This window comes from Thalassophryne amazonica, chromosome 9 (assembly GCF_902500255.1).
Source record: "Thalassophryne amazonica chromosome 9, fThaAma1.1, whole genome shotgun sequence".
Lineage (NCBI taxonomy): Eukaryota > Metazoa > Chordata > Actinopteri > Batrachoidiformes > Batrachoididae > Thalassophryne > Thalassophryne amazonica.
This window is the reverse complement of record NC_047111.1, coordinates 16,060,396-16,132,484: the sequence shown is the minus strand read 5'-3', so window position 1 is coordinate 16,132,484 and position 72,089 is coordinate 16,060,396. Positions and strand designations below refer to the sequence as shown.

The following is a 72,089-nucleotide window of genomic DNA, read 5'->3' as shown; positions in this document are numbered from 1 at the left end:
ACACACGCTGTAACCCGTTTATATGTGTAAAAAAACACTGTAAGACGTTTATATATGTAAAAAAAAAAAACACAAAAACGCTGTAAGACGTTTATATGTGTAAAAAACACTCTGTAAGATGTTTATATTTGTAAAAAAAAAAAACACAAAAATGCTGTAAGACGTTTATATGTGTAAAAAAAACATGCTGTAAGACGTTTATATATGTAAAAAAAACACAAAAACACAAAAATGCTGTAAGACGTTTATATGTGTAAAGAACATTCTGTAAGACGTTTATATATGTAAAAAAAAAATGCTGTAACCTGTTTATATGTGTAAAAAAACACTCTGTAAGACGTTTATATATGTAAAAAAAAAACACGCTGTAAGACGTTTATATATGTAAAAAAACACGCTGTAACCTGTTTATGTGTAAAAAAAACACTCTGTAAGATGTTTATATGTGTAAAAAAACACACACGCTGTAACCCGTTTATATGTGTAAAAAAAACACACACACGCTGTAACCCGTTTATATGTGTAAAAAAAAACACGCTGTAAGACGTTTATTTGTGTAAAAAAAAAAACACACGCTGTAACCCGTTTATATGTGTAAAAAAAACACACACGCTGTAACCCGTTTATATGTGTAAAAAAACACACGCGCTGTAACCCGTTTATATGTGTAAAAAAACACACACACATGCTGTAACCCATTTATATGTGTTAAAAACACGCTGTAACCCGTTTATATGTGTAAAAAAAAAACACACACACACACGCTGTAACCCGTTTATATGTGTAAAAAACATGCTGTAACCCGTTTATATGTGTAAAAAAAACACTAAGATGTTTATATATGTAAAAAAAAACACAAAAATGCTGTAAGACGTTTATATGTGTAAAAAACACGCTGTAACCCGTTTATATATGTAAAAAAAACACACACACGCTGTAACCCGTTTATATGTGTAAAAACACACACGCTGTAACCCATTTATATGTGTAAAAAACATGCTGTAAGACGTTTATATGTGTAAAAAAACACGCTGTAAGATGTTTATATGTGTAAAAAAAACACAAACACGCTGTAACCCATTTATATGTGTAAAAAAAACCACGCTGTAACCCGTTTATATGTGTAAAAAAAACACGCTGTAACCCGTTTATATGTGTAAAAAAAACACGCTGTAAGACGTTTATATGTGTAAAAAAACACGCTGTAAGACGTTTATATGTGTAAAAAAAAAACACACACGCTGTAACCCGTTTATATGTGTAAAAAAAACACACACACGCTGTAACCCGTTTATATGTGTAAAAAAACACACGCCGTAACCCGTTTATATGTGTAAAAAAACACACACACGCTGTAACCCGTTTATATGTGTTAAAAACACGCTGTAACCCGTTTATATGTGTAAAAAAAACACACACACTGTAACCCGTTTATATGTGTAAAAAACCGGTTCCGGGTTGATGTTTGTGGTGTGAGCAGTTCGGTGAGTGGGGGCCGCACCGTGCAGACAGTGATGGGTGTGCAGAAGGATCTTGTATTCTATATGGAGGTGAACAGGGAGCCAGTGGAGGGTGTGGAGGATGGGGGTGATGTGCTCATGTTTCCGCACCCTCATCAGGATCCTGGCAGCGCTGTTTTGAACATATTGGAGCTTTTGAAGGCTCCTGCCAGGGATCCCAATGAGGAGTGCATTACAGTAGTCCAACCTGGAGGAGACAAAGACATGGACAAGCTTCTCTGCAGCAGGGAGGGAAAGGGAGGGGCGCAGTCTGGAAATATTTTGTAGGTGAAAAAATGAAGTTTTGCATATGGAAGTAACGTGAGAATCAAAGGAGAGCTGGGGGTCAAACTTAATCCCCACGTTGGTAACAGAGGGAGAGAGGGTAATGGTGTGGCCAAAGAATGAAACAGAGGTGATGGGGGAGGAGCGTAATTGATTTGAGGTTGTGGTTTGGATGGCTTCTGTTTTTGAGCCATTTAGCTGCAGGAAGTTTTGACTCATCCATGCCTTGATCTCCTCCAGGCAGGAGCTGAGACGGGTGAGGTTGGCGGAGAGGGGGTTTGAGGGGGAGATCTTGAAATATAGTTGTGTGTCATCAGCATAGCAATAGAAATTGATTCCATGCTTGCTGACGACACGACCAAGGGGAAGCATGTAGATGGTGAAGAGGGTAGGACCAAGAACGGAGCCCTATATGTAAAAAACACGCTGTAAGACGTTTATATATGTAAAAAAAAAAACAACATGCTGTAAGACATTTATATATGTAAAAAACAGGCTGTAAGACGTTTATATATGTAAAAAAAAACATGCTGTAAGACATTTATATATGTAAAAAAACAGGCTGTAAGACGTTTATATATGTAAAAAAAAAACATGCTGTAAGACATTTATATATGTAAAAAAACAGGCTGTAAGACGTTTATATATGTAAAAAAAAAAAACATGCTGTAAGACGTTTATATATGTAAAAAAAAAAACATGCTGTAAGACGTTTATATATGTAAACTAGAAGCACTCAGAGAGTGCAAACCTCTGCCAAGGCCATGGGGTCACTGACGCCATAACATCTACACCCCGTGGAATCATTGAACCTAAAAAAGTCTAACAATGATGTTTGCTCAGTAGTAAAAAAAGTTTCATCTGCTGTGACTGGATGTATCCTTAGCGCTTGGCATCACAGTTTATTGCAACTTGCACCTTTCCCAGAAGCTACTGTCATCTGAGCACTGATATTGATATTGCATGTGCTTATAGACGAAAACAAATAAGAGACAAAATTCAATTTATTATTCAACTAAACTGCAAATATATGAATTTTTTTTTTTACCATTTATGAAACACTTCTCTAAACAAGGTCATAGGGTCACTGACCCTAAAGAGATTCCCTCCTTGGCACAGTGATCTATTTCTTTTTGTCTCTTTCTCTAAAATTGTATATAATAATCACTAGATTATTAATATATAAGAAATATTACAATTTGAAAACAAATGCACTTGAACGTGATGACAGCTACAACTGCTTAATGCTAACTTTTAAAATTGAAAATGCCATAGACATGCTAACGCGTTAGCATCGGAATCCGGATCGTGATCCGGATCACCACTAAAATTTAATCACTTGTTCCGCTTGTCATTTCCAACCACTCCACAAAATTTCATCAAAATCCGTTCAAAACATTTTGAGTTATCCTGCTGACAAACAGACAGACAAACAAACAAACAAACGCGACCGAAAACATAACCTCCTTGGCGGAGGTAAAAACACACTGTAAGACGTTTATATATGTAAAAAAAAACAAAAAAAACACGCTGTAAGACGTTTGACTGCACCACCGTCAAGATAATCCAATGATTTTTACTCTTTCTTCAGTTCGTTCATTCGAGATTAAAATATGAACAGTTATAACTGAACACTCTTGTACTTGTCTGTGACTTTTTCTGTTTTAAATAAAAGATAAGCAGACAAACATGATGTGGGTGATGGTTGTTTTGATTTACAAGAAATAAAATTCAGCTTTTACACAGTAAAAAAAAAAAAATCCAGTTGTTTTTACAGGAAAAATTCTGTCAGCTGTGGTTGTCAGTTGAATTCTGTCAAAATTACAATGAACATGTAAATGGTTTGCACATACATATTTATGTAAATTTTGCAATTTAAACCTGTAATTAAAAAATATTAATGTGTAATTTTGATGGTCTTTTTCATGTTGAATTGGCATGGCCATGCTGATATTACACCTTTTTTTTGTGTAAAATTTACAAATATATTAAGTCCCTTTGGCTGCTCCCTTGATTTCACTCAGGGTCACCACAGGGGTCACTGTTCATATTTTAATCTCAAATGAACGAACTGAAGAAAGAGTGAAAATCATTGGATTATCTTGACGGTGGTGCAGTCAAACGTCTTACAGCGTGTGTTTTTTTTTTTTATAAACGTCTTCAGCATTTTTTTAATGTTGGACACCGTTTGTGTGTCTGTGCGTGTAATCGACGTGAAGACACGCATGCATTAAACGTCGTCAAAAAAAGATTATGAAACTTATTTTTTATGTCATGTATTGAACAACCAACATGCTGTTATTTTTGTCTGGGAGCAGGAGGAGATCGTTTAAAGAGCTGCAGAACATCTGGAAGCGCTGCACTGACTGAATGCGCGCTCCTGCGCCAGGGGATACAAATTCTGACGGGGATAAGAACTTTGGCGCGACACCGGCAGCGCCGCATGTTTGAGGTGATTTTCAAAGAAGCGTTTTGGTTCTGATGACGGATTCAGACTCACATGTGACCAGACACAAGCTGCCAGAGTTTTTGATTGATTGATTGATTGATTGATTGATTGATTGATTGATTGATTGACATCCTGTGACCACAGGAAGGTTCTCGGATAATTTCAAAAGGAAGATACATTTAGTGGCAAAGATTTTAAAATGTAACAAATATTTCACAACACCAAGCTGAAGGAAAAAAAAAATCAGATATTCACATTAACATTATTACACATTTATAACTATGTAAAGACAATTCAATCCAAAATTCAGATCACAATACAAAAATTTCATGAGTTCCACCAAAATCAATGCACACACACACACACACACACATGGGAGGTGTACTGTGATGGTCCTCTTAGACCTGTCCTCTGCCTTTGACACGGTCGACCACACCATCATGGTCAATATGTTGTGTGGGCCGCTGAAGAGGAGGTACTGCTGGCCCACCACCACCAGTCGGCGCCCTGCTTGGAGTGCGGGCTTCAAGCATGAGAGGGCGCCGGAGCCATTGGAAGTGACAGCTGTCACTTGTCAACCACACCAGCTGTCTCTCATCAACCACCTCATAAGAAGCGGATTACAACTCCACCTCCTCGCCGAGAAATCATCTACCACTAGAGGTAATCTTCTCTGCTGTATTTTCTGAGTGTTTTTTCAAATTGTGATCTGTGTGCAGCCGTACACCTGTGAAGTCTGTTGGAGATTGGATTGGCGGATAGTGAGAGGACGACGGTCTTCGTCTCTCACTCCATCCAGAAGAGGGACAAACAGGAGCTGCACGAGTGATAACGTATCTGGAGGTGGAGGTTTTCCCTCCCGGAGGAATTGTGTGTAAAGGTTGCTGGGCGTGAGGACTCACACTCACCGTCATCTGTTTCTTGTCTGCCAGCAGTACCAGGGCCGACAACGGAGGACAGAGACCACCTGGGGACTCAGGACTTGGCGGCTCCGGTGTTCTTCAGGCCGTTGGTGGTGGAAGCGGCGTGGGCCCCGGCTCTTTGATCACCAGAGGTCTCCTATCTTCGAGCCTGCCCACAGTCCTCTTGTGTACAATTGGCATCCATTATTTTTCTGTCTGTATTCCGTTGTGTGCCTTCACAACATTAAATTGTTACTCCTTTTCTTATCCATTGTCCGTTCATTTGCGCCCCCTATTGTGGGTCCGTGTTATGACACCTTTACAACACAATAGGCTGCGAGATCTGGTGGGGATGTCGGACTCTGCTGAAATGTTTTACCTCCTATTTGACAAACAGGAGTTTTAGCATTTCAGTAAACCGTGTTAGGTCTGAGTCAGCTCATCTGCAGTGTGGTATACCACAAGGCTCGGTGCTGGGGCCACTCTTGTTTCTTTTATATATTCTTCCCCTTCGGCAGATAATTCAGCATTTCAGTGATGTGTCCTGTCATCTGTATGCTGATGACATACAACTATACTGCTCTTTTAAAACTACGGAACTTGGGAAACTGAACTCTTTAATGAACTGTCTGTCACAGGTGAAGCAGTGGCTGAATGGAAATAGCCTTCAGTTGAACTCCGAGAAAACTGAGACACTTGTTGTTGCCCCGATGATGCCATTCCCGGCATCAAGCAGCAGTTAGGTGACTTGGGCTCGTCAGTTAAGACAAGTCTGTGGAATCTCGGAATTATCTTTGATGAAGTAATGTCTCTTTCTGAGCATTGTAATAAATTAATTAGAAATTGTTTTTTTTCACTTGCGGAATATCACCAAGCTGCGACAGGTGGTATCTTGTCATGAGCTGGAGACAATCATCCACGCCTTTATCTCCTTACGATTGGACTACTGTAACAGCCTGTTTACCTGCCTTAGTAGAAAAGACCTTAACCGGCTACAGTACGTCCAAAACTCTGCTGCCAGGCTGTTGACTTGTACAAACAGGAGAGCTCATATTACCCCTGTCAATAAAGTCACTCCATTGGCTCCCAGTTGAGTCTAGACTCACTTTCAAAATCTTGGTCCTGACGTTCCAAGCCCTTCATGGTTAGGCTCCCGGATATATTAAAGATCTGATTCAGCCTTATACCTCTGCCCGTAGTCTCAGGTCTTCAGGTCAGAATCTGCTGATGGTTCCAAGAACCTGCTTTAAAACCCGAGGTGACAGATCTTTTAAAGCCACAGCTCCTCGTCTCTGGAACGAACTGCCACTTTTCCTGCGTTCCCTGGAATGTGCTGAGACTTTTAAGAAGCATTTGAAGACTCTTCTCTTTAATAAGGCTTTTCAGAACTGACCAGTTGTTAACCTTGTCCTTTGTTTTATGTATGTTTTATTATTTTAAGGTATTTTAACCTGTGAAGCACTTTGTGACTTATGTCTGTGAAAGGCGCTATATAAATAAAATGTACTTACTTACTTACAGATCCATATAGATAGGGGTGTGTGTGTGTGTGTGTGTGTGTGTGTGTGTGTGTGTGTGTGTGTGTGTGTGTGTGTGTGTGTGTGTGTGTGTGTGTGTGTGTGTGTGTGTGTGTGTGTGTGTGTGTGTGTGTTTAAAAAAAAAAAAAACAGAATCCACATTCAGATCCTGATTCAGACACTGGGCCCCGTTTCGATGATGGATGTAAAAATGAGTAGAGCAGAGAACATAAACATCTTGAGATTAGTGTTGTGGCCTAAAATTGTTCATCGTTCCGTTAAACTGAGCGAGCCAGACACAGCAGCGCTGTAGTTCTGTGGAAGCAGACGCATGTGAAAGGATTTCTGGTGTGGATTAGCGCCAACCTGTCAGAGCACACAGGGGCCACCAAAGCTCCCTGATGTGAAGCAGTGCAGCTGCTTTATGTAATTTCATTGGAATTTTGTAGAAATGAGTGAAAATATACATTTTTGGAAAGTGCATGCTGTATGCAGTCAAACAAACGGGTGGTTCTACCTAAATCCTCCTGGAGGTTTTGTATAATGGTGACTTAAAATGGGAGGTTTTCCCAATATCTCGATTTCTGAATGACCTAGAATCTTGATTCCAGTAGCTAAATACACATTTTCAGGGCCAAGGAATCCGGTTGTGCCATTTACAAAAATGTACATGTGGATAAAGTCCCATTTATGGCTGGCATCTTCATTTTTCATAGTTAGCATCATTGGATTTCTTGAAAATGTGTATTTACTCACTGGAATCAAGACCCTGGGTCATCTTGAAGTCGAGATATTGGGAAAACTCAAATTTTAGAAATCCAAGGCAGTCACCATGGTGTCTTTCAAAGAAAACTGAACCTCTCTCTTTTTTGGATTGGCTATTATGAACTTTCTAAAAAGAAATGTTTACGTGTACGAATCTCCAGAAAATTCCAATGAAAGCTCGTACCTGAACATAATGAACCAATTTACTAATTTTGTTTAATAATTATGTGCAGTGTTTTGTTGTGTGTTTTGCACACATATTGTCACCTGTGTCAACTCTTGTGATATATTGGGGGGTGTTCACTCTATTTTTTCCTTCTTTCTATAGCATGCCAGTTTATGCATGTGTGTGCGTGTGTGAGGCAGGTCTAACTGTTGCGCTCTTTACGGTCTGCTCCTTTCTCTGTCCCTGACAAAGGCAGTGTCTCTACAGCTAGAGTTGGTCTCCAGGCGCCGGGCTGTTACTGACCACTGCCCCTCGTGGTTGAATTGTGTGTAACTGCAATTAGGATGGTTAAATGCAGAGGACATTTTCGTTGTATACGAGGTCTGTCCATAAAGCATAGGCCCTTTTAATTTTTTTCAAAAACTATATGGATTTCATTCATATGTTTTAACGTCAGACATGCTTGAACCCTCGTGCGCATGCGTGAGTTTTTCCACGCCTGTCGGTGACGTCATTCGCCTGTGAGCACTCCTTGTGGGAGGAGTCGTCCAGCCCCTCGTCGGAATTCCTTTGTCTGAGAAGTTGCTGAGAGACTGGCGCTTTGTTTGATCAAATTTTTTTCTAAACCTGTGAGACACATCGAAGTGGACACGGTTCTTAAAATTAAGCTGGTTTTCAGTGAAAATTTTAACAGCTGATGAGAGATTTTGAGGTGATTCTGTCGCTTTAAGGACTTCCCACGGTGCGAGACGTCGCGCATCGCTCTCAGGCGCCATCATCAGCCTGTTTCAAGCTGAAAACCTCCACATTTCAGGCTCTATTGATCCAGGACGTCGTGACCCGTCCGCACGTCTTTCATTAAAAAAATCTCCTTTAACAGTGGAATATCCGGATAAAATGCTGAAACCGACTTCTTCTGAAACGTCTCTGTTCTCTCATGACGTCCTGGATCAATAGAGCCTGAAATGTGGAGGTTTTCAGCTTGAAACAGGCTGATGATGGCGCCTGAGAGCGCTGCGCGACGTCTCGCACCGTGGGAAGTCCTTAAAGCGACAGTATCACCTCAAAATCTCTCATCAGCCGTTAAAATTTTCACTGAAAACCAGCTTAATTTTTCGAACCATGTCCACTTCGATGTGTCTCACAGGTTTAGAAAAAATTTTGATCAAACAAAGCGCCAGTCTCTCAGCAACTTCTCAGACAAAGGAATTCCGACGAGAGGCTGGACGACTCCTCCCACAAGGAGTGCTCACAGGCGAATGACATCACCGACAGGCGTGGAAAAACTCATACATGCGCACGAGGGTTCAAGCATGTCTGACGTTAAAACATATGAATGAAATCCATATAGTTTTTGAAAAAAATAAAAAGGACCTATACTTTATGGACAGACCTCGTATATGTATGTATATAGGTACAATGACACTAAATAGGCTCTTCTTCTTCTCTTTATACTGCTTTGGACTTCAGACCAGGGGCCTCGTGGATTTCTGACTGAAACATGGCGTACGCCAAAACCCAGAAACTGTCATACACACAAAAATATTCAGATGTATCAAAGTGTGCATACACATGGATCCAAGCACATTCCCTTTTGTACATCCTAATCAATGTGGGATTGAGTGCACATGCAGACGTACTGAACTCCTCCCTGTCCACGGCGTCATCTGAATATGCAAATTTCAGGGAGGTGGTGGCGTAATGGTTTTCATGTTGGACTGAGATGAGTGTTGGGGTTCGTTCTGCAACTCTAGTTTCAACAGCAAAACACAAAACACAACAAATAAAAATAAATAAATAAGATATCTGGATGTGCACATGCACAAATGTGCACATGCTGGTTTTCATTTGGGGCAATTACACAAATAAACTATTTACTCAGAGATGTGCACATCATTCTGATGACTTCTTGTTTTCACATTATTAAAAGTTTCCCAGCATCACCTCTAAGTGTCGCCAAGGCAACAACAGCTGTAGAAACGTGCATACACCAGCCATGAGCTTGGCGTGACGCACCGCACATTTCCATGATCATTTCCGTTTTGATACATCTGGACGTTAACGTGAAGACCGACGGACACAATGATTTTGTGCCTTTGTACATGAGGCCCCTGGTCTCATCTGGTCACTGCTTCCTGGTGATTGATGCATCAAACCTCTTTTTAAACGAGCACACATGGTATCGCCATGTAGAAGACAAACAAAAAGTGATGTCTGTGTCAGGTGGAAACCAGAGAGGAGACCTGAGCTGGGTTCTTCATCATCATTTCACTCAGTTTTGTGGAAACTGACCAGAAGCTTTTTGAGCATTTGGGCTAAACAAAGATCACAACATCAGTGGAGACAGTTAACATAGAAATAATAATCAAAATCAACCTTCCAGTAACAGATGCAGCAGGAACAGTTTTACGTTCAGACTGATTAAATCCTTTATTCAAACTGAACACGACAGGTGGATTTTTTTTTTTCCTCTCTTTCTTTCCATTTGGCCCTTTGTCACATAAGAGGTTTGACTGGACTCGTTTCTTCTTACTGACAGAAAGCAAAAAGCGCTCTGCAGGAGTTACAGGTTCTGACAACTCAGAGAACAAAGAAGCTGATTTTGGTGACTCTGCAAAGGAAAAAAAAAAGAATAAATCTTTGCATTACTGCTCACAAGCTGCAGCGCGCAACTTCAGATGCTTCAGAGCAACACGTAGAATCTGTACAGGAGCGTTTAAAGTGTTTCTCTGACCAGGGGGATAGCCCAAAATGACAGACATTCGCTCTCGTCTAACCCGGGCGAATATCGGTCATTTTGGGCGACTGGGCATGGACGGATGGACTCAGAAAATGCATACCGCCCTCCAAAAGCATGTTATTGTATTAGTATGTCTGGTATTTATATTTGCAAACTGTTATTTTTTTTTTTTTCACTTTTGATACTCTGTGTGCTTCTTACCCTGTGTGCTACTATACAACACTGCTGGAACCTCAGTTTCCCTGAGGGGAGTCATTAAAGTTCTATCTAATCTAATATTAGCCTCGTATGAGGGAATTTGTGATGTCACAGCAGCAGTGATGGTAAATGTGCAAACAGAAGGTTGAATAAATACTGACACACAGCAAAGCAAGAGAACGATAAGTCAAGAAGTACTGTACATACATGATTCATCTGAGACCGCGGCTCACATCAATAATGCATTAAATATGCATTGTTATTACCTCTGCATCGACACATTAAAATTTAAATCAGCACTTGACATTTCCTCACGGTGTGGACCACATGTGACTGAATATTATGGAGTTATGGGTTAAAAACAAGTCAATCTCCATTTGCACAGGCATGAAAAGTTAAAGGTGCTCAAATTTTGGCAAAACGTGATGCAAATTATTGCTTAATAGGGTTCTAAAAGGAATAGTTTGCACCCTCTGTTATGCTTAATTACCACGTTACGGGCTAACATACATAGGTCATAAAATCCAACGGACGTCCACCTTGTTTGACTTTTACTTTGGGGACCAAACATTCAACACGTCAAAACTATTCCATTTATTAACATTTCAAATGTTCTGCCACCTTGGGTCATAGTGACGAACTTATCTGACCGTCGGACCACAAAGGCTGGTGCCAGTTTACACCCAGCTAGTCTAGTGACAGTCTGCAAAGTTAGAAGTTACGTGTCAAAAAGTCTCAATCATCAAAGTGAGCGAGAAGTTGACAACAGCTGGACTTCAAGATGTTTTGGTGGTCATCCATGCAGCTTCTTCAGTTTTAAACAGAGGTAAGATTGTGAGGTACACACAGTGTGTAATCTTAGGGCAGTTTAGAATCCAAGACGGAGGAACAAGGACAACAAAAGCAAGAACAAATGGATCAATTCCAGAAAGAACCTTGTTCTTTACGAGGCTGGAGTGTCTGAGAAGATCAGGAGAAGACGGTTCATGGTGCAGCAAGGAGCACTCAGACATCTACAGTAGACAAACTAAACACTGATAAAGTCTTCAGATCAGGATTTTAAACTTTACCTTCAACAGCAAAAAGAGGACAACAAGGTGCACAAGGATAGAAGAATCTGACTTTCCACCAGTTTTTCCTGGATTCACCTGCCCGCTTCCTCACCCTTTCACACCAAAACAGCAGTCTGAGACAAACCAGCAGTGACCCATCAGGACTGACATTGGGCGAGTCCTCTTATGTGACTGGATATCACATTTTCTGGGAAACTCTTCAGTACGTGCTTTTCCACTTCAGTAGCCTCGACATTAACGGTGTTCAGAACATGTGTCACAAAAACAATGAACGTAATCACAGCCATGGGACGCTCCTTCATTTACTCTCTTACTCTCAAATTTACACTTCTGGAAAAGCTTCGCTCAGAGAGACGGCTGCTGCTTTCATGGTGAACATGCTGCTGGTCCTCAACAGTCCCGGAGTTCCCTTCCTCAGCTTTCTGCTGCTTTAATCCAGAGAATGGAGATCATTTATCATCACTTGTCCACAGCTCGCGGACCTTTAACGTTCACGCTCTACAGTGACAGAAGCGTTTGGTTGAGAATCAGACAACCAGGAATTTCAGACTTTGTGGCTCTTATTGAGAACCTCAGGACTTGGATTTTTGGTGATCCTGCTACTTGGATGTGCTTGGAAATCATCAGCTACTCTTGTGGCCTCTGTTGCACCATGAAGGTCTGGTCCAAGAGAGATCCAGAGTCCTTTGGCGGAAACACACACTGCACCTCGACCCCTTACGTACCAGTTCCCACATACAATACTCATCATCGGTGGAAAAAGACCCATAAGGGGGAATCTACCACCTGTAGTCTGGATGTGAGCAGATGTCCCTACCTGGAGGAGAGATAGCAAGATGCCACCTCACCTGGGTTCCTCATACCTGAAGGGGCAGCGGTTCAACTCCTCACTGTCTGTAAGGGAACATCAATCCCCCCGAACAAATCAAGGAAACCTTTGGACTTCCTCTGGTCATTACCCAGTGTTCATGATCACCTGACTCAGCTTCTTCTTTACCACAAGAATTAAAACAACTCCCAGATTACTGCCAACACAAAACCAATCCACCTGCTGACTTCTTTCTCTATCCATCCATCCATTTCTAAGCCCGCTTATTTCAGTTAGTAGTTCCAGGGGGCTGGAGCTCATCCCAGCGGTCACTGGTCACCTTGAACAGGCCGCTGCTCCACAGTACAGCCACCGTTTCCCTCCATTAGATTAGAAATGTCACAAGTCTAAAAGGAATCAAAAAATCTCAGCAGGACAACAAAACAGTCAAACTGATGTGCTGCTTAAACTTTACATAATACACACAGATTTGGATTGAGTGTGAGATCTGACAGCGAGTCAGAGGACTGTTCCTGTGAAATGACATTTGTATTCCTCTGATGGATTATAAAGTAATTTATTCAAGAGGGGAAAAATCAGTCTGTTTGCACAGGATGCAATAAATGTTCTGTTGGGATTAAAGTACAGCCGAGGAAGCTTGTTAATGCTGCAGCATTGGTGATTAGACGAGAATAAAAACCACACAAAGTGCGGGTGGTTTGAACCAGATTTAGTAGATCCCTTAGTTATGCTGCTATAGACGTAGACTGCTGGGGGGTTCCCATGATGCACTGTTTCTTTCTCTTTTTGCTCTGTATGCACCACTCTGCATTTAATCATTAGTGATCGATCTCTGCTCCCCTCCACAGCATGTCTTTTTCCTGGTTCTCTCCCTCAGCCCCAACCAGTCCCAGCAGAAGACTGCCCCTCCCTGAGCCTGGTTCTGCTGGAGGTTTCTTCCTGTTAAAAGGGAGTTTTTCCTTCCCACTGTAGCCAAGTGCTTGCTCACAGGGGGTCGTTTTGACCGTTGGGGTTTTACATAATTATTGTATGGCCTTGCCTTACAATATAAAGCGCCTTGGGGCAACTGTTTGTTGTGATTTGGCGCTATATAAAAAAATTGATTGATTGATTGATTGAGTAGGGAACAAAGTCTCCGTCTTCAGATGCTAAAATTTACTGACAATAAAGATTATCACCGGAAACAAGAGCAATCAAAAGACATCCATAAAACACAGTCTATTCACATACTTAACTTTTAGTAGCCACTAAGCTCCTCACCTTAGTCATTACAGTGATATACCAAGTCACGCGGATGGACTAGTTAGCATGTCGCTACCTCAAACCAGCCCATTTGCAAACACAATGCATGTTTATCAGGTAATATCAGGTTACCTGTCATTTGCACACATCTTTCGTTCAGTTAACCAGTAGTGGTTTTTGGTACGGGTGAACCGGGTAGCTGCCCGGAGCGGCATTTATTGGGGGGGCGGCAGCCTCGGCAACGTGGACCGTGGGCACGAGAAGTAAAATAAATAAATAAATCATCATCATCATCTGCACCGCAAAGCGGTTTTCTTGTCACTGTGTGTGGAATTGGCAAATTGGCGCCCCCTGCAGCTACACAGGTGCCCTTGCTTGCTGAGAAGGACTCATGTCAGAGTCGTTCAGAGTACAACCTGAAAAGAACTCAGTTTACACACACAGAAAATGATCACACAGGAGACACTGAATTTCTTTTCTAGATCAGGAGAGAACAAACGAGTCAGTCCCTTCGTCAAGAACTGTCGTCTGCTCTGAAGGCCCCACCCATTTGCTTCTCCTTTTTATTGAATATAGTTACATACAATCATATAGGAGTGACAATATCACAAAACAATGGAAAGACACAAAGTCTGGTCTCACGTTGATATGAAAACTGTTATGGCTTTGAGCCCTCAGTCTCCTAGGCTTCCCATTATAATGTCCAGCCCTGAACCAGTGTTCCGGTCACACTGCTCTTCCCTCAAGGCTGAACCGTTAATTAAAGATGCACATCTGCGCTTAGCAAAAACATAACTCTAGCAAAACAGTCTGCACATTGAGTCGGCTCCACTTCGACTTTCTTCCAAATAACACACATCTCATTCATAATACTATAAATTCTTCTTCTTTGTCTTTTGGCTGTTCCCGTTAGGGGTCACCACAGCAGATCAATCGTTTCCATCTCACCCTGTCCTCTGTATCTTCCTCTGTCACACCAACCACCTGTATGTCCTCTCTCAGTACATCCATGAACCTCCTCTTTGGTCTCCCTCTTCTCCTCCTGCCTGGTGGCTCCATCCTCAGCATCCTTCTGCCTATATACCCTGGGTCCCTCCTCTGCACATGTCCAAACCATCTCAATCTCACCTCTCTGACTTTGTCTCCAAACCGTCCCACCTGAGCTGTCCCTCTGATATGTTCATTCCTAATCTTGTCCATTCTTGTCACTCCCAAAGAGAACGTCTTCAGCTCTGCCACCTCCAGCTCTGCCTCCTGTCTTTTTGTTAGTGCCACCGTCTCTAAACCATACAACATAGCTGGTCTCACTACTGTTTTGTAAGCTTTCCCCTTCACTCTTGCTGATATTCTTCGGTCACAAATCACTCCTGCCACCTTTCTCCACCCACTCCACCCTGCCTGCACTCTCTTCTTCACCTCTCTACCACACTCTCCATTACTTTGAACAGTTGACCCCAAATATTTAAACTCATCTACTTTCGCCACTTCTACTCCTTGTAACTGCACTATTCCACTGGGCTCCCTCTCATTCACACACATGTACTCAGTCTTGCTTCTACTGACTTTCATTCCCCTTCTCTCCAAAGCATATCTCCACTTCTCCAGACTAGACTCAACTTGCTCTCTACTCTCACTACAGATCACAATGTCATCTGCAAACATCATAGTCCATGGGGACTCCTGTCTGATCTCATCTGTCAACCTGTCCATCACCACTGCAAACAAGAAAGGACTCAGAGCTGATCCTTGGTGTAATCCCACCTCCACCTTGAATGAGTCTGTCATTCCGACTGCGCATCTCACCGCTGTCACACTATTCTTGTACATGTCCTGCACTACCCTAACATACTTCTCTGCCACTCCAGACTTCCTCATACAATGCCACAACTCTTCTCTTGGCACCCTATCATAAGCTTTTTCTAAGTCCACAAACACACAATGTAACTCTTTCTGTCCTTCTCTGTACTTTTCCAACAGTATTCTCAGAGCAAACATTGCATCTGTAGTGTTCTTTCTCGGCATGAAACCATATTGCTGCTCACAGATCTTCACCTGTTTTCTAAGCCTAGCTTCTACTACTCTTTCCCATAACTTCATGCTGTGGCTGATCAGCTTTATGCCTCTGTAGTTACTGCAGCTCTGCACATCACCCTTGTTCTTGAAAATAGGAACCAGCACACTTCGTCTCCACTCCTCAGGCATCCTGATTTTATTAAACAATCTGGTTAGAAACTCTACTGCCATCTCTCCTAAACATTTCCATGCCTCCATTGGAATGTCATCTGGACCAACTGCCTTTCCACTCTTCATCCTCTTCATAGCAGCCCTCACTTCTTCCTTGCTAATCTCTTGTACTTCCTATTTACTCTCACCACATCATCCAGCCTTTTCTCTCACTCATTTTCTTTATTCATCAGCTCTTCAAAATATTCCCTCCACCTTCTCAGCACACACTCCTCACTTGTCAGCACATTACCATGTGCATCTTTCACCACCCTAACCTGCTGCACATCCTTTCCAGCTCTGTCCCTTTGTCTGGCCAATCGGTACAAGTCTTTTTCTCCTTCCTTACTATTCAACTTCTTGTACAGCTCGCAATATGCCTTTTCCTTTGCTTTTGCCACTTCTCTTTTCACCTTACGCCGCATCTCCTTGTACTCCTGTCTACTTTCTTCATCTCTCCGACTATCCCAAAACTTTTTCGCCAACCTCTTTCTCCTTATGCTTTCCTGGACCTCTTCATTCCACCACCAAGTCTCCTTGTCTTCCTTTGCTTTTGCCACTTCTCGCCTTACGCCTGTGCTCCTCCCTTTTCTTAAAGTAGGTATTCACCACAGCCATTTCCATCCTTTTTGCAAAATCAACTACCATCTGTCCTTCCCCATTCCTATCCTTGATACCAAATCTACCCATTACTTCCTCATCACCTCTGTTCCCTTCACCAACATGCCCATTGAAGTCTGCTCCTATGACCACTCTTTCATGCTTGGGCACACTCTCCACCACCTCATCTAACACACTCCAGAAATGTTCTTTCTCCTTCATCTCACAACCTACCTGTGGGGCATATGCACTGATGATATTCATCATCACCCCTTCAATTTCCAACTTCACACTCATCACCCTGTCAGACACTCGCTTAACCTCCAACACACTTTTAACATACTCTTCTTTTAAAATGACCCCAACACCATTTCTCTTCCTGTCCTCACCATGGTACAACAACTTGTACCCACCGCTGATGCTCCTGCTCTTACTTCCCTTCCACTTGGTCTCTTGCACACACAATATGTCTACCTTTCTCCTCTCCATCATATCAGCCAGCTCTCTCCCTTTACCAGTCATACTACCAACATTCAAAGTCCCCACTCTCATTTCCACCCTTCTAGTTTTCTTCTTCTCCCGCTGTTCGTGGCAACGTTTTCCTCCTCTTCTTCGTCGTCTTCGCCCAGCAGTAGCCCAATTTCCACCGGCACCCTGTTGGGCAATAGCACCGGTGCCGCGACGGATCTGGTATGGGAATTCGATTCTGAGTCTGCATAGTTGGGTTGGCTTGTTTTACGCCGGATGCCCTTCCTGACGCAACCCTCCTCATTTATCCGGGCTTGGGACCGGCACTCACAATGTACTGGCTGCACACCCCATGTGGCTGAGTTATTCATAATACTATAAATACAGGACTATAATCCCTGTACATTTTTTTTCTGAATCGTGTGAAATGGCAAATAAAAAAGGGTGATACAAAACGATCACCCAGGTGAATTGCTTTAGTCTCGACTTCTGGTCATGAATATGGGGGGGGGCAGAAAACAGTCAAAGCCATCAGATGCCCAATTTAGGAACAAAAGAAAAGGGAGGAGGATAAAAGAGCAAATGATAAACGTATGCAGCTGAGTTCCCTTTGTGTGATCTATCTATAGATCTGTTTATGCAAAATTTTGTGGGTTTATTTGGGGGGAGCACTCAGAGGAGGTCTCGTCCGGGGAGTAATTGAGTGTCGAACCACCGTGTCAACTGCCATAAGTTTGTTCATCGTTTCACTGTATTTAGGGACCTTGTTTTATTTCACTGGTTACTAGTTTGTCCTCCTACCATCAGTCCCCTGATCCATGCCGACAGAAATTCCAGACATTTGCCTGCGTCTCCCACTCCTGGATCTGTCCCTGTGCAGAGACACACACTTTTATATCATAAAAGGTAAATCAGAAAAAAAAAAAATAAATCTAAAGAAAGAGAAATTCAGCTGTAACATCACTAAACTGTCTTTTCAAATAATCAGAGTCAGAGCTTCTGGTTTCTGTACAACATTCTGCAACATGATCAAACGCCTCCTCTTCAGGTTTGGATAAACAGGTTCATAAAACAGGACAAAGTGCCTTTATGAAGGCTGTTGTGTCCATCTGGTGGCGATAGATGAGTATTGCACCTCAAACTGGATCAGTTCTGATATATACAACCCCTGGCAAAAATTATGGAATCACCGGCCTCGGAGGATGTTCATTCAGTTGTTTAATTTTGTAGAAAAAAAGCAGATCACAGACATGACACAAAACTAAAGTCATTTCAAATGGCAACTTTCTGGCTTTAAGAAACACTATAAGAAATCAAGAAAAAAAGATTGTGGCAGTCAGTAACGGTTACTTTTTTAGACCAAGCAGAGGAAAAAAATATGGACTCACTCAATTCTGAGGAATAAATTATGGAATCACCCTGTAAATTTTCATCCCCAAAACTAACACCTGCATCAAATCACATCTGCTTGTTAGTCTGCATCTAAAAAGGAGTGATCACACCTTGGAGAGCTGTTGCACCAAGTGGACTGACATGAATCATGGCTCCAACACGAGAGATGTCAGTTGAAACAAAGGAGAGGATTATCAAACTCTTAAAAGTGTTGGGAAGGTGTCGTAACACGGACCCACAACAGGGGGCGCAAATGAACGGACAATGGATAAGAGAAGGAGTAACAATTTAATGTTGCACAAGAACACAACGTAATGTAAACAAGAGGGCTGCCAAACATACACAAGAGGACTGCGGGCAGGCTTGAAGATAGGAGACGTCGGATGAACGAAGAGCCGGGGCCCACACCGCTTCTACCACCAACGGCCTGAAGAACACCGAAGCCGCCAAGCCCTGAGTCCCCAGGTGGTCTCTGTCCTCCGTTGTCGGCCCTGGTACTGCTGGCAGACAGAAACAGAAGGTGGTGAGTGTGAGTCCTCACACCCAGCAACCTTGATTAATGATTCTTCTGGGAGGGAGAACCTCCACCTCCAATCATACACACGTGCAGCTCCTGTTTACCACTTATCGGTTTTGGGGTGTGAGGCGAAGTCGTCGCAGTCACACCAAACGCCAAAAATCCCAGATAAGGAATACCAACAGGAAAAACAGCTGCAAAACAGATCATATTATTATTCGCAATAATCACAGCAGAGAAGTTTACCTCGAATCGTAGGAGATTTCTCGGCGAGGAGGTGGAGTCGCCGTCCGGCCTTTATGGTGATGATGATGATGAGATGAATGAGTGACAGCTGGTGTTGAGGATGATTGACGGCTGTCACTCCCAGTGGTTCTGGCGCCCTCTTGTGCTTGAAGCCCGCACTCCAAGCAGGGCGCCATCTGGTGGTGGAGAGCCAGCAGTACCTCCTCTTCAGCGGCCCACACAACAGGACCCCCCCCTCAGCCAGGAGGCGCCCGACCAGGCTTGTCCGGATGTCGGTGGTGGAAATCGACCAGAAGGGCCGGGTCCAGGATGAAGCTCCTCTTCACCCAGGAGCGTTCTTCGGGTCCGTAACCCTCCCAGTCCACCAAGTACTGAAAACCCCGACCCTTCCGACAAACGTCCAGGAGCCGACGAACAGTCCATGCCGGCTCCCCGTCGATGATCCGGGCAGGAGGTGGGTCGGGTCCGGGGGAGCAGAGCGGTGAGGTGTGGTATGGCTTGAGTTTGGAAACATGAAAAACCGGATGGATCCGCAGTGAAGCCGGGAGCGTCAGCTTCACTGCGGCTGGACTGAGGATCTTGGCGATGGGGAACGGCCCGATGAAGCGGTCCTTGAGTTTGTGGGATGTCACCTGGAGCGGGATGTCCTTGGTGGATAGCCACACCTCTTGCCCTGGTTGGTATGTAGGGGCCGGGGAACGCCGGCGATCTGCATGGGCCTTGGCCCTCGTCCGGGCTTGCAACAGGGCAGAGCGGGAGGTCCGCCATACCCGGCGGCACCTCCGCAGGTGGGCCTGGACCGAGGGTACCCCGACCTCTCCCTCCACAAGTGGGAATAACGGGGGCTGGTAGCCCAGACACGCTTCAAAGGGGGAGAGGCCGGTGGCAGAGGATACTTGGCTGTTGTGAGCGTACTCGATCCAGGCCAGATGGTTACTCCAGGCCGCCGGGTGAGTGGAGGTGACACAACGAAGAGCCTGTTCAAGGTCCTGGTTCGCCCGCTCTGCCTGGCCGTTCGTCTGTGGGTGATACCCGGACGAGAGACGCACAGTGGCCCCCAGCTCCTTACAAAAACTCCTCCAGACTTGCGAGGAAAACTGGGGACCATGATCTGAGACGATGTCCGACGGTATCCCATGCAGACGCACGACGTGGTGGACCAGGAGGTCTGCCGTCTCCTGGGCCGTCGGGAGCTTCGGGAGGGCCACGAAGTGGGCCGCCTTGGAGAATCGGTCCACTACCGTCAGTATGGCGGTGTTGCCCTGGGACGGCGGGAGGCCCGTGACGAAGTCCAGGCCGATGTGGGACCAGGGGCGATGAGGCACAGGCAGGGGTTGGAGTAGGCCCCTGGTCTTGCGATGGTCCGCCTTGCCCCTGGCACAGGTGGTGCAGGCCTGGACGTAGTCCCGGACGTCGGCTTCCAGTGACGCCCACCAGAAGCGCTGCTGGACTACTGCCACGGTCCTACGCACTCCAGGATGACAGGAGAGCTTGGATCCGTGGCAGAAGTCCAAGACGGCAGCCCTAGCCTCTGGTGGGACGTAGAGTCTGTTCTTCGGACCGTTTCCCGGGTCCGGGTTCTTTGCTTGGGCCTCCCGGACGATCTCCTCCACGTCCCAGGTGAGGGTGGCCACGACAGTGGACTCGGGAAGGATGGTGTCGATGGGGTCCGACAACTCGGCCTTGGCCTCCTCTTCGTGCACCCGGACAATGCATCGGATCGTTGATTCTTGGTCCCGGGGCGGTAGGTGATCCGGAAGTCAAAGCGCGCGAAGAACAGGGACCAGCGGGCTTGCCTGGGGTTCAGCCGCTTGGCGGTCCGGATGTACTCCAGGTTCCGGTGGTCCGTAAAAACCGTGAAAGGCCCCGTAGCTCCCTCCAACAGGTGTCTCCACTCTTCTAGAGCCTCCTTCACCGCGAGGAGTTCTCGATTGCCCACGTCATAATTCCGTTCAGTGGGGGTCAACCTGCGGGAATAGTAGGCACAAGGATGGAGAACCTTATCGGACTCCCCGCTCTGGTGACAGCACGGCTCCTATTCCTGAGTCTGAGGCGTCCACCTCCACTACAAACTGGCAGATTAGGATCAGCTGCGCACCAGAACTGGAGCAGATGAAAATCGGCAGTTTCAACTCCCTAAACGCGGCTTCGCACCGGTCCTGACCAGGTGAATGGACTTTGGTGGAGGTCAGGGGCGGTCAGGGGGCTAGCACCGGACTGTAACCTTAATGCACCTCCTGTAGAAGTTTGCTTAGCCGAGGACTGTTGCAGCTTCCTACGGCTCTTTTGGTTGGGGCCAATCCTCACCGCCGCAACCTTGGCCGGATCCGGGGCGACGGAGTTGGAGGAGATTGATAACCCCAAGAAGGACAGAGACGTGCGTGAACTCACACTTCTCGCCCTTCACAAACAGCCGGTTTTTCTAACACCGCTGTAGGACCTGACGTACATGTAGGACATGGGTCTCAGGATCCGGGAAAAGATGAGTATATCATCCAGATATACGAAGACAAACCGGTGCAGGAAGTCCGCAAGACGTCATTAACCAAGGCTTGGAACGTCGCGGGGGCATTAGTGAGGCCGAACGTCATGACCAGGTACTCAAAATGACCTAACGGGGTGTTAAATGCCGTCTTCCATTCGTCTCCCTTCCGATCCGAACTAGGTGGTACGCATTCCTAAGATCGAGTTTGGTGAATATTTTGGCTCCATGCAGGGGTGTGAACACCGAATCCAGAGGGGCAATGGGTATCGATTGCGAACCGTGATCTCGTTCAATCCCCTGTAATCGATGCATGGACGAAGTCCGCCGTCTTTCTTGCCACAAAAAAAGAAACCAGCACCCATCGGGGAGGTGGAGTTCCGGATCAACCCGGCGCCCAAGGAGTCCCGATGTAGGTCTCCATTGATTCGCGTTCCGGACGTGAGAGGTTGTACAGTCTACTGGACGGGTACTCAACGTCCGGAATCAAATCAATGGCACAATCGGAAACGGTACGGTGCGGCGGAAGGGTGAGCGCCAGATCTTTGCTGAAGACGTCAGCCAGATCATGGTACTCCCCTGCACCTGCCGTCAGATTGGGGGGGGTCTTAACCTCCTCCTTAGCCGTGATTCCGGGGGGAACCGAGGATCCTAACACTCCCGTGGCAGGTTTCGCTCCACTGCACCACGACCCCAGACGCCAATCGATCCGGGATTGTGCTTCCCATCCAAGGAAACCCCAAATCACTCGGGGAGGTAGAAGGTGTCACGTAAAACACTATCTCCTCCCGGTGATTTCCCAGACACAACCAGGTCACAGGCTGGGTCCGGTGTGTGAGTAGCGGGAGTAGAGTGCCATCTAGTGCCCGTACCTTCAAGGGCGAAGGCAGAGCCACTAGAGGAGCCGTACTTCCTTTGCCCATCTGCTATCCAACGATTCCCTTCGGACCCCGTGTCCACCAGTGCTGGGGCGTGAAGGGTTAAATCCCCACTCAGGATTAACACTGGGATTCGTGCTGATTGCGGGGTCTTCCCGTGCACATGTTATGGCCCACCCTTAGCCCAGTTTCTAAGGACGGGCGTTGGTGTTTGACCGTTTGGGGCAGTCTTTTAACATGTGTTCCACATGAGCCGCAGTAAAAACATTCCCCGCGGGCCAGTCTCCTTTGTCTGATATCAGATCTCACTTTAGCCCTGCTCGTGTCCATAGCTTCGTCAGCAGGGGAGCTGTTGCCACACGGAGCCCACTGGCAATGGAGCGTGGGGACGACGTCACCCTTTCAGACCCCGGAAGAGAGAGGGACGGCTTGTGCCCCGGCCACGCCCCCCCCGGCCTGCTCCCGACGGTGTTCATTCAAGCGGTTGTCTAAGCGTATAACCAGAGTGACAAGCCCGTCGAAAGTCTGCGGTTCGTCCTTAGCCAGTAAATGCTCCTTCAGTACTGGAGACAGTCCGCTTATGAAGGCAGCGCGGAGCGCAACGTCATTCCAACCCGACCTCGCAGCAGCCGCGATGCGGAAGTCGCAGCGTAATCAGCTGCGCTCCGACGCCCTGTCTCAGTGACAGCAGCACGGTCGGGCGTCTCGAGCCTCTGTTGGGATGATCAAAACACCGGTTTGAATTCCCGTATAACCACCAGCGTAAGACGTCAGAAGCCCATGACCTGCGGTTCCCAGAGCGCTGTAGCCCAAGCACGTGCCGCACCTCGAAGCAGATTAAATTACATAACCACACCGGGTGGCGTCTGATGCGTACATAACGGACGCTGTGCAAAAACGAGCGAACACTGCATCAAGAAGTCTGCGCACGGTTCACACAGCCTCCGTAGGTCAGGAGGACTTATGTAAGCTTCAGGGGGACGGTTGGGGGGGGTAGTTGAACGGCCAGTGGAACATCTACATTAGGCCCCGGGCCAGCAGGAGGAGACACTGCAGCGACGCTCGACTCGCGTGCTTCCACTCTGGCGGTGAGAGCCTCCATCCTCTGATTGAGGATTGCATTTTGCTCAGTTACAGCTGGTAACCGAGCAGTGAAAGCGGTAAGGATTTGCTGCAGATCACTTACCACGCCTCCTGCTGACGCCTGCGCTCCTTGTTCTCCCATTGGCTGTTCAAGCTGTGGTTGACGCCCCTCGGGATCCATGACGAATGGCCTGAGAAATCCCTGTTGGGAAGGTGTCGTAACACGGACCCACAACAGGGGGCACAAATGAACGGCACAATGGATAAGAGAAGGAGTAACAATTTATGTTGCACAAGAACACACACGTAATGTAAACAAGAGGCTGCCAATCATACCAAGAGACTGCGGGCAGGCTTGAAGATAGGAGACCTCAGATGAACGAGAGAGCCGGGGCCCACACCGCTTCTACCACCAACGGCCTGAAGAACACCGAAGCCGCCAAGCCCTGAGTCCCCAGGTGGTCTCTGTCCTCCGTTGTCGGCCCTGGTACTGCTGGCAGACAGAAACAGAAGGTGGTGAGTGTGAGTCCTCACACCCAGCAACCTTGATTAATGATTCTTCTGGGAGGGAGAACCTCCACCTCCAATCATACACACGTGCAGCTCCTGTTTACCACTTATCGGTTTTGGGGTGTGAGGCGAAGTCGTCGCAGTCACACCAAACGCCAAAAATCCCAGATAAGGAATACCAACAGGAAAAACAGCTGCAAAACAGATCAGATTATTATTCGCAATAATCACAGCAGAGAAGTTTACCTCGAATCGTAGGAGATTTCTCGGCGAGGAGGTGGAGTCGCCGTCCGGCCTTTATGGTGATGATGATGATGAGATGAATGAGTGACAGCTGGTGTTGAGGATGATTGACGGCTGTCACTCCCAGTGGTTCTGGCGCCCTCTTGTGCTTGAAGCCCGCACTCCAAGCAGGGCGCCATCTGGTGGTGGAGAGCCAGCAGTACCTCCTCTTCAGCGGCCCACACAACAAAAAGAGGGTAAATCATCACACAATGTTGCAAAAGATGTTGGTTGTTCACAGTCACCTGTGTCTAAACTCTGGACCAAATACAAACAACATGGGAAGGTTGTTAAAGGCAAACATACTGGTAGACCAAGGAAGACATCAAAGCGTCAAGACAGAAAACTTAAAGCAATATGTCTCAAAAATCGAAAATGCACAACAAAACAAATGAGGAACAAATGGGAGGAAACTGGAGTCAACGTCTGTGACCGAACTGTAAGAAATCGCCTAAAGGAAATGGGATTTACATACAGAAAAGCTAAATGAAAGCCATCATTAACACCTAAACAGAAAAAAACAAGGTTACAATGGGCTAAAGAAAAGCAATCGTGGACTGTGGATGACTGGATGAAAGTCATATTCAGTGATGAATCTCGAATCTGCATTGGGCAAAGTGATGATGCTGGAACTTTTGTTTGGTGCCCTTCCAATGAGATTTATAAAGATGACTGCCTGAAGAGAACATGTAAATTTCCACAGTCATTGATGATATGGGGCTGCATGTCAGGTAAAGGCACTGGGGAGATGGCTGTCATTACATCATCAATAAATGCACAAGTTTACGTTGATATTTTGGACACTTTTCTGATGTTTAAGGATGATGAAATCATTTTTCAAGAAGATAATGCATCTTGCCATAGAGCAAAAACTGTGAAAACATTCCTTGCAAAAAGACACATAGGGTCAATTTCATGACATAGGGTTAATGTCACGAGCAGATGTGATTTGATGCAGGTGTTAGTTTTGGGGATGGAAATTTACAGGGTGATTCCATAATTTATTCCTCAGAATTGAGTGAGTCCCATATTTTTTTCCTCTGCTTGGTCTAAAAAGTAACCGTTATTGACTGCCACATCTTTTTCTTGATTTCTTATAGTGTTTCTTAAAGCCAAAAGTTGCCATTTGAAATGACTTTAGTTTTGTGTCATGTCTGTGATCTGCTTTTTTTCTACAAAATTAAAGTAAATGAATCGGGGTGGTTGACAAGACAGCTACAAAGTAATAATTTGGGGATTATATTGAGGTTATGTGTATTAGTTGAGCTAATAGATAATAAATGGAACAGTTTTCAATGTCCTCAACAGTTGATGTTAATTTGGATTCTACAACCCCTGGCAAAAATTATGGAATCACCTCGGAGGATGTTTCATTCAGTTGTTAATTTTGTAGAAAAAAGCAGATCACAGACATGGACACAAAACTAAAGTAATTTCAAATGGCAACTTTCTGGCTTAAGAAACACTATAAGAAATCAGGAAAAAAAATTGTGGCAGTCAGTAACGGCTACTTTTTTAGACAAAGCAGAGGGAAAAAAATATGGAATCACTCAATTCTGAGGAAAAAATTATGGAATCATGAAAACAAAAGAACGCTCCAACACATCATAGTATTTTGTTGCACCACCTCTGACTTTTATAACAGCTTGCAGTCTCTGAGGCATGGACCGTAATGAGTGACAAACAGTACTCTTCATCAATCTGGCTCCAGCTTTCCTGATTGCTGTTGCCAGATCAGCTTTTGCAGGTTGGAGCCTTGTCATGGACCATTTTCTTCACTTCCACCAAAGATTTTCAATTGGATTAAGATCCGACTATTTGCAGGCCATGCATTGACCCTATGTGTCTTTTTGCAAGGAATGTTTTCAAAGTTTTGTGCTCTATAGATAGTCCAAACTATACCTTTTTGGAATCCTTACAATCAGCCAAATAATATGGTATACGTTTCAAAATGATTGGAGCATTTTAAATTTTTGACCTCAAATACACCCTGGTGGCCACCATACATTTCTTGTAGTCCCTGATACACTGACGCTAGATTATAGTGTTTGTGTGACTTGAAACCCTCCTTGGCCCATGGACTACAGCGCTCAAACCAATCAGGAAGGAAGCTCCGGGATCCATGGACCATGTCATCATTTACAGATCTTTCGGTGCAAACAGAAGGTCCCTCACAAAGTCACCCAGAGTCTGTTTTTCTTGTACATCTGGAAGTAGAGAAGCTTGAATCTTCGACTGTACTGGGTTGCTTGACCAGAGGAGATTCAAGCTTCTCTACTATGGAAACCACCTGGACAACTGAGAGCCTACACAGATACATCTGGAAGGTCATCCAGAGTAGAAGTGTGTGCCTAATTAACATTTGCATCCATAACAGATCTGCTGTGGTGACCCAAAGCAACAGTTGGAAATGCTTCTGAATGACTAATTACCATAATTACCAGTTAAAAGGTCCAACTGAAGAATCACTGCTCGGATTCTGCGCCCTCCCCGATGGCGCCCGGGCAGGTTTTGGCATTGCGGTCCTGGTAGATTGTGTCTTTGGGGTTGGCGATCACACCGACAGTGGTTCCACCACTGCAGTGGAGTGTGATGACATCAGAACTGCTCAGTGGTCTCCCATGTGTGACGTAAGGAGTTCTGATCAGCAGTCCAAAACACCCATGAATATGCTGCTCAACGGGTCCCCCTGCTGGACAAAGCCTGAATTAAATCTGAATTTTACATTTCATCCGTTGATTTCTTTTCTTCCAGCCAAGGTCGAGAATCCGATCCCTCAATCGGTCTTAAGCAGAGTTTCCTTCAACTATTCAAATAAAATGTCAGCCACCAAAGCTGTTTTTTTTTAAGATTTTGGATCAATTTGGTCAAATGTCAAGAAAACATGGACTGATAAAAGTAGTTTTGTGTGTGTATCTAAACAACCAAAAAGACAAGATGGATCAAACTTAGTGGGAAGTTCCACACTTAAAGGTATCTTAAATTTTGTTGGTCTGAAAATTAATATTCAGCTAATTTAACAGGAGCACCGACGCTGAATCATAAATGTTGGCACGTTTTTGGGCAGCTGGTGGCCAAGTGGTTAGCGCGCATGGTTTTGTGCAGAAGTTCCAGGTTCAAACCCTGCCACATTTCTGTATGGAGTAGTATCAGGAAGGCCATCCGGCATGAAACTTATGCCAAATCAACATGCAGATCCAGGAGCCCCGAGTGAATAAACAAGGGAGCAGCCGAAGGGTCTTATTTTTCGGGGACGACGTGTACTTGATGTACTCTTTAATCCGGATTAAGTGCGTACCTGCGGTGTGGTAATAAAACCACAGCCCTCCTGGCGTCATGTCATTTGTGCCCAACTCAACAGCGATTGGCCCGTTGATCATGTGACAGGTACTGAAAGTTGGGAACCAAGTTGAACTCGAGTTGCACCCCCTCGGAAAACTTCTGCCAAATCCTGACGCGGCTCCGCTGTGGCGATCCTGTAAAAACGTAAGCACCTGAAGGAGAAAGAAAAACCGACAGTCTGTCCTTCCTCATCAAACTGGTTAAAAAAATAAATAAATAAAAATACGATATCTGCACACAACATGGAGACAGAACCCATGAACATGCGGTGGTGACGGTGTGTCCATTTATTACACAGCAGAAAGCACCTACATGAATCCACTACCTGCTGCTTCAGACAGTGAATGAGTTCACTTTTTTTTCACAGTGATTTTATGTGGACATATAAAAACAAAGACAACAAACCACTTCAATTACAAAAATAAAATAAAAGGCTACACATCAGAGATCACAGGCAACATCACACACAAAAAACAAAGCAGTGTCAACAATCAGTAAATCGAGTAAAAAATAGAATTTAATCATTTAAATAGGCTTTCAAAATACATTGATTTGAACTTCTAAATAACAATAATACACTTATTAGCTATTCATTATAAGTGGCAATTTTTAATTTACACTGTGGTTTCACAAGGAAATCTGAGGTTTGGTATTTTACTGTATTGCTCATTTATATGAATGTACATTTAGTTGGAACTACAAATGGCTGTATTACTGAAAACAGACAAACTGAGGGCTGACTGCACGGAGAACAGGTCTGGGATTTGGCCAAATTAATATCTGAATAACTGGACCGACAACGTGACTACCGGGGCAAAGAAATACAAATAAAATAATCGGACACAAAAACATTCAGATAACAGAAGTAAATATTTACTCTCAAATTAAAAAAAAAAAAAATCAGTAAGAAGAAAAAAGTTGAGAGAGCAAGAAGATAAAAAAATTAAACTAGTTACAAAAAACAAACAAACAAAAAAATCTTTTCAGCTATAAAGTTCAGGAGGATAAAAAAAGCCCTTTCGGTACCAATAAATAAATAAATAAAAATAAAAACAACAAAAAAATCCTTTCAGTAAAAACAAAACAAAAATGTTCTATGAAGGGGAAAAAAATAGTTGATTACCAAAGAAAAATCCTTCCAGTAAAAGAAAAAAAAAAAGTTCTGTAAGAAGAAAAAAATAATACCAGAAAAACAAACTTTATTTAAAAAGTAAAATGAAGAACATAAACCCTCAAAGGACAATTTGAAGATCCAGGTTCATCTTGAGGTTATAGAAACGTTATCAGGTGCCAGTGCAACTGAACAACAAAAATATACCCAAACCAAATTTTACTTTACAGGAAATATCCAGAATTACATGGTGTCCCCGGTATTTGGCCGTCCGGTGTATTCAGTCCACTGAGGTAGCCCTCCGTGACCTTGCCGTCTACATTGATCCCTAAAATGGCCATCAGGTTTGCATTTGTAAAAACACGTAGCGTTCAAAATCATTCTTAACAGACAGCTTCATGTCAATGCCAAACCGACCTACGAGCAAGCGCTGTACTCTAAAATATCACAAAATCCTAAAAAAAACAAACAAAAAAAAACAAAAAACTTTTTCAAGTTTTAACAAATTTCAGTACACTGTAAGCTGTAAAAACATAATAATCAGGGAATACCGATCACATTTGCTGGCTTTGTTAAAGTTCATTATAAATTGCATGTTTAACTATACATGGCTAAAAGTTTGATGGGCACTAAACTTTCTCCAGAATCAGACTTTTGCAGCCATGTGCACGCTGTTCCACATCATTTTTAAGTACACAAACTCTCTAAACGCTGTCAGACGTAATATGGACAATGAAGATGTTCCACCTGTTGCATTTCTTGATGCCCCGAGCCAATTCCTGGCACAGATACAATGCCTAAAATGAATGAAGGGTTCTCGCTTTGAGAAACATTCTAGACCTTACACGCAAAATTTGACACAGTCGAGCTCTACGACTGTGTTTTGATAGTGTTACAAAAAGAGCAGGATTTTTGAAACGTGCAGCTGCCAAAGTAAAAAAAAAAAAAACACAAACTGTCAAAAACGGTGGTCTTGTGTCTAAGAAAGCAAATCGGGCATTCAAACTGTTACTGAACCACCCATGTCGCCAAACTGGCTTTGGACAAACTGTGCTGGTGTGTGGCTCACTGTTGCAACTACACACAAACACACCCATTTGTATGGAAACCAGTTTGTTGCATGTCAACAGAAATTGCAGCAGATAAAAACATACGTCAAAAGAATCATTCATTTTGTGGCAGAAGCACTAAAGTCGGCACAACGGTACTTCTTGATCTACGTTTTGCAAAAAAAAAAAAAAAAAAAGTTGTTGCCAGAAAATATGCATTATCATCTATTTGCACTATCTTGGTTCATTTTAATCTTGTACTGTTGTGGCCTTGGGGGGGGGGGGGGTGTTAGAACACATGACAAGTGTTTGGGGAATAAGTGGTTAATAAGCAGAAGTCCTACTTTTGCTTTTCAAGTCAGCCATGTCCTTTGGATGAACACTAGCTTACCTATGGATCCAAATAGTTGCTTGTCCACATCAATGGCCACACCCCAGTAAACCGAACTGGCTTGTGGGCTAAACTAGATCAGGGCAGCACACTGGGATTGGCTTTGCTCCCATATCAATGCATAAACACTGGAACCTTCAATGAACTTGAGCAGAAGAAAGGACCTCAACATTATACAGTGTTCCACATTTTCCCCATGTTACAGCCTTATTCCAAAATGGAATACATTTATTTTTCCCCTCAAAAATTCTACACACAATACCCCATAATGACATGAATTTTTTTTTGTAAATTAAAAAAAAAAAACACTAATCACATGTACGTAGGTTTTCACAGTTTGCCGTGAGGCTCAAAATTGAGCTCAGGTGCCTCCTGTTTCCACTAATCAGAGTTGAGATTTTTCTACAGATTATTTGGAGTCCACCTGGGGTAAAATCAGTTGAATGGACATGATTTGGAAAGACACACACCCGTGTACATATAAGGTCCCACAGTTCCTGCTGCTGAAAAACATCCCCACAGCATGATGCTGCCACCACCAAGCTTCACTGTAGGGATGGTGCCTGGTTTCCTCCAAACATGCCACCTGGCATTTACACCAGAGTTCAATCTTTGTCTCATCAGACCAAAGAATTTTGTTTGTCATTTCAATACAATTTCAATTTATATAGCACCAAATCAAACAGCTGTCTCAAGGTGCTTTACACAAGTAAGGTCTAACCTAGAGCAAGCACACGTGTGACAGTGGTATGAAAAAATTCCCTTGGATAATTTTGAGGAAGAAACCTCAAGCAGACCAGACTCAAAGGGGTGACCCTCTGCTTAGGTATACTAATAACAAACAACAAAAAACATTTTTAACAATACAGACTAACAAGTTTTTGAGAATTATCAAGTTGATGCAGACATCCAGTTGGTTGGGGAGAGGAGGGGAGTGGGTTGGGTCTTCAGAACCAGTCTTCATGGACTCTCATGGACAGAGTCCTTCAGGTGTCTTTGTCAAACTCCAGGTGGGCTGCCATGTGCCTTTTACTAATGAGTGGCTTCCGTCTGGCCACTTACCATACAGGCCTGATTGGTCGATTGCTGCAGAGATGGTTGTCCTTCTGGAAGGTTCTCCTCTCTCCACAGAGGAATGCTAGGAGCTCTGACAGAGTGACCATCGGGTTCTTGGTCACCTCCCTGACTAAGGTGCTTCTCCCTTGATCACTTAGTTTAGACGGGTGGCCAGCTCTAGGAAGTCCTGGTGGATGTGAACTTCTTCCATTTACAGATGATGGAGGCCACTGTACTCATTGGGACCTTCAAAGCAGCAGAAATATTTCTGTACCCTTCTCCAGATTTGTGCCTCCAGACAATTCAGTTTCTGAGGTCTACAGACAATTCCTTTGCCTTCATGCTTGGTTTGTGCTCTGACTATCCACTGTGGGACCTTATATGTAGACAGGTGTGTGTCTTTCCAAATCATGTCCAATCAGCTGAATTTACCCCAGGTGGACTCTAATTAAGCTGTAGAAACATCTCAAGGATGATCAGTGGAAACCGGAGGCACCTGAGCTCAACACTGTGAATGCTTACAGTAGGGTTCAGAATAACAGCAGTGCTATGTGACTAAAAAGATAAATCCAGATTTTGAGTATATTTTTATTGTTACAATGGGAAACAAGGTACCAGTAGATTCAGTAGATTCTCAAAAATCCAACAAGACCAAGCATTCATGATATGCACACTCTTAAGGCTATGAAACTGGCTATTAGTAAAAGAAAGTAGAAGAGGGGTGTTCACAATAACAGTAGCATCTGCTGTTGATACTACAAACTCAAAACTATTATGTTCAATCTGCTTTTTTAGCAATCCTGTGAATCACTAAACTAGTATTTAGTTGTATAACCACAGTTTTTCATGATTTCTTCACATCTGCGAGGCATTAATTTTGTTGGTTTGGAACCAAGATTATGCTTGTTTACTAGTGTGCTTAGGGTCATTGTCTTGTGAAACACCCATTTCAGGGCATGTCCTCTTCACCATAAGGCAACATGACCTCTTCAAGTATTTTGACATATCCAAACTGATCCATGATACCTGGTATGCAATATATAGGCCCAACACCATAGTAGGAGAAACATGCCCACATCATGATGCTTGCACCACCATGCTTCACTGTCTTCACTGTGAACTGTGGCTTGAATTCAGAGTTTGGGGGTCGTTTCACAAACTGTCTGTGGCCCTTGGACCCAAAAAGAACAGTTTTCTTTCATTAGTCCACAAAATATTCCTCCTTTTTCTTTAGGCCAGTTGATGTGTTTCTTTGGCAAATTGTAACCTCTTCTGCACGTCTTTTATTTAACAGAGGGACTTTGCGGGGGATTTTTGCAGAAAAGCATGTTCAACAGGTGCTGGCTTCATCCTTAAATAGGGGACACCTGATTCACACCTGTTTGTTCCACAAAATTGACGAACTCACTGACTGAATGCCACTACTATTATTGTGAACACCACTTTTCTACTTTTTTTTTACTAACAGCCCAATTTCATAGCCTTAAGAGTGTGCATATCATGAATGCTTGGTCTTGTTGGATTTGTGGGAATCTACTGAATCTACTGGTATCTTGTTTCCCATGTAACAATAAGAAATATACTCAAAATCTGGATTAATCTTTTTAGTCACATAGCACAACTATTATTCTGTACACTGCTGTATGTACACGTGAGTTCATAGTTTTTATTTTAAATTTGCACAAAAAAAAAACTTTTCACATACTCATTATGGGATGTTGTATGTACAAATTTGAGGGAAAAAAAATGAATCGCATCCATAAGTGGACTGCATTTATATAGCACTTTTCCATCTGCATCAGACGCTCAAAGCGCTTTACAATGATGCCTCATATTCACTCATTCACACAAACACTCAGACCGATGTCAGGGTGCTGCCACACCAGACGTTTACACACCGGGAGCAACTAGGGAATAAGGACCTTGCCCAAAGGCCCGTCCTGATTTTCTGGGCAGGCCGGGGTTTGAACTGAGGATCCTCTGGTCTCAAGCCCAACACTTAACCACTAGAGCATCACCTCCAACCTCCCAATGGCGCTTCTATCCATCTTGGGATAAGACTGTAATGTAAAATGTGGATAAAATGAAGCACTGAATACTTTCTGGATGCACTGTACCCCCCCGCAAAAAAAACAAAAAAAAAAAACAACAATGTGGCTGACAACATTTTTGAAGAAAAGAACTTCTCAGACATATTCATAACTAACAAATCTAGTGCTTGTGTCACCAACTGAACAATTCTTACACGTATCTGCTGCACTACAACACTGAATACATGAACGTCCATCGTGTGACTACACAGCCTCCACGTCTGCTGGGACGACACATCAACTACACAACCTTCAAGAAAACATTCTGCAGCTACCAGCGATTCTTAACTCGTCTCCCAGGACACAAAGTACTGCAGACATTCTCGATCAGGCTTTAAAATCTACTCACCTGTTCTAAAAGATCAAAAACAGTCAAGAGGTCCTCTGAATTAAAGACACCCTCCCAGAGCTGCTGACGCTGACAGACAGACAGACAGACAGACACACACACACACACACACACACCACACACACACACACACACACACACACACACACACACACACACACACACACACACACACACACACACACACCTGGATATCACTTACTTACCCCCAATTTAAATGCGACAAACAAATCATAATATTGCTTCAAAAATAAAATATATTGCAAGTAATTGGGATGAAACTGCCTCCAATGGCAGACTTTAGCTATAGTAAATACAAGCACTGCACGTGCATGTCAGTTTGAGTCTCCACTGGAGCGTTAAGTCTTTCTTTTTGACATATGGCTTCCGTGAGCAGATGTTGCATCATATTATTTGGAGAAAAAAAAAAATCTCAACACAATCACAGTCTGTTCTTGTACCTCAACATGTTTTCTTCAGCAACTATAAAACTGCATGGATTAAAACACCGTCAACATGGCTGAAATGACGTCATGTTCTGGGATTCACATTTCACCCACTTTTTATTTTCAGTTTTTTTCCCCCTCCCCATTCAGATAACTGATCTTTTCCCTGAAGTTCGTCCGTTACAACTTACAGTAAAGATCCAATTTGCAGTTGGAAACGTGAACACATCTTCCTCATTATTTGTCAAATAAAAAAAACGGTTCCTGTCACGTCAACATAGACTCTGGGAGACGACATCTGTGCTCTGCGTCCTTTCGTGTTGGGGTGGTGGGGTTGCTCTACGGGGAGTCCATCATGGCTTCCAGCATCTCGAGGAACAGTTTGTGCATGGGAACGCCGCCGCGGGTCTTGATGCTGTAGAAGGTGGTGAGAGCGCGACCAGCAGTCTGTCGAAGGAGAGGCAACGTGAGGAGGAGGCGTCCCGTCCGCTGGGGGTCGTCCGGGCGGCGCTGACTCTCCAGCTCCAGCAGCGCCTGGTGGAGAAGGTCCCGCAGTTTCTGCACCGCCTCCATGTCCTCAATGTAAACAGAGTCTGAGAAAAAAAAAAAAAAAAATTAATGAGGTAACCCAACACACCTCATCACAAGATAACTAAAAAGAGAAACGTGAAGTGCACCTGAGTTGGTGAGCGCAATGGCTTTTAGCATGACGAATTCCTCCCGGTCCAGGTTTAGCGTACGGAAACGGCGAGCCAGCTGCGTAATCGCTGCATTTAGTTCAGTTAATCCAGCAACACGTGACATTTCCTCATCAAGAACAAAATCCTCCGCGAACACAACTTCTTCCTCACAGCCGACTGAGCGGTACGCGACACCCAGAACCAGCACCTCCAACCAGACCGACTGCAGCACGGACATCTGGTCCGCCAGGGAAAGCGACAGGAAGCCTGTGAGGCAGCATGCACACAAACCTATCATTTACAAACAATACATTCAACATTACATGGACGGCATTTATAGTGTGGGAGCAAATTTGGGATTAAGGACCTTGCCCTACCGCACCAAACATCGCCTACAGCTAAATTATAAACTTCAGCCATTTTTGTAGCTCTCCCCACACACACACAAGACACCAGGTCCCAACTTAGCCTAAAGATTCCAAGGAATCACATTGGGCCCAGACTAAAGATTCCTAGGAATCTGGAATCTTTAGCCTGAGAGTGATCCAGGACGTGTCAGAGCAGCTCTGAGCAAGGAGTGGACAGAAACATCTATCTTTGTGAGGAGGTGGGGTTGACCCTGTTGGCAGGTATGACACAGTCTTCGAAGAGCTGTGATTGGTTGTCACAAAAAAGGAAAGAAAATAAACAAATGCGCTCCGCGCTCCTGGTTCTGAACGGACAGTAAAATCAACTGATCATATAAGCTGAACTGTATTAAGAAATGTGTCACTGTGAAAATAATTTAATGTTATGATGATGAAACTCATAAAAATTAAATGAATTGTTACACAGCTTTAAAATGTTTGAACTCAACTCATTCACATGCTGATTACTGTACTGATTAGGTTTACTCTCCGTGCTGATAATTGAGCACAAGTGATGAGTGTGAGAAGCGCTGGTATGTGATGTGATCCAAAGTGAGAGCAGAGATTGCAGCACACAAGCCAAGTTCTCCTCAAGTGTTGTAGGCAACCACTTAGGCTGCTGATATCGCTTACTATGATATTATTAATCGTATGGCTGTTATAGAATTTACATGCAATTTAAATTTTTCCCAGAACCAGATATCACAAATGTGTGAGATGACCTTCATCTCAGGTGTTATTATTACATTACTACACTGGGTGGGAAAAGTCAGCTCATTCCTGATGAGGTCAACCACAAACTACCACAAATTATCCTGCACCATCAAGCCCGCAGCGTGTTACTGAGTCACTGCCACTCAACATACGGAGAATGTCTCTCCTTCCTCTTTCTTGTCTGCTTAAGACACTCTTAAACCTCTTACAAGTCCTCCTCCCTCCTCTTAACAGTTTGGCACATTAGGAGCTCTCTTAAGGCCTAAGATGCTTTGTGAATAACTTATCTTACCAAGGGAAAATTCTAAGAAATGTCTAAGAATTTGAGGAATTCTAAGATTTTTCTTAGAATGGCATCACTAAGAGCTACTTTTACCCTTAAGACCCTTTCACACCGGGGCCAACGTAGAACTGTGTATTGCGGCATACTGTCTACGCCAAGTTAAATTTTTTCCGTGTACAGCACTGGGAGCAGAAAGCACACAGTTTTTAAGCAGGTCTGCGCAACTGTACACTGAGTACGTGCATCCAGAGTGAATCAGCTGGAGGAGAACAGGTGTAGTGTATGTGTGGCTGCATGATCCACGCAGCCCACAGCGCCTTGGTGTGCTTTATAACAGGTGGACGTACGTGTGCTCAGAATAGGTAATCGAACCTCAACTCATGAATCCAGAAATCCAAAGAACAGAAACAGCAGTCTCTCTCTCTCTCTCCCTGAACTTTGCCATCTGACAGTTTCATTCACACACGGAGTAAGTACAGCGGCTTTACCTGTTCATTTAAGTCCGATGCACCATCACAGTCTGAGGAACACTGTATCGACAAAGTCTGATTTTGGAAAACGACATCTGGAAATACTTTTAATTCGTAGTCGTGGCTGGAAACATAGTGTTTTAAAGTGTAGGTGACATGATATATAATTTTTTGGGGGTATTTAAGACTAAAATTAAACTGTTTGAAATTTATCCTTTCCTGGTGCGCAGTTACTGAAGAAAAAAAATATTTGGATTTTGAACTGCGCATCACTAAAATCCAGGAACTTCCTGGCGAGTCCCAATATTGGAGAAGAAAGAGTAAGTGATATCAGCGCCGGAACCATTATCTTAACAGTCCCATTAATTTATGGATTTTTACAGGCTACTGACAGCCCCGTTTTCACCGAGTGGTTCAGGTCGGTGATGCACGGTTTTTATACATGTCAGGACGGTTAATTCTCACCGGCAAAATCCTTTTGATTGGCAGGTGGAATACTTATACTGACGCACGCACGCCCGCTGCAGCTACTCCACTCAACACGGAGGCAAAACTGAGTATTTACACATTTTATTGTTTTGTGACTCATCATGGGATAATTCGCGTGCAGACTGAGACATTAGGAGCAGATGAGTTGCAAAGCGCCCGCGGTGGAACAAGAGGATCCATTCACAGCAGAGACTTGATTCATCAGCCGCAGACACAATTAGCGGATTACACCTGTAGTTGACTGTGCCAGTCCCAGATCAGTACAGCAGAGACTCAACCCATCATGGACTTTTCTTCAGCCAGGACAATTAATTAAATTATTTTCAGACGTTTTCATCAGACTGAAGATGATCTCACTGAAATGGACAGGTAAGACTATATTATTTACTCCTTGTGTGAATGGTTTTAATATTAATAATAACGTGTTACGCTACTAACGTACAGTACACTAACTGTATTCAAGAAGGAAACAATATTTATTTAAAAAAGCTGATATTTTCAGTTCCTCGTGTCATTTTTCACATTTGAAATGTACACGTTTCTCAGAAATAAATAAATAAATAAATCCAGACTTCCTCATCACTTTTTTCCCTGATGTCACAGATAGTAAAACTATTTTTTTTTTTTTAAATCAGATGATTACGACCAAAGAGCTGGCAAAAAAAAAAAGAAAAAAAGTTTATCTCCAGCTGCATGCTGAAATCACCTGCATTATTTATTAATTTTTATAATCACCATTCTGTGTTCTGAACTCTGCCAATATTGTCACTGTTGTCAGATTGAAGGTTGTCCTCCAAGATTTCTTCTCCCTCACTGCGGTCTACAGAAAGCCCCGTTCACACCGGACGACATGCGAGCAACGGCAGGTTGCCATGTAATCCCTATGGAAAGAAGCGTTGTGGCGCCACAAAAGTCCAAGCCACGCAATGCGACATAATGGATGCGAATGAAGTGATGTTGAGCAATTGGTGCGTTTGTGGCGCGATACTGTGTCATGTTACCCTCCTTCCCAAGTTGAAAAATCTGAACTTTTTCATCTTGTTGCGTCGCGATGACCAATCAGGGACTGGATATGTTGTGACGTGGAGATGTCTGGAGTTTATACTTGGTGTGGACATGTCCTGTCTCTGGCAGCCAGCCTGTGAGCAGGACTTATGTCCCTTTTGTCCTTTATTTCACAATTATGACAGAGTTTGAAGGGACAGCAAGCAGCAGCACTGCAGTAGCAGCCAGGTTTTTTTTTCATGTGCGCGCAAACAAACTGTCCGTGAAGATAATTTTATTAACTGCACAGATGTATATTAAAACAAATGGTGACTGGTTTATAACACAATTATGACAAAGTTTGAGGGGAGAGTGAGCAGCAGCCCCGCAGCAGCCAGTTTTTTTTTCACGTGCATGCGCAAACTAATCATCTGTGAAGATAATTTTATTTATTAACTACACAGATGTATAATAAAACAAATTGTGACTGATTTCTAACACAATTATGACAGCGTCTGAGAGGAGCGCGAGCAGCAGCAGCCAGTTTTTTTTCCACGTGTGCGCACCAACAAATAGTCCGTTAAGATAATTTTATTAACTACACAGATGTATAATAAAACAAATGGTGACTGGTTTATAACACAATTATGACAGAGTTTGAGGAGAGAGCGAGTAGCAGCGGCAGCCAGTTTTTTTTTTTTGTTTTTTTTTTATTGCTCACATGTGCACACGAACGGGGAGAGGAGATCATCAAACTGGGTCCTGGAGAGGCGGAAGTACCGCTGAAAGCGGCCGCCATCCAGACGCAGCTCCTGCAGCAAATGAAACTCCCCGAACTGGGAACGTCTCATAAGGATGTTGTGAACCCAGGGACGGCGCCGCCGGTGACATTTGTCAGCTTTCCACAACAAATAGAGCACAGCAACTCGCTCCGTGTGATCAAGGTCCGCCATGTCGACTTGACAGCGGGTGGAATGGAAGCTCCTCCTATTTGATGATGCATTTGAGTGAATTTTTGCAGCGAAAGCAGAGCGACACACCGGTGTGATCGCCAGGTGAGGGACACGAATTTGTGGGTGTCGCGTGTTGTGCGGTATGAACACAGCATAAAAGGCCCAAAACCATCAGGCTGTGTCCCCAATGCTGCTTCAAAAATACCTTCAGACTGGACTTAAAAAAAAAAAAAAAAGCTCCACACTAGAAACAAAAATTGTCCAAAAACAGCTCGACCTCCATTGTGTTTACAATTGATTTGGGCTTGAATCAGCAGGTTCCGTTCTCGTGATGACGTAGCAACAATATGACCTCGGCTGAGGGCTGAAATAGAGCGCAGGCTTCAGACAGCTGTTTATCCTTCACCTGTGCACTTATCAGACTTTTCATTCATCATTCAGAATTTTTTAAAATATCAACATTTCAGCATTTTTAGTGATTATTTGTGCACATTTTTTGGTGTCACCCACACTTTAAAGCAGTGGTCTCCAAACTATTCCAGAAAGGGCCGAGAGGGTGCAGGTTTTCTTTGAAGCCACGGACTTCAGCAGGTGATTTCACTGATTAACATCCCTTTGAACAGGTGGGATGAGTTCATCAGTGAAATCACCTGCTTTGGAGACCACTGCTTTAAAGCAAGTCCCCCTGTGGTTTTTCTGCTACAGGTGCATTTCTCAGAAGATGCCGGTGTCACGCTCTGATCACACCTGATCAGACATACGTGCTGTGATGATTTAAACTTTTAAAGTGCCAGTCGCTCGCAATCATGTGTGGATCAGGTCTGACCAAACTGAATAAGCACTATGACTCTTTAAAACTAAAGCACTAAGCATCTGTCGGTGCGATCATCAGACGACCTGATCGATCAGGTCCTGAAGCACTGTGATGACTTTTAAAGGGTCCCTGCCACGCCATGATGTTTTTACATATTCGTGAAGAATTTAAAAAAAAAAAGGTTTTTCCACGTCTTTTTTTTTTTTTTACCATAAAATTACACTGAACAAGGATTTAGACGTTTCGTTACCCATGAGAATTTGTATTTCCCGCCTGCGAGCTTGACCTACTTTATCGCTGCGACGGATGTGACGTCATGCGAGTAAAGGTGTCGAAGTGAGGCTCTGCTTACCAATACGGCAGACATGGACAGCAAAGGCATAGTGAGCAATTATAGCCAAGATTTAAGTGACATATCGATTATTTTTGAAGAAGATGAAGTTTCTGATGAACGAAGCGACGGTGAAAATAATGAGGGGCTCCAACCGTATATGTTCAAGCTGAATGTGACAGAAGACAAGGATGAAGCGCAGCTGTCGGGATGACAACAACGCTGTGGAGGATGATATAAGCCACTTACAAAACACAGAATGGTTTGTTCACTCACCACCTTTTCTTATAAACGATCATTTATTCCTGGCAGTTCCACCTGCATTTTGATCAATTTGGACCTGGACTGCGGTGTGTTTGTATGTGTATGAAAAATTATTTCAGCACCACAGCGTGCTTAAATTCAGGAGTTTGTTATAAAATCACAGAAAATAAAGTTTCTGTAAATTCTGTATATATTTAATAATTTATGTCAGTTTCTTGTGATTGCTAATTCTTCACATTGGATTCAAAGCAAATGATTGCACATCTTTATCTGAAAAGCTGTAGACCTAAATGGGATGGGGGAAAAGATTTCTAAATAAAAGAAAATTTTACTTCTATATCTGTTGTCAAATTTTATCAGGCATAATACTCTAGAAAAAAGAATATGCTAAATGGAGACTTTTGTGTCTAAAATACACATACAGAACATCTGTAATCATAAATTGTATCACATCTAATCTACTTTGAATGAACAACAAACAGGCTGTTCAGTTTACATGCATATGTATATATGGAAAACACAAAAATGTCAATGTTCTGTTTTTTCAGGTGCTCATGTGAACAGTCAGCCGATGCCACTTGTGATCGAGTCTCCTTCTCATATCAGGATCACCTTTGCAGGAAAGTTGTCTACGTTATCTCAATAACACCCTAACTTTAAAACAGCATTTTTTTTTTTATGTACATATGCTATTTTTTTTTTTTTGGTTGTTGTTAATTTTGTTTTAACTTCTGTTTTAGGACTTTGGTGGCAACCCTTCATTTTAATGAAAATGCAGGGAGACAACAAAAGCAGACAAAGCAAGAGAGACCAAGGTTCAGAATATACTTTCCTTAGTGGAAAAGAGGAGGAGTCACACTAAGAAAGTTAGCCACATATCCAACATGTGTTATTTGTATATTTTTATATATAGCATGATAAAATAAATAAAAATACAATTTCACATAAGTTTAACATTGTTTCATTCACATGAGAAGTGTTTTGCAATTTGTTAAAAAACATTTTATTCAGTCTATATGAGCGACAGCAAAAGAGGTTCTTCAGATCTGCAAAACACCAAACCGACCAGAAATCCCCATCAATGATCCTCCTCCACTGAGCAGCCAACGTGCACGGACAAAGCTGAGGCTGATGCTGCCAAGCGAACCAGGTACCACCGATGAGCCCGACCCCTCACTCCAGAGGAAACTGGAAGCCAGTGTAGTCGGCTGATGGTGATGGAAAAGTACTCCTTATTTTGAATACAACACAAGCTGGTAGTGGCACCCTTCTGTGCCTTCCCAAGTGTCCCTAGCACAACCGCACAAATTGCCAATATGATGACACTTTCTGCAACAAAAAATAGCATGGATTGATGTTCAAAACAGTTCATTCTTTTAATATTTGAATTTTACTTTTTTCTATAAACCATGTAAATGTAACTTTCTAACTATTTCAGGTGCTTACTTGTACTGTGGAGCATCATGTAGGCATAGTGTGCCACTCTGAGGAAATCTGCATCCAAACACACAATCGAGAACTAGCCAGCTGTGTGGCACATTGAGGATTTTCGCCACCACGTTGCATCTCTGCCAAGACTACAGAAATTTCCCTGCAACAGCGAGACTCAATCACGAGTGGCATCGGCTGACTGTGTTCACATGAGCACCTGAAAAAAAAAACAGAACATTGACATTGTGTTTTCCATATATACATACGTACAGTAGTGTTCAGAATAATAGTAGTGCTATGTGACTAAAAAGATTAATCCAGGTTTTGAGTATATTTCTTATTGTTACATGGGAAGCTAGGTATTAGTAGATTCTCACAAATCCAACAAGACCAAGCAATCATGATATGCACACTCTTAAGGCTATGAAATTGAGCTATTAGTAAAAAAAAAAGTAGAAAAGGGGGTGTTCACAATAATAGTAGTGTGGCATTCAGTCAGAGTCTGTCAATTTTGTGGAACAAACAGGTGTGAATTAGGTGTCCCCTATTTAAGGATGAAACCAGCACCTGTTGAACATACTTTTCTCTTTGAAAGCCTGAGGAATATGGGACGTTCAAGACATTGTTCAGAAGAACAGCGTAGTTTGATTAAAAAGTTGATTGGAGAGGGGAAAACTTATACGCAAGTGCAAAAAAATTATAGGCTGTTCATCTACAATGATCTCCAGTGCTTTAAAATGTAAAAAAAAAAAAAAAAAAAACAGACGCGCGGAAGAAAACAGAAAACAACCATCAAAATGGATAGAAGAATAACCAGAATGGCAAAGGCTCACCCATTGATCAGCTCCAGGATGCTCAAAGACAGTCTGGAGTTACCTGTAAGTGCTGTGACAGTTAGAAGACGCCTGTGTGAAGCTAATTTATTTGCAAGAATCCCCCGCAAAGTCCCTCTGTTAAATAAAAGACATGTGCAGAGGTTACAATTTGCCAAAGAACACATCAACTGGCCTAAGAGAAATGGAGGAATATTTTGTGGACTGATGAGAGTAAAATTCTTCTTTTTGGGTCCAAGGGCCGCAGACAGTTTGTGAGACGACCCCCAAACTCTGAATTCAAGCCACAGTTCACAGTGAAGACAGTGAAGCATGGTGGTGCAAGCATCATAATATGGGCATGTTTCTCCTACTATGGTGGTGGGCCTATATATCGCATACCAGGTATCATGGATCAGTTTGGATATGTCAAAATACTTGAAGAGGTCATGTTGCCTTATGCTGAAGAGGACATGCCCTTGAAATAGGTGTTTCAACAAGACAATGACCTCAAGCACACTAGTAAAGGAGCAAAATCTTGGTTCCAAACCAACAAAATTAATGCCTCGCAGATGTGAAGAAATCATGAAAAACTGTGGTTATACAACTAAATACTAGTTTAGTGATTCACAGGATTGCTAAAAAAGCAGATTGAACATAATAGTTTTGAGTTTGTAGCTTCAACAGCAGATGCTACTATTATTGTGAACACCCCCTTTTCTTTTTTTTTTTTTTTTTTTTTTTTTTTTACTAACAGCCCAATTTCATAGCCTTAAGAGTGTGCATATCATGAATGCTTGGTCTTGTTGGATTTGTGAGAATCTACTGGTACCTTGTTTCCCATGTAACAATTAGAAATATACTCCTAACCTGGATTAATCTTTTTAGTCACATAGCACTACTATTATTCTGAACACTACTGTATGCATGTAAGCAGAACAGCCTGTTTTTTTGTTCAGACTTATGTTCATTCAAAGTAGATTAGATGGGTTACAATTTATGATTACAGATGTTTTGTATGTGTACTTTAGACAGGAAAGTCTCCATTTAGCATAAAGTTTTTTCTATAATATTATGCCTGATAAAATTTGACAACAGATATTGAAGTAAAATTTTCTTTTATTTAGAAATCTTTTTTCCCCCATCCCTTGTGGGTCTACAGCTTTTCAGATAAAGATTAGCAATCATTTGCTTTGAATAAAATGTGAATAATTAGCAATCACAAGAAAATGACTTATAAATATTTTAAATATATACAGAATGTACAGAAACTTTATTTTCAGTGATTTCAGAACAAACCCCTGAGTTTAAGCACGCTGTGCTGCTGAAATAATTTTTTCATACACATACAAACACACCGCATCCAGGTCCAAACTGATCAAAATGCAGGTGGAACTGTCTATTACCCAGGAATAAATGATCATTTATAAGAAAAGGTGGTGAGTGAACAAACCATTCTGCGTTTTGTAAGCAGCTTATATCATCCTCCACAGCGTTGTTGTTGTCATCCCGAAAGCTGCGCTTCATCCTCATCTTCTATCACATTCAGCTTGAACATATACTGTTGGAGCCCCTCATTATTTTCACTGTCGTTCGTTCATCAGAAACTTCCTCATCTTCTTCAAAAACAATCAATATGTCACTTAAATCTTCACTGTCCATGTCTGCCGTATTGGTAAACAGAGCCTCACTTCGACACCTTTACTTGCATGATGTCACATCCGTCGCAGCGATACAGTAGGTCAAGCTCGCAGGCGGGAAATACAAATTCTCATATGGGTAACGAAACGTCTAAATCCTTGTTCAGGGTAATTTTATGGTAAAAAAACAAAGACAACATGTGGAAAAAGCTTTTTTATTCTTCAAAAATATGTAAAAATGTCATGGCGTAGCAGCGACTGGCGCTTTAAAAAGTATAAATCATCACAGCGCTTCAATATTCAGGTCATCACAGGTCTGATCAGTGGACCTGATCAGAAAGCAACCGGTGCTTTAAAAGGTGAAAGAGTCATAGCACTTCATTCATTCACGGCAGCATTTACCACAGCCAGACTAATCAGCATTCCGTACGCAATGAAAATGGTGCACCAAGACAAAAATAAAATACCATACCAGCTTTATTTATAAAGCACCTTATGACAGCCAGCGCTGACACAAAGTGCTGTACACTAAAAACAAAAGACAAGTTAAAATACAATAAAACAAAGATAAGAATAACTAAAATGCAACTTAAAACATTATCAAAGTAAGCCTCATGTGTGTCAAAAGTCAAGCAATAAAGATAAGTTTTTAAACAAACTTTAAAAATAGCCAATGGGGGTGCCTCCCGAACACCCAGAGGCAAGCTGTTCCACAGTTTGGGAGTAATGACAGAGAAAGCCCTGTCCCATCTGAGCTTTCTGACCTGAGAGACCGACTAGGTGCATAAGGACAAAGAAGCCCAGAGAGGTACGACGGAGCTAGACCATGGAGAGACTTAAAAACAAACATTAGAATCTTAAAATGGACCCTAAAATGAACCGGCCACCAATGAAGTGCGGCCAGGACGAGGGTCATATGTTCTGTCCTCCGCGCCCCTGTCAGAAGCCGCGCCGCAGCATTCTGGACCAACCGTAGAGAGGAGAGAAGTGTCTGACTTACTCCCACATAAAGCTAATTGCAATAATTGAGATGAGATGATACAAAAGCGTGAATGACCATCTTGAAATGTTGCCTGGAAAGAAAAGGTTTCAATGTTATAGTAATGTAAGATATATGAATATAAATAATAAAATAATGTTAAATTACTCTGTTTCTGACCCGCACCACACCATGCAGTACCGACCTGAACCACTCAGTGAAACGCGCTGTTGGCATACGCTGTTGTCAAGGTGTGACAGGGCCTATACACAACAGCAACCATACACAACTGTAAGCAAGACGCGGAACGCAACCATGCACCATCACACACCAGCCTACACAGGGACTATGCCAAATGTGCGCAATTTTCCAGCATACTCCATTTGCATTTTAGCGCAACTGAATGCAAGCCCGGTGTGAAAGGGGCTTTAGGATGCTTTGTGAATATGGGCCCTGATTTTCAGTGATTTCTGATTCTCACAGCAGACTGAACACACAGTCTGCACATGCTAATGTAAGTCTGTTAGCATCGTGTTGCATAATGCAAGTGAGATCCACAACATGATGTAAAATGAAACTCAAAAACTTTTCTGGCAGCTAGCCATGCTAAAACTGCATTTCCCGTGATGCATTTGCGATTCCCCCCGTGGCTTCCAGTCAACTTCCCTGTTAAAAATATAATGAAAATAAAGAATTTCACCACGTTATACTAAAAATACTGCACTTGTCCAGTTGAGACAAGATAATGTATCTCTGTTGTCCAAACAGTTTTTCTGGAGGTGTTCCTGGTCTAAGTCTTACAGTGGACAGGTAAAAGGACCGAAGATGTCTTGCAAAAATACATCCGTGGGGCTTCCCTGGTTTGGCGTCACAACGCTATGAACAGTAGGTAATTTCCTTGACCACAGTCTGCAGAAATGCAGACCGCTGGGGAGTGGGCAATCAAGACCGTGCAAAACTCAGAACCAGTTTTGAATTTGAATTCAAGTTTGGAATTTGAGTTGACTTTTGAACTGATGCAGCAAACAGGACGCAGAACTATAATTCTACATTTCTGAATGTGGCACCACCTTGGACCTCGAGTCCATGAAGCCAGGCTGAGGGATTGCGCCAGACACCCTCTGACCAAGAACTTAAGTAGTTCTTGCACCTGGTCAAGTCTGGTGCCTTTTTGCGACATTTCCCTTCAGTGATCCTGAATACTTTTAATGTCCCACACAGCAAATAAGTCATTATTGGAACTTTAGTCATAAACACTGTTTTTGGACCAGGTTTACCCAAATTCTTCTGTCATGATGAGTAGTCTAAACTAAAACCAAACCAGAGTTCAAAGTCGTACTAAAACACGACACACACACACACACACACACACACACACACACACACACACACACACACAGTTTATGGGTCAGTGAGACCAGATCACAGTGATTCCACATGTGCCGGTCTGTCACAGGCAGCTTGGATTCTCACAACATCTCTTACCGGGAATGTGTTTGGCCCAGCCAATGATTACCACCAGCTCACGGTCTGCGAGATCACACAGAGTGGTGAGTGTGCGCTGGGCCGTGTCTGGTTGCAGGGGGTCGGGCATGGCGAATAACTTTTCAGGCTCAGCCACTAATAGAAGGTGGGACACGATGATGTTGGGGGAACCTGTAGCACACAAAGTGAAAGATGGATTAACACCAAAACTGCAATGCAGTGGGGATGGAGTGATCCACAAAATCCAAGTCATCCAACTACCCCAACAAATGACACAGAATGCTGATCTTGACTTTTGAATTAATGTATTCATGCTACAATTTTCCAGAGATTTCACAGCTGCCACATTCCAACACCTGTGACACACATAAAGACAATGTGACAAAAAATTAGATTTGATCAAATTTATATATATATATTAAAAAAAACAACCAAACAAACAAATAAACAACAACAACAACAAAAAAACCATAAGAAATCACATGTACATAGGTAGGGTATTGATATGATTTTATTGATACCATTATCGATTCCGCTTATCGAGCCAATTCCTTATCAGTTTCCTTATCGATACCTCTTGTGAATTTCCTGTGTGCTAAAAATAGGCTTTACAGGTTTTCTATGTCAACATTTTATTGAGTCTTAAAGTAACTAAATATGAAATTGGTCACTGAATCCTTAAACATAATAAACTCTACATGGTGGATCCTTGATCTCTGGACATAAATAGAAATAAACAAAATCTGTAGTTTTTGGCAAAAGCATTTCCTTTCAGACATTATTGGCATGAATGTCTTTCAATACATCTGAGCTGAGCTCTTGCAGCTAGCTGTGCTGCACGTCAGGATGTAATTCATAAAGAATGCAGGACGTCTCATTTAAGGTTGAAAAAACGTTTTAGTCGATTGTAGTTTGTCTGTATTACAACGTTTGGAAAGAGGTGTCTTTTTTAAAGCGGCGATTTGTTTTGAAGTTATTAATTCCAACCGGACTCTGTCTCGGCAGAGAGCTGCGCCAATGGAACGGAGGACGATTCTCGTTTCTTGACTGCAACAAGAGTCCCAGTTAGTGACTTTAATCCACACAAAAGTGACTCATGATTGACATATTTTAATGGCTTTGTTCTTTGAATCAAAGAACCAACAAAGCAGATAAGCACTGCTTCATTGGTTCAAGCTTCAAAGTGGAGTTGCACTGCAGAGGCGCTTGATTAGAGCCGCTGCAGGGTCTGCAATCAATGCAGAGAAATGATCATTTTCCCGACAAACACCCTCAAAAACAACGGCCACTCTGAAGGACTGATAAGGGAAGCAAAAAGGCTATTGATATCGGTGGATCAAATCAATTCTTAACGATACCCGAAAAGAACCGGTACTCGATACCCAACCCTAATAGATAAGTATTCACAGCCTTTGCCATGAAGCTCTAAAATGAGCTCAGGTGCCTCCCGTTTCCACTGATCATTCTTGAGATGTTTCTACAGTTTAACTGGAGTCAATCTGGGGTAAATTCAGTTGACTGGACATGATTTGGAAAGACACACACCTGTCTACATATAAAGTCCCACAGTGGACAGTCAGAGCACAAACCAAGCATGAAGTCAAAGTAATTGTCTGTAGACCTTAGAGACAGGATTGTCTCGAGGCACTAATCTGGGGAAGGGTACAGAAACATTTCTGCTGCTTTGAAGGTCCCAATGAGCACAGTGGCCTCCATCATCTGTAAATGGAAGCAGTTCAGATCCACCAGGACTCTTCCTAGAGCTGGCTGCCCCTCTAAACTGAGCGATGGGGAGAAGGACCTTAGTCAGGGAGGTGACCAAGAACCCGATGGTCACTCTGTCAGAGCTCCAGCATTCTTCTGTGGAGAGAGGAGAACCTTCCAGAAGGACAACCATCTCTGCAGCAATCCACCAATCAGGCCTGTATGGTAGAGTGGCCAGACGGAAGCCACTCCTTAGTAAAAGGCACATGGCAGCCCACCTGGAGTTTGACCAAAGGCACCTGAAGGACTCTCAGACCACGAGAAACAAAACTCTCTGGTCTGATGAAACAAAGACCGAACTCTTTGGCGTCACGTTTGGAGGAAACCAGGCACCATCCCTACAGTGAAGCGTGGTGGTGGCAGCATCATTTTCAGCAGCTGGAACTGGGAGACTAGTCAGGATTGAGGGAAAGATAAACGCAGCAATGTACAGAGACATCCTGGATGAAAACCTGCTCCAGAGTGCTCTTGACCTCAGACTGGGGCAACGGTTCATCTTTCAGCAGGACAATGACCCTAAGCACACAGCCAAGATATCAAAGGAGTGGCTTCAGGACAACTCTGTAAATGTCCTTGAGTGGCCCAGCCAGAGCCCAGACCTGAATCTGCTTGAACATCTCTGGAGAGATCTGAAAATGTCTGTGCACCGATGCTCCCCATTCAACCTGATGGAGCTTGAGAGGTGCCACAAAGAGGAATGGACCAAACTGCCCAAAAAATAGGTGCAGCAAGCATCATATTCAAGAAGATGTGAGGCTGTGATTTCTGCCAAAGGTACATCAACAAAATACTGAGCAAAGGCTGTGAATACTTATGTACGTGTGACTTCTTAGTTTTTTACTTTTAATAAATTGGCAAAAATTTCCCCCCCAAAAAAACTTTTTTCATGTTTTCATTATGGGGTGTTCCGAGTAGAATGTTGATGGAAAGATAAATTTCCTCCATTTTGGAATAAGGCTGTAATATAACAAAATGTGGAAAAAGTGAAGCGCTGTGAATACTTTCCAGATGTACAGTACCTACTGCACCACCCTCATGTAAATGAAAGGTACAAATCCCACCTTTTTCACTGTCCTTTGTCAGGGGTAAAGGGGCACTCTGGTATGTTGCATTTTCCACTTCTGGACGTCGTTTGTATTTCTGTCTCCCACCTCTGACCCGGTCAAGACGAACTCCTACATCATAAGAAATAAAACAGACCGTTTTTGATGATGGCTCTTTAAATCTGATTATAAAGACGGCTGGTTTGTCAGAGTCACTCTGCCGGCTGCACAGCGTCAGCACTCACCCTCTTTCAGCATGCCGACTTTGAGGCACTTGGTGAAGCGGCATGCCTGGCAAGCCTTTCTGCGCCTTTTGGTGATCTCACACTCATTTGAAGCTGGACAGCTGTATTCAATGTTACCTTTATGGGAGGACAGAAAATTGCCATTTACAGTCGGGATGGTAAAGAATAGCATGGACGAGTGCTTCATTAGCAAACCCAGCTTTATGGCCGGCACAGAGTACTGTATTTTCAAACAAGAAAAGAAAAAGAATCCAGTGCTCTCTAATGAGCCGATAAAAGAATCTCGAAGTCATGAAGGTATTGGTGAAGCAACTGGCTGTGAGCCGAGGCTTCGACACTAGTAATCAATCAATATGTTTTTTTCTAATGGCCAATGTCATTATGCAGAATGTTGCCATACACCAAGTACATTTTTTTTGTGTGTGAAAACCTGATAAATTACAATAATTTAAGAATGTTAATTCAGAAATTGCTGAATGTAAATCAGCACTTATTAAAAACTATTGTCTGCAAATAGATCTTTGCTTCCATCAGAATTTTTTCTAGTCCCATAGAAAAAAAAGTAAATAATTAAATTTTAATTTAACCAGGTTAGTCCCATTGAAATTGAGATCTCTTTTGCAAGGGAGAGCTAGACAATTATTGTGGATGCAAAAAAATTGAAAGTAAATAATACTTGGTCGGAGTAAATGAGTTTTTTTCCCAAAAAAAATTTATTCTGATTTATATCTTTCAGGGCTGTGAAATGAAAATTGTCAAATCTGAGGAAAATTCGCAGGGGGTCTGGGGGGCACAGCTCCCCAGGAGCCGGGGTCTAGGGCCTTGTGGGGCCCCAGAAACCAAATAAAATTTTCATCTACTGATACATTTTCAACATCTCCTGGAAGAACAAATCTCAAAATGAGTGCATTTGAACCGTCAATGATCATGTCGAAATAACAGAATATAACATGGAAGTAGGACCTGGTATGATTTTAATTGTAAACCAAATTATGCATTAACTCAGAACATTTAAACTACATGAAATTCATGAAGACTGAAAAGACTGTTAAACCATGTCAAAAACCACAGCTAAAGATTGTAGAATATTTAAAAAAAAATCATGGTAAAATATCAATAACATACCTTATAGTAAAAAAGCCACACATTCTTGTGCAAATTCCTGTAAATCCACTCAAACCCACATTAATGTAGACTTTTTTCCTATGAAAAAAGTCTACATTAATAAAAACTAATTTACATTGTTGTGTAAATTCATGTAGCCTAAATTCATTCAAAGCCACGTCTTTTTTTTCAATGAAAGAAAGTCTAGATTAATGAATGAAAAAAAGGCACATAATCTTTGTCTGATATCCTGTTTGAACAGCACAATGGTTATTTTCCAGAGAGAGAAAAAAAATTCTTACCAGTTCGCTTTTCCCGTTCATCTTTCAGGTGTGTTGATGAAGCCAGCAACAATTGCATGGATTCTTGTCCTTATCAGACTTTTTCAAACTGTCTTTCTCGCCATCTTCGCTCTGTCTGATGTCGCTCCGTGACACAGACATGCTGCAAAATTCTTCTTTTAAAAACTTGAAATTTCTAAAAGTGTGCGATGTCCACATGCTACATTTAGCTAAGTGTCGCACAGGAGCCACACAGTGTCACCGCAGCAACCAACCAGTCCCGCTTTACGACAACTGTCGTAACAGCCAGGCTTTGAGTGGCATTTTTCTTCCGCAAATCTCTGCAGATCCGAGGAAACTGATTTGTATCTGTAACACACAGATCAGTGTCTGCGGACTTATAAAACTTGCATGATGTCGTAAAAAAAGAATGCTTTGTGATAAGCATTTTAAGAACTCAGTAACGATCACGATTACAGAGTACAACACTAACAACCCCCCCCCCACCCCCCACCATGATGAAATCCACAGAATCCCGCGGATCCGCGAAGTTTTCACAGCACTGGTCTTTATTTGCTTGGCGTTTCAGCTGTGGTTAGTTGATATGTGACCGAAGGGGATACTTTCGTAGAGGAGACTTCGCTTGACATTTTGATGTATAATACGTGTATGTTGGTGTCAGCATTGGTTAGTTATGAGTGTTCAAATGTTCCAAAACAAGGCAAGTTTAAGAGGGTTTAAGAGGTTAAATGTGGGAAGAAGCCAGAGGAAACCCACACAAACATGGGGAGAACACGCAAACTCCACACAGAAAGGACACAGGTGGGAACTGAACCCATGACTTCTTGCTGTGAGACAACAGTGCTAACCACTAATCCACCGTGCTGCCAAATAGTAGTAGTAAATAGTAGGACAAGTGTTAATGCCAAGCCCAGATTTTTAACTTTAACTCAAAGTCGGGGTTTGGTGTTTGCTAGCTTGTCTATCTTGAGTTGATATCAATGTATTAAGTTTCCTATAATTGCACCAACATGCCCCCCCCGCGCAGCACACACCTTGAATAGTTCTCTTGAAGAAGGCTTTGCAGGCCTCACATGAGGCAACACCATAGTGGTATCCCGAAGCCACGTCCCCGCAGACTAAACACAGCCTCTTGGGTAGCGTACTGAGGGCGTACTTGCATCGCCCTGTGCCATTGCTAGTGGAGCCCTCTTCTGCTCCATCACCAACCTCTTGTTTGAGGTGACAATGTAGAGCTGGTGTGTAGAGTGGCGGCGAGTAACGTTTGACGCCGTCGACTCTGGTCCCTCCACCTCCACTCTGGGAGGAATCTGAAGAGGCTCCACCAGGGCTGGTCCGACCTCCTCCACCGCCATCTGGACTGCTCGGTTCAGCCTTTATGTAGATGTCTAATGGACGATCGCTGGAAGACATGACAGCTACAGAAGGAAGAAAAATGGAAATATCAATGTAAATAAATGCAGTATTCTGTATGTTTTCAACCTGGTAGAAATGCCGTTTTATTTTCCTCCCTCGCATGTGACACAAGTCAAAACACCCTGACAAAAACTAAATGGTGGACAAGGCAATGTTAACAAAACTGGTGACTCCATGTCCCACAGTGAGGGGACACACTTTGTGGACAGTCACAACATAAACACAGCTTTTGTAAACAGTCTTCTAAACAGTACAGGCAAGACAGAAAAATCAAAATAACCACTAATGTCATTTACCACAGTAACAAACGACCTTGTTCAGTAAGAAGGGACTTTGCAGACAGACGTGTCTTGTTCCGAAATATTCAGCTGAGATACTGCCGGCTGCCAAAATGGCCACCATTTTGGCCATTATCTAATGAGGTCAAAGCAACGTCCTTAACATGAAGGTCCAAGAATCACGGCTGCAGATGTCAGCTTTGAGACGTCACCGTCACAAATGCCCTCGTTTCATGCTAGTTTTACTGTGCCTGTGTCCACCTTACTGCATGGAACAGAGTACTCCTGTTGTCCAAGCAGATTTTCCACTTGTCCTGGACAAACGTTATAGTGAGCAGGCAAAAGGAGCGGAGAGCGGCCTGCAAATACATCTGTACCTTCTTGCTTTAATGCTAACCACAGTTAGTGGAGCAGATAACTGTAACAATTGTTCATTTCTGGAAAAAAGCACCAAAGTTGGCACAAATACTCCTTAGACATTACTCTTTTGAAAAAACAGAGTAGCCACTTGAATTTTCAGTAGGCAGCCAGGTAGGGGTCAATTGAGGAATTACACAGGAGTCAAAATTTTAAAATGCTCCAATCATATTGAAAGCTATACCACATTATTTGTCTCATCACAACGATACCAAAAAGGTATAGTTTGAACTATCTATGACTGAATGTTATGGAGTTATGGGGTAAAAACAACAAGAATGGTGACAAAGGTCAATTTCAGTTTGTACAGGGGTCAAAAGTTAAAGTTGCTCCAATTTTGGTAAAAAGTGGTGCAAATTATTGGTTGAACTAATAGGATTAATAAATGAAATAGTTTTGACTGTGTTGAATGCTTGGTCTGCAAGGTAAAGGTAGAGCAATGTCGACGTCCACTGGATTCTATGACATGTGACATATGTTACCCTGTAACATGATAACTAAGCATGCCACATAGTGCAAACTATTCCTTTTTAAAACCCTATTAACTCAACCAATAATTTGCATCACATTTTACAATATTTAGAGCAACTTTAACATCTGACCCCTGTACAAACTAATGCTGACCTTTGTTACCATTCTTGCTGTTTTTACCCCATAACTCCATAACATTCAGTCATAGATAGTCCAAACTATACCTTTTTGGTATTGTTGTGATCAGACAAATAATGTGGTATAGCTTTCAATATTATTGAAACATTTTAAAATTTTGACCCCTGTGTAATTCTTCAATTGACCCCTACCTGGCCACCTACTGAAAATTTAAGTGGCTACTCAGTTTTTTCAAAAGAGTAATGTCTAAGGAGTATTTGTGCCAACTTTGGTGGTTCTTTCCAGATTTGAAGGATTCCTCTGTAAATATTCTGTTATCTGCTGCACTAAGTAGGGCTGCAACAAAGTCAAAATCATGGATTGGTTATGTGCATGTACACAATTCTTGAGGTGCCTCATACTGAAAGACTTGTTCTTACATGTCCAGGGGTAGAGAAATCCACTGGCCCAAGGTCACGGACCAGTAATTTTTGGCCTATGTCTAGTAGATATTTCCCCTGCTAGACCAATGTCTAGTTAAAAATCTTGTTGGTCTTGTGATTAAGTCATCGACAAGTCTGAAGATTTTTTTTTTCAAACTTGTGCCTTAAATAACTGAGCCATTCAGAGATTACAGCAGAGTTTTGGATAGCGAGCTGTCCAGCCTTCATTTGGACAGTCAATTTTTGAAAAGATGACGGAAAAAGCCGTGGCCAGCTTGCTGAAAATGCTGTTTTTCCAAACAAGCCGTCTGTGTGTGTGTGGAGCTGCTCAGACAGCTGCTCACACAGGCAGGGAGAGTGCGAGGGGAGGGGCTGAACGGAGCAGTGTCTCAATGTGCAGGTTCTCACATTAAGCAGGTGAGATGAACTTTAATAAGCTTTTATTTTTTTAAAAAGTATTTATTTTAGATCATGAGTTAATGTAAAAAACGTGACCGAGGAGGAGAAAAAACAGGATGAATTCCATCATCACATGAAAATGAACTTCAGAATAAAAATCCAAGCTGTGAATTTATGTTATTTTTCAAAGTTATCAGGCTGCAGCTATATGTTTTTATTCATTTCAAAGTACGTTACCTCTTATTTTATTCTTATTTTCAAAAAACATGGGGAGTCTAATAGCCTGCTTTGTTCTGTTCAGTTTATATTAAAGTTTTCCTGCACATGCCCATGTATTTTTCTTCTTTATAAGAGTTTAGCGTTTACATTTGTTCTACCAAGTTTTAAAAAAAATTAAATGTTAACACTTTTCTTTATAGTAGTTCTGTAATTTCAGAAATGCAAAAAAAAAAAAAAAAAGTTGGGACTGTATGTAAAATGAAGATAAAAATAAAAATGTTGCACTATTCCCAGTTTCTCCACCCACACCCACAGAAAATAAAGGTTCTTCCAGAGTTGTGTCTTAGTGGCTTCCCTCACTTGTCTCCTTCGAGCACGGACATTTAGTTTTTGAGAACTGCCAACCTGACACAGATTTACCATAAAGTACCACACTGTTTGTATTTATAAAAATGTTTATAAAAAAAACAAAACAAAAAGAACAATTAAAAGCATATAGTTGAACTGTATATAGAAAAACATTATAAGCTGTTTTATCTTTATTTATTAATTTTAAAGGTCAAATGTGTTTTGTGGCTCTAGAAGAATTTTATTTGTGGAAGACGGGACAAAAATGGCTCTTTTCATCATACTAGTCTGAGAAGCAAAAGATATAATTGCCCCCCCCCCAAAAAAAATCTGAGATATTATGTATAGCGCTCACGTAGCAACAACACACAAGTGGATTAAGTAACACGAGTAAAGGCTGTTTGGGCTGCATAAAACAAGCACAAGGCCAGATTTACAGAAAAGTGAAGTATAAGGTGCACAGTACAGCCACATGAAAGCAGAGGATCGTGTAAAAAAAAAGAAAAAAAAAGTTTATAACTTTACATACATTCAACACAAAATGAAAGCATTCTATCATGTTATAAGTTTACAAATACAATATTAATTGAACACATACTGATGATCTGATGATTGATGCTATGCTGAGGCTCGCCGTCGGAGGCTGTGAGCTTCCAAATACCCGGGGCCACTACCTCAGAACAGAAGGACCAGCAACAAAATTACTGCTACTGGTCCTGACCAGTAGGCACAAAAAATGTTTCTCTAACCCCCGGTGTCCTCAGTCCTATGTGCCTTGAGCTTGCGTGCTGTATACTGCTTGTCCAGTAGATGTCAGTAGTCCCTTAAGATCTGTTAAGTCAGAGTTCTCCCCAGAAATTTTTAGGATAGCATGCTTTTGGTAACTATCACCCTAAGCAGTGCAATGCTTCCACTCGGGATCCTATCCCACCTTGTGCCCTGAAGTCCTAAGAAAAATTAAATAAAATATTTTACTTTATTTTACTGTTGAATTGTTGATTGGTGAAATTCATCTAAAATGTTTGTGTTTTATTGACACTGTATACATGTTACAAATGTGCAATAAACGTATTTGAAAGAAAGAAGAAAGTATAGAAAGACCATTTAAAATGTGGGCGATTCCAGACTTTTTTAAAAACACTTTTTCCTGCATAATTTTCAATTTGAAAAGTTTGAATTCCCAAGTCACAATATTCCCAGGCTGGGGGCATGCACTTCAGAGTGTGAAAATCTCACCTTGTCCTTGTGATTCAGATTTTTGCACCCCCTCTATACTGTCCAAAAAAAAAAAAAAAAAGCAAAAACAAAAAACAGAAATACAAAAGTACCAGCTTTCCTCATGAAAAAAATAATTAAGTGCTAAAAACAAACTTGCAATGTAAGAAATTACTTACATTTGATACTGAAACCAATTTACAAAGACTAAAAAGTACTTATGTCTTGCAAGAAGAATGGAAAAATGGAATGGACCCGCCTCCCCCCAAAAAATGATCCTTTAGGTATAAAAATAAGCCACAAACAAGTACAAAAACAACAACATGTCGCACATTATTTAACAAAATGGTTAGCAACACAACATCAAAGTATTCATGATTGCAAGTCTATCTGCGCACATGCGGTAATAATTAGTGGTTGCTATAATGAGTTTTATTCCTAATTATCCCTCTCTCTCCCCGAGAGTCAGGAGGTGCATTTCCGGAAAACGTCTTACTCAGCATTTCTCAACGGCTGACAGACAGAGTGAAACAAACGCTGCTATGTCTGATAGCGAAGCTACTGAGCTTTCCTTCGAAAGTGAAGGTTCGGATTTACAGAGGATGTAGAGAGAGGAGACGACACACTTCACCACAAAACTCTTAATTTTTTTCAGTCAGATTTTGGATCCTAACTTGTGGTGACTCAGCTGTTGGTGTCGCTGGCCACCATTTTAGTCCCACCGGGAATGTGCATGCAGAATGTCTCCACAATGCCGTTTTTCAGGCTGTGGACACACAGATGGATTTTTTACATTGGAAAAAAGTCAGATCATGTTATTTTCAGGAGATAATAGACTTTCTATCTAACATGCCAGAATCATGAGAGAACTTTGTGAGGAGCTCCGTGACACCAGCTGGCAATCGCGCCTGATCCGTGCATGGGGACTTCTTTGGCTGAGTGGACTTTACATATTTATTCTTGGAAATCATTCTACAAGTGGGTGAGTGCCCTGTTGGTTTTGTGTATTTCTTCTCAGTGGAGCTGGTAGGCTTTATTTTTATTTTACTTTGAGTCTGTCTTGATGCGAGTCTGTTCTGTAACAGAGCAGCACTCACGACATTCGCGAAATGCGCACGCTGACCTCTACAAGATGCTGAAGTCAAAGAATTTGGATTTTTATTTTTTAAATTTCTTACCAAAATTGAATAGTTGATTAATCATTGAGTAATCGATTAATCATTGCAGCTCTATTTTTCTGAACTACACACACACAAAAAATAGAATTTGCTTTCAGACCACAGCTTTGTGTACTTTTGGATCAACATGTTGCAGATTAAATTCCAGAATATTTCAGATATTAATACTGCAGAAAACATAAGCATCCACATATTTGTATTCTTTAATCGCAGGTCATCTAATTGCAATATTGAACAGCGATATTGCAGGTTTTGCTCACATCGTGCAGGCCTAGAAAAACCACTTATGACCTTGAGTCTCACCATTCAAAGTCACTCAAGGTTAAATGATATGATACTGAAAGGTGATATAAGAATTCAGTGTTTGTTATAAACAGCTGAGTGGATCCTTGTCATTTGATTGGTGCTTTCTATGTCACATGACGTGGATATTTGGGTCATTCCATATGAAATCATCCAAAATAAAGGGAAGTCCCAGTTTTATGGTTTTAGAATTGCCTGGTTTTGATATATTTTGTAGCTTGTGTTAAGAGAAGAAGAATGGTCTTGGCGGCAGCTCAATATCTTGTTTCATTTAGATTCTATGGAGATTTGAAAAGGGGACGTGTCCGTGTTAACCTTCTGTGTTCTGTTTGTGACCATGTTTACTTGGCCATAAATCAAAAACTAGAAAAGATATTAACTTGATATTTTCACAATTTGTTTATTCTGTCTTAAAGTTTATGTAAAATGTACAGTTGAAGAAATTAACCCCCTGGGGGCCATGCAATTAATTACCAAAAAATGGAATTTTGACAAAATGTACCGAAAGTGTGCTGACTTTGATGTGCATTTAACCTTATTTGCCTTGTCATGTGAAAAATGCTCTTTGGCATGTTGGTAGTACTAATGTTAGGCTTCCTTGAGATGTAAAGAACACCACCACAATAGCTTTAGATTTTGCCCAAAATTAACCCTTTTCCGGCTATTTTTTACCAAATATGTTCTTTTGGCGCCCCCTTTTGGACATGTGGGCATCTTTTGATTTTTGTTTTGTTGGTCTCAAATGAAAGGTCTTCACTGGATCTTCAAATTAAACCTGGTACCAACATCTAACAAAGAGGCCTGATGGGAAAACAAGTGCCCTCTTAAGTTCATGCAAAGGTTTGCTTGTCAATCTATGCAAGGTGAGTCTGAAGTCAACATTAAGGAAAAATTCCATTCATATGATTAATAACCAAACCAAAAATCAAAAGATGCCCACATGCCCAAAAGGTGGCGCCAAAGGAACATATTTGGTAAAAATAGCCGGAAAAGGGTTAATTTTAAATTTTTAATTTTTAATTTTAAAAATCTAAAGCCATTGTGGTGTCGTTCTTTGCATCTCAAAGAAGCCTAACATTAGTATTACCAACATGCCAAAGAGCATTTTTCACATGACAAGGCAAATATGGTTAAATGTACATCAAAGTCAGCACACTTTCGGTACATTTTGTCCAAATTCCATTTTTTGGTAATTAATTGCATGGCCCCCAGGGGGTTAATTTCTTCAACTGTACATTTTACATAAACTTTAAGACAGAATAAACAAATTCTGAAAATATCAAGTTAATATCTTTTCTAGTTTTTGATTTATGACCAAGTAAACATGGTCACAAACGGAACACAGGGGGTTAACATGGACACACCCCCTTTTTAAAACCACCATAGAATCTAAACGAAACACGATATTGAGCTGCCGCCAAGACCATTCTTCTTCTCTTAACATGAGCTACAAAATACATCAAAACCAGGCAATTCTAAAACTATAAAACTGGGACCTTTGGTGATTTCATATGGAATGACCCATTTGTGTTGCGTTACATTTAGCGTGTAAATTTGGTTCCATTTGCCATACAAATTTGGTTCCATACATTTTGTACCACTGCACGCTGCATCAGCCATGTGCACACACACACTAGTGGGGGTGGAATTTAGCTAAACATGGCGGAGTTTGTTTTGCTGACGGACGACGACTTGAAGGAGCTAATTGATGGTGCTAATTCTTCTAACACACAAAAAATAAATCTACTACACTGTAAGCATTCTGGAGGCATGGAGAGCTGAAGAGGATGAAGTTAGGATGAAAAGCTGGACAAATTTCTCACACAATTTTTCGCTGAACTGAGGAAGTACACAAAGTCATTTTTTTGGGGGGGGGGGGGTATCACAGACTACATCCGTTTTACCAAGTTGACTGAGAACAATTTTGGACTTCTATTTAAAAGTTCATGTTGGACTGTTGATGTCAATGCACCAGTGGAACACCAAAATGTAAGTCCTTTTACTGTTGTTTATAAATTAATATAAATAAAAGACAAGGATCTATTTGAACCATTATATAAAACAAATAATGAATGTTTTTACATTCTTTCAATGGAACAAATATTTAATTTGGTGGAAGATGAACTGTACCTTTCAACAAAGCAAATAAAATAAAATATTCATACCGTCAGATCTCAGAAGCTAAGCAGTGCGAGACCTGGTTAGTACTTGGATGGGAGACCTCTTTGGAACGCCAGCGGTTGTGTGTGTATCTCCAGGTAACACTGGAGTTGTGTCAGGAAGGGCATCCGGCGTAAAACCTGTGCTAAATATCAATGCGGATCTGGTTGTATCCGCTGTGGTGACCCCAAACACAAAACGGGAGCAGCCGAATAGACAACCAAACCATTGAACTCAAACATTCATTATTTGTATATTAGTGCATCTTTAGCAAATTCCTCAAAATAGCCATTAGAATATTTTTCTCAAAGTCTAATCTCTTTGTCCTTGATTGACACTCAAACATTTCAACAAGTCTGATGTAAAAGGGACCAAGGCTCTGTGTTAATGGTTTAAACAGACACACAGAAAATAAAACCCCCGCATGCGTGGCTATACCAAAATACAAAATGGGGTGAAATGGAGCCTGATAATGATGAAATGGGGGTAAAATGTAACGAAATGGAGCAGACTGACTCAGATTGAGTCCAAGTATGAATAAATATGATTCAATGAAGTACTTTTATTTAATTATCTTTAAGTGAAATGGGGACTGATAACAACAAAATGGGTGTAAAACGTTGCGAAATGCAGCAGACTGACCCACTGAATGAAGTTTTGTCTCATGAACGCCAGATGGCGCATCTGCCTCTACTACATGTACTGAGCACATCTCACAAAAAACAAAAGCCAAACAATTAAATAAAATTACTTATTTGGAGTCAGTGGTTCACTCTGCTCCATTTCGTTACATGTTACCCCCATCTTATGTAAATGAAATTGTATTTTAGATGATGTTTTGTTAGTGTAGAAAAGCACAACCAGGACCTGGACTTGAAAATTAGCAGTAGCTATACTCTGTGTGCATTGCATCAGCTGTGTGCATTGCATCAGCTGCAAGCTTTGTCTTGTAACTATGTTTGATTGCATTGTCCTTGTCAAATAAATAAATAAATAAATAAAATTTTGTGATTATCAGTCCCCATTTCGCTCCATTTCATGTTCTAGCAAGGCCCCGCACACGCGACTGCGCATAGGTGAGATAAACACGTGTTATCGGCAGTAACCGGATGATTCATTCAAAAAGGATCATTCATAGACACAAAGTGCAAAGTTCAAAGACAAAAAAAAAAGACCATTCATAGACAGATTTACTGAACAATGTCAAGTCATACTTCTGAGAGATCACACCTGTGTTATAACACATCTATTATGTTTTATATAGAAATATAATGTATTCATTTGTAAGCATTTTGTTTATATATATATATATATATATAGCCTAATTATATATTGCTTCTTCAAATGACTAAAATAGCTGACTTTATTGCCACTATCTGCCCTATCATATATTAGTGTGTGTGTGTAGGTATATGTGTACACTGTATAATGTGTGTGTTTACAGTGTTTGCAAAATACCTGTCTAAAGTTTAAGCTCTATCAGAATATTCTATTACTGTTAATCCCAATATGAATATTAAAATACGACAAACCATTTGTCCTGTATCATAGCTACATGTAAGACGTTTGCAGAAAAAAAACACGTGAACATCAGTTTAGGCATGGAATATCCCTGCATCACCTGCCATAGACCAGTCCACAATCATTACCTGGCCATCACCTGTGAGTGTTGTTTTAGTAAATAATGAATGATTCTTCATATGTCTATGAAGTCTTGTTTTTTTTTGGTCTGTGAATGGTCCGTGTCTATGAATGGTCCGTAAACCGTTACCGGTCACTGTTCAGACGGTCACGGCTTTAAAATCCTTGTCTGTGGTTCTTTATGTGTTCTGAAAGGCTGCAAACCTGTCTGCACTGTAAACTAAAGCAGCAGCACGTTTAGCATAACTGCAGCTTAGCCAGCAGCTAGTTAGCAGGCGCTAGCGTTAGCTCATCCTAAAAGATTACGGATCGGTGCTAATTATTCCTACTTTAACTACCTGCGCTGACTCTTACCTGACAAAGGTGACGAAAAAAGCACTGTGCGGTGTCAGAATATGGCACAATTTAAAGGGGAAAAAAATAAAAATCAGGGAACCACCGCATGCTAGTCCGTGTGTTGGCTACGTTTGTTCAGACGGACTACCCCCACACCGGTGATGTCAACACTGGGCGGGGCTCCAGTGCTGAAGTCACTCTCCGCCATATTGTCTCACCCAAAACACGGACTGCACCTGAGTTTTGTTTTTGCCATCCTCATAAACTTACAGTTAAATTCACTGTTTGAAAATAAGAATTTGGGAAGGCATCGGGACAAACAAACGCATGTGCTTGACGGCGGACGCGTAATCAACGTAATATCACTCCCTACTGCGTGTGGTAAATGGCATTTCTCATCAAAAGTAAGTATAATAAATGTTTCCCAGTACATTGGACCATGTTGTCTTGTAGTGTTTTATATATATACAATGTCCCACAAACCTACGGAAGCATATTGCATTCACTGGATAAAAAAAATAAAAATTTGACCGCTGATATCGTAATTACGACATCAGGAGCTCGTAATTACAAGAAAAGATCTCATAATTACAAGATCTCGTAATTATGAGAAAAGATCAGGTGTCTAAATTGTTTTATGTATATTTTTCCGTACTTCCAGTCCCTCAGCTGATGAGCTCAGCCGATGATAAAACACTGTAATTAAACACAAAGTGTGGATTTTCCCCTGAAGTGCTCCCAGATGAATGTCCAGGGAGGACCACAGCCCCACCGACCACTGAGGGACACAGCGGGACTCACTCCCACCCGGGCGCATGCCAGTCTGTGTGCCCCGTGTCCCGCCTCGCTGAAGGAGTTTCATTCATCCAGGAATAGTTTAGGGGGAAATCCACACTTTGTGTGCACTGTGGTGTGGATCACAGTGCAGTGTGGAAGGTTACAAATTGGTTGATTTTCGATTATGACTCAGGAATTCTCACGCTTGTCTTTACCAAGGGACTGGATGTACGGAAGCGATTACACACACCCACACACACACAAAAAAATTGCCTAATTTTCGTAATTACCAGATCCTGATGTCATAATTATGACATCTTTTCTTGTAATTACAAGATCTTTTCTCATAATTACGAGATCCTGATGTCATAATTATGACATCTTTTCTTGTAATTACAAGATCTTTTCTCATAATTACGAGATCCTGATGTCATAATTATGACATCTTTTCTTGTAATTATGAGATCTTTTCTTGTAATTATGAGATCTTTTCTCGTAATTACGAGATCCTGATGTTGTAATTATGACCTCTTTTCTTGTAATTTTGAGATCTTTTCTCGTAATTACGAGATCCTGATGTCATAATTATGACTTCTTTTCTTGTAATTACGAGATCTTTTCTCGTAATTACGAGATCCTGATGTCGTAATTATGACATCTTTTCTTGTAATTACGAGATCTTTTCTCGTAATTACGAGATCCTGATGTCGTAATTATGACATCTTTTCTTGTAATTTTGAGATCTTTTCTCGTAATTACGAGATCCTGATGTCATAATTATGACATCTTTTCTTGTAATTACGAGATCTTTTCTCGTAAGTACGAGATCCTGATGTCATAATTATGACATCTTTTCTTGTAATTACGAGATCTTTTCACGTAATTACAAGATCCTGATGTCGTAATTATGACATCTTTTCTTGTAATTACGAGATCTTTTCTCGTAATTACGAGATCCTGATGTCGTAATTATGACATCTTTTCTTGTAATTACGAGATCTTTTCTCGTAATTACGAGATCCTGATGTCGTAATTATGACATCTTTTCTTGTAATTTTGAGATCTTTTCTCGTAATTACGAGATCCTGATGTCGTAATTATGACATCTTTTCTTGTAATTACAAGATCTTTTCTCATAATTAGGAGATCCTGATGTTGTAATTATGAGATCTTTTCTCGTAATTATGAGATCAGTGGTCAATTTTTTTTTCCAGTGAATGTAATATGCTTCCGTACAAACCTGTGTGTTTGGAGTGAAGTCAGATGATATGTGTACTGGCTCAAGCACTGACAACTGTGCACATGGCTTTGTTTATCCCGATAGCCGTCGACCAGACGCGCGCCCAGCGCATGTGTACTGGTGCTGCTGAGCTCGCTTATTTCACTATGTGCATGAGTAAGAAGCATTACTAACATGTTTCATGTCGCTGACATTAATGCGTGAAGCTCCTCACCATTTCACCATGCCATTTAGGTCCTTCAGCCTTTTTTCAGTATAATAGTGTTAAAAAATGAAATTGCGTTTCTGGTTTCAGTGTCGACTGTCCACTGAATCGCGCAAGATCTCCTCTATTGTCGCTCTAGGAAGAATTCAAGACTTGGCATTTCCGCGTTTGGCATAACTCTGCCAGAGGGAGAGCTTGCGCTGGCGCCACAGGCGCCGTTGCTTCACTCATATACAGTAAGAGACATTTCTGAGAAGATAGCATTTTATGCATATAGTTTGTATACTGCAATCATTAAATACTTGCATACTTACGCATGAATTTATCCAAACTAGCATTGATTCATTATGTTTTTGTTGCAGAACTTTGCAGGATAAACATGATGTTAATACAGCCATATGTGTTGCCACAGTTACTTTGAAAAAGTAATTCAATTACTGATTACTCCTTGAAAAAGTAACTTGGTTACTTTACTGATTACTCAATTTTAAATGTAAATTAGATTACTAGTTACTTCATTAGTTACTTTTAGCAGCTTCCGACAACACCTCCTGCTGCCATCTCAACATGAAATTGATAACCCGTTTTGCAAATTCAGTACTTTAACGTTTCCTATAATCCCCCTGGCGGCCCCCTGCGCTTCCCAGAATGCACCGTGACACCAGCAGAGTTCCGGCGTCTCACAGCACATGTAATCAATGGCTAGCGAAGACATGGATGGTGTTGGTCTAGCGAGAACACGGGTGATTATGATGAGGACACATTCTCCCAAGTTGAGAAGGTTATCTAGAGGAGGTGTTGCTCCTATGATGGACTTCTGCTGTGCCCAGATGTTGTCCATACTTCACGCGGTGTGTTTACACTGTGGCATAAACTGTAACTCTGCTGAAACTGATCTCTCGCGTGAGTCACAAACCGTGAGATGGTACCAGATTCACAACTGTGAAACACTGAATATTCATTTTATTGGAAGTGCTTTTTTAACAGTAACGTATACAATGTATGTCCTGACATTTTAAGTTGAACTTAAATACTATTTCCTGAAAAAAAAAGCTTTTGTAAAACATGAAATAAAGTCAGTCTGTATTGACTTCAATGAACATAAATACTTGATTTATTAAAAAAAAAGTCTTTGTTGACCTCATATTTAACTGTTGACAGCACTGTAACAGTAAAACTTACAAGTTATAGTCTACATTGTTTATAAATGTAACAACTAAATTCTTTCTATCATTTAAATTCTTTCTAAACATTATAGTTGTTGAAATTATTATTATTTTTATTAAGTAGTGGTAGTAGTAGTAGTATGAAAAAAATGTTTTCAAAAGTGGACTTTTAATCTAGGAGTGCTGTGGGGACCCGTGTCCCGCCCCCCATACTCCCTTTCCATCTGGATTCACCCCTGGTTTGTCATCTGAGCAGGAAGAAAGGATAACATATATTTATGCAGAAAGCTCGACCAGATTGACAGGTAAGAGTTTTATCTTTTTTTACATCATGTCATTTAGAGAACAAGACTTCAGGTGCATTTGGGTGGAAAAAGCGTATTTGTTGTTAACGCATCGCGGGTCCTCAGCTGTTTTTAGTGGGAACACAGAGTTTTAAAGACAAAAAAAAAATATCTTAGTAAAGCTCAGTGCTTGTGTGCAGCCATCAGCGCGCTTTGAGAGACAACTGTTTTTTCAACTGGGAGCTGCTCTGCCCACGGGCCAATGTTAATACTATGATCAACTGGTTGGTAACCCCTGATTTACACTGTATAAAAATACAAAAGTAATAATAACACACAGTGACTTGAAGAAGTAACTTTAATCTGAGTACTGATTTGGAAAAATTAACGTGTTAGATTACTCATTACTGAAAAAAGATGTCAGATTAGAGTAGCGCATCTGGTCATGAGTGAGTGGGTGCACTAAATTTGTATAACACTATAAAACTACTACATATTCAGCTCAGAAATTCAGGGATGGATGGATGGATGGATCCGGGGGGTGGGGGGTCCTATGTAGTTTCAGTAATTATTGTCAAACACATTAGCTGTGAGTGTTTCAAAGGTGTGTCACAAACGGCTCATGGATTCACACCAACAGTCATTCAGTACTACAGCTGAAAACAAAAGAGCAGAAATAAAATAAAAGGCACATTTCTGCAGAACACAAACACACACACAAAAGTCTTGCGGTTGCATTAGAATTTTAAAATAATGTTTGAGCAGCATAGTAAGTGACAGATGGGTAAATTACCTGCCCTCTGAAATGGAGTTTTCTGCCGCTATATCTGTCAGTCCTGGAATAAATCAACGAGGTATTACTGCTTTGTGATAAATTCTCTGATTATCAGGACACCTGCAAAGGAAAAAAACAAAACAAAAATGTCCGAGTCCCATCACACTGGAATGAAAAATCAGTTGCTCTTTTGTTCATGTTTGAATGTTTCAGAGTGGTCATAGGTGTCTTGGTGGCTTCCCTCACTAATCCACTTGGAGACGTACCTATGCTTCAGACAGATTTACCATAGATTCTGTGTTTGTATTTCTTAATGATTGATTGAAATTAAGTCCAAGACATATTCAGTGAGCTTCATTCCAACTCCACTGTGCTCGTGTACACAGACGGCACAATTCTAGCAAGTGCAAAACATGCTTCCATGGCAATACTGTATCAGTGAGGAAACCATATTCCCGGGTTTGACCTTGAATGTGCTCGAGGCCAAATTACAATTTGCATTTTACAAGCACATGTAAGTTCCTACCCATGTCTAACATTAACTATCTTCCACAGTTTAGCTTCTATAAGCAATCACACCTTGAGCAACCTTGACTGGCCTTCACAGTCACTCAAGGTCAAACACAAAGGTATAATTAGAAAGCCCACATATGACTTCCTATTCATATCTAATTGTAACCATGGGCATATCTGGGAGCATTTAACCACCATAAATGATGAAAGGGATGGGAATCCAATAAGATTTTACCGATATCAAAACCATTATCCTTTCCGCATATCAGTCTTATCATATCACTCCCTTATCAATCAATTTTCTGTGTAGATAAATGAAAGCCTTCAGAGGCTTTTCAGTGCCAATGTACTTATTTTTCTGGATGCTATACAGAGTTTGACTTGACGACACACGTGCTTGCAACACATGCGTGCGTTCAATTTTGATCACACACAAACTAGGGAGAGGTGACATTTGCTGTTTGGTGTGCTTATGCATTTCAGGTCAAGGATGAATGGTGCCAAATCCGAATGCTGATAGGACTAATATTATTTAGAGAAGCTACATATATTAGCTAACAACACTGAACAGCGGACATTGATATTTACATTCTGGACTCACACGACAATCCAGCAGGGGGCAGTAAATCATCTATATATTAAAGGCATAAGTGTGTGCATGATTTTATTTAGTAAGTTCAATGGAAGTACATAATATAATTGTAAATATGTTAAAAATATCTGGATGACACAAGAAAGTGAAAAGACTTATTTCCATTCTGCCCCTTTAAAAATCAAATAACAAATAGAAGTAAAAATAAAATAATAATAGTGTGTATATGATAGTAAGAACCTAAACAACTTATAAATACATTAAGACAGTAAATTACCATAAAAAGTTACATAATTAACAGGAAATCAATCAATCAATCAATCAATCAATTTTTTTTATATAGCGCCAAATAAAAGGGTCGAGTTCTTCTTCATAAAAAACTGTTGGTCTAAGGTTCTAAAAACATTCTGGACTCACACACCATTCCAACTGATAGAAACTTTGCATAATTTACTACCACCCTTAAAAATGTCAGCTACCTATTTTATAAACACTACCCAATCTAGAGCCCATGGACCCCATGGGCAACATGCTAGTTTATTTATATTGGGCAAAAATTTCGACCTTGCTCTTTGACTTCTGGGCCACCAGACCTAGGCTTTGGGAATAAAGGAAACTGACAAACAAGATAATTTCAAACTACATGCAAGCTCAACCACACCTGCTCTTAATTCCCATCATCCAGTGGTGGCAGTGTTGAACAGGTCACATGTAGGTCTATAACATATTACATCAGCACAACAAAGTTGATTTTTTTTAAATTGATCTGGTGCACCAAAATTCACTGTAAATTTAATCAGTTTATCTTCATTGCTCTGCTGCCACCACGACCCGGACCCAGATAAGTGACTGAAAATGAATGAATCTTCATCATATTTGGTACTTTAACATTTCCCATAATCCCCCTGGCGGCCCCCTGCACTTCCCAGAATGCACCGCGGTGCCAGCAGAGTTCCAGTGTATCACAGCGCATGTAAACAATGGCAAAGTGAGGATGCGGATGTCGTTGATCCAGCAAGTGCACAGGCAATTATGATGATGACACGTTCTCCCAAGTTGAGAGGGTTATCTAGAGGAGGTGTAGCACCTGTGATGGACTTCTGCCATGCCCAGATGTTGTCTTATTGTCTGTAATTCACGAGGTGTGTTTACACTGCGAGTGCTGCTGAGCTCCTGACACCGGAATGCTGCTGAAACAGACCTCAGACGGCGCGAGATTCACAAATGTAAAACAGCGAATACCCTTTAAATTTGGAAATGTACAAGTTGACAACGTTTATTGTTTTTAAGATAACCGGAGAGGATGTACTCATTTATTTATCTGTATATTAACTCACTGCATTTTACAGGGTACAAGCCTAAGTTTTTTCCAGGGGTTTGCTATCTGAGATGGTCCTCTAATTCTGGCTGTTGGAAATGATTTCATTATGGAATTTGTCCAGCAGAGGGCAGTCTGAAGGCATTGTTTACAATGCTGACAAGCATGGCTGGGACCCCATCACCCCTTGGTCACAATAGCTACAAGAGACAGAGGCAAAGCAAGCAGCTGCCATTCATATTCAATGAAACTGAGCATTTTATACAGCAACAACAGACACGTGGTCGCTATGCCGCCAGGTAGGCGGGGCCAAAATAGACAGGAAATCAATTTTATGCTAATGCCTAGCAATGCAACATGCCGACTGCCAATCCAAATGAAGGCAGTGTGAAGTACATTGGGTGGTTGTTTGTTATTTTTATAATTTATCATAAATTTCATGTGTAAAACATCAAGCCTCAATTACAGTTCTTTGTCATAAGGGTTTGATAATTAAATTTAGGAATAACTGCATTTTTTTCTAAAGTAAATATCAGCAGATATATCAGTATTGTCAATTTTGTACTTCGTAATAGCAGTATCATATCATCCCCCAAATAATCCATATCAGTCAGATTCTAGTTTTGACCACTGCCCACAGTGACATTACATGTCATGTTATCTTACCAACTACTGAGGTTGGAGAGAAAACTTTGAGTCTAAATTACTCAAAAAAAAAAAAAAAGGTTACATTTCATCAAAATTGACAAATTACCCTGAAAGCAACTGGAAACAGCTGCAGCTCCATCTCTATATTTTACCAACAGGCCAGAGATTCCTTATGTTTATTTTCAACTCATAGTGATGTAACACACGGGGACATGGGAATTATTTGAGGGAGAAAATCAAGAAGATTATGCAATCAGTCATCTGATGTTTGCCGTATGAGAAATTTACATGTTTTTTGAGTGTGTGTTTGTTTGTTTTAAACCAGTAATGCAAACCCAAATGCACGTACCCTGATAAAATCAGAGGTCATGTGTGTCGAGTGACTGGTTGTCCACAAATGTCATCTGGCCGCAATCCAAATATCCAGATCGGGTTGACGTGGATCTCTGGCAGAAGTATAGGCTCAGTCAGTTCTGATCTCGTTCCCTGTGCACCACAGTGTGTGTGTGTGTGTGTGGTGACTTTCCCATCCTAAAATACATAACATAGTGTCGCTGCACAGATTTCTGCGTGCTGCTCCGCGCCCCCCCCCCCCGCCCCTTACACTGCGTGACACTCCAAAGGTCACAGGAAGCTTGAAGGACAGTGAGACTAAAGCCAACACCTTGTCTCACTCACAAAAAGTCACCGACTGAAGTTTGGTCAGAACTCTCTAAATCTTCATCTTTTCATTTTTAAACAGACCACTCTGTCTTATAAGTGTGTCTGTATATATATATATATATATATATATATATATATATATATATATATATATATATATATATATATATATGTGTGTGTGTGTGTGTGTGTGTGTGTGTGTGTCTGTGTGTGTATTCAGGGTTTTTTAATGAAAAATAACACTACAGTTAAAAAGTCCACAACATGAAATAACCTCACTTTTATCATACGTCATTAACCTTGACAACAGGAGTGCAAATAAAGTGAGATCTTACATGCAGTCTGCAACTAAGCAGAACTTTATTTTGAAAAGTTCACACATTAAAAAAAGAGAAATAATAATAATAATGATTAAAAAAAATCAAGGTGTAGCAGACTGAAAAGAACTCACACACAATTTCCCACCTGAACGCACTATTTTCCTACAAAAATGTTCATTCTGAAGTTATATTTGAAATGGTAATAATGTATTTAAAAATAAAATCCTGTGAGGCAGACTGTACACTCAGCACTCAGGGTGACCTTGTACTGATCTCAGACCGGTGAAAGGTTAATTACCAAAATGGATTAAGTGGAAAGATCAGGGATCTGAATCCTGATCCAGCAAGATTGGTGACTGGCACTGGTCAGTCCAAGAGGTTAAATATTAAAAAGATCGCCTGGTGGTAGAAGTCTACTGTTTGTCTATGCAGAGACCTCGTTTTTAGGCGAGGACACGTGATGTTTCCTCTTTTTTCACCTCTTCTTCTTTTTTAATTAAAAAAAAAAAAAAACAATCTTTCACTCTTAACGCCCTCTGAATTGGTGCAGAAAACCAAAACAACAAATAAAATATCTGCAGTGTCATCATTTAATCGCGGATTAATCCAGAATCTTCAAAAGGTGATTTATTAACACAATCGAAAGCCCCCGAAACAGGCTGAAATATCGACGAAATACATAAATTAAATAAATACATAAAAATGGTAATAAGAAGCTGAATCCTCTGCAGTGCAGACGAGTCTACTCACAGTTAAATGAATAAACATCGCAGGACGGCTTTTAATCTGAAGTTTTCGCTTCTGGCGGATCCGCCCTTCAGTTTAACGGCGACGTCCAGGTTTTCCCAGCGAGTCTCCGCTGCGCTAAACGGTGTAATAACTCGATAACACCAAGCAGCTCATCCGTGTATTCGGTTCTCCGTCTGCTGCTATAAATTCCGTCTTCAGCAGCTGCCACCGCTGAGCCGCAAAACGACGTCAAGCCACCTGAGCGAATAATGACAGCAACACTTTCACAATAAAACCCATGAGACCCGAACAACCTTGCGTCTTTTCTTCGCAGCAAAAACAAACGTTCTGAGACCATACGCAAGCGAAGAATGGAGTGCTTTAATACGTTTCAGTAAAACTGCTGTCCCCGGGAGTATTTTTATTTTAAATGTCATAACTGCGCCTTTCATGGTTTGATTTTGCCGAACTAGCTTCTGGTTTTGTCTCATATTGTCTGGGTAACTTGATTCAAGTATCGTCGCTCCTCCCAACGCCAGTTGCG

General features: G+C 41.8%; 1 protein-coding gene across 3 annotated transcripts; it reads right to left on the bottom strand.

The window, feature by feature from the left end:
- Positions 1-34,163: 34,163 nt before the first annotated feature.
- esrra (estrogen-related receptor alpha) lies at positions 34,164-71,798 on the bottom strand. 3 transcript variants are annotated; one of them, XM_034177662.1, is made up of 8 exons: positions 71,567-71,798; positions 66,781-66,882; positions 52,409-52,792; positions 49,969-50,085; positions 49,742-49,855; positions 46,917-47,087; positions 34,858-35,127; positions 34,164-34,773 (listed from the first exon to the last, which is right to left on the bottom strand). In XM_034177662.1, exons 3-8 carry the CDS (start codon positions 52,785-52,787, stop codon positions 34,520-34,522), a joined length of 1,305 nt encoding a protein of 434 aa, XP_034033553.1. In that variant the 5' UTR covers positions 52,788-52,792; positions 66,781-66,882; positions 71,567-71,798; the 3' UTR covers positions 34,164-34,519. The 3 variants fall into 3 exon arrangements, with proteins under 3 accessions (XP_034033553.1, XP_034033555.1, XP_034033554.1); XM_034177664.1 differs by lacking the exon at positions 66,781-66,882; XM_034177663.1 differs by lacking the exons at positions 66,781-66,882; positions 71,567-71,798 and adding an exon at positions 62,334-62,456.
- Between the last annotated feature and the right edge of the window lie 291 nt (positions 71,799-72,089).

Bases quoted from the DNA above. Each gene is read 5' to 3' on its own strand.
- esrra (XM_034177662.1), bottom strand. From the start codon at position 52,787: ATGTCTTCCAGCGATCGTCCATTAGACATCTACATAAAGGCTGAACCG. The intron at 50,086-52,408 runs GTGTGTGCTGCG...CCTCCCATAAAG, and splicing joins CTTCAAGAGAACTATTCAAG to GTAACATTGAATACAGCTGT. The intron at 34,774-34,857 runs GTGCACTTCACG...TTTTTTTCTCAG, and splicing joins CATTGCGCTCACCAACTCAG to ACTCTGTTTACATTGAGGAC.